At 37.7% G+C, this 55,913-nt stretch overlaps 2 protein-coding genes across 2 annotated transcripts; both read left to right on the forward strand.

Moving 5' to 3' along the window:
* Positions 1–12,024: 12,024 nt before the first annotated feature.
* Positions 12,025–28,228, forward strand: LOC121324814 (sodium-dependent proline transporter-like). The gene is given in 14 exon segments (XM_041267017.1): positions 12,025–12,057; positions 14,004–14,190; positions 14,355–14,486; positions 15,091–15,340; positions 15,786–15,924; positions 16,475–16,609; positions 17,113–17,216; positions 17,625–17,749; positions 20,544–20,656; positions 21,094–21,225; positions 22,001–22,106; positions 22,199–22,299; positions 23,442–23,609; positions 27,858–28,228. Coding segments are annotated over 14 exon segments (1,935 nt in total). The 3' UTR covers positions 28,068–28,228.
* Positions 28,229–36,427: 8,199 nt separating this feature from the next.
* Positions 36,428–46,218, forward strand: LOC121324855 (carcinoembryonic antigen-related cell adhesion molecule 5-like). The gene is made up of 8 exons (XM_041267066.1): positions 36,428–36,431; positions 42,106–42,336; positions 42,814–43,116; positions 44,239–44,541; positions 44,882–45,190; positions 45,347–45,385; positions 45,587–45,691; positions 46,089–46,218. The coding sequence occupies exons 1-8, from the start codon at positions 36,428–36,430 to the stop codon at positions 46,160–46,162; spliced, it is 1,368 nt and encodes a 455-aa protein (XP_041123000.1). The 3' UTR covers positions 46,163–46,218.
* The last annotated feature ends 9,695 nt before the right edge of the window (positions 46,219–55,913 follow it).

Genomic DNA, 55,913 nt, shown 5'->3' on the forward strand with positions numbered 1-55,913 from the left:
TCCCAGGTTGTTTAACTTAAATGGGAAAAAAAGTATGTTAGCACAACTGGATTAATGTAACATGTAAAACAATTAAAAATGACCTTCAAAAGTGTTTTGAAAATGAGAAATACAGATAAGGTATAAGTTACAGACATAATTTTCCAGTACCAGTAGTTATTTGTCATAACATATTGTTTTAAACCTTTCTCTTCTTTTCTAAATCTTTTATGATTTACTTCAGAAAATCAGAGTTCCTCAGTCATGGCAGTATGAACAAAATGAGTGGACACATGCATTTGCATATCAAAACTGGAAAGACAGTCCTGGATCTGTCAGACATTGTATATGCACTTAATAATACTGTGTGCAATAAAGTCCTAGAACAAATACAGTAATACTACAGTATAATACTGTTCCATGCATGAAAACTAGTTATAAAATAAAGTCAAAGATTCTGTACATTCCAGGCGTTTTATTGTTATTGAAAACATGATTCAAGAACAAAACCGGCAAAGGGATTAAATTAGGATTGAGGATATTTTTGTGCTGAAGAAAAACACATTGATGTCAACAAAGGTGTTTCATCTGTCAGCTGTCTGGTTTAAAAAAAAAAAAAAGGTAATTTTGGTAATCCCCCCCCCCCTTATTTGGATATAATTGCTTGTTCTTTATAAACAGAAACAAACAAAATATTTAATCTTCCAGGTCCGAAATTGGTTCCATATTTGATGGTATAAAAATTTGCTGCCATTACAATTAACTTTAAACTTACAGTAGTATGCACATTTATTAGAACATCTCAATATTTGCCATTTATATCCTTTATATATTTACCTGCATTAAAACCTCTGGCGGTGAAAAACCTGAAAGGCCAATTCTTGGCTCATCAATATAACCTGACCTAACCTACTTTCAACTGAAAAGCAGGTTAATTTCCTCATTGTCCTTTTCACCCACCATGATTCAAATTTCAAATTTATTTGAGTTTTGTACTCAAAATAAATACATGAATAAGTGAATATGCTAAAGGATTTGTTTTTTTATGTATCTATGAAAGAGGTCTAACCCTTCCCCCAACTCATTTACAAACCTGATTCCAGCTCAGCAAGAACTTGTACTTTGATACATAATGTAATAAAATGATCTCCTGGCAGTGTTGGAGCAGTGGTTGCTATGTGATCTGAATTGAGTGGAGCAGCAAAAAAAAAAAAATCCCCACAAATGCAATTGCAGTCTTTTCTGTTTGCACAAGGAAGACAGTAAGGGCAAAAGTCGTTCGCTCAGAGGTAGGTGCGCATGAAGGGTAGCAGGTGTAGTGTTGAACTGTGTCTACAGGTAAACCCACGGATGCCAGAACTTCATTAGCAGAACATCCTGTTTATAAACCCAGCCCTCACGCTCTATTTACTGAACTAATATTTGCAGCATAGAAACTTTATTTCTTTATAAAAAATACACTACCAAAGTTTTACAACTGCACATAAAACAACTCAAACATTAACTTAAGAGCTTTTGTACACACTCTTGTTATAATGCTGATATTAACTTGTAGAATTTAATTATTACAAGTTGTACTTTTATCAAACTGACTCCCAAATTAGTTAAGATATGGTTTATCCATAACTATAATTTACTCAACGGTAGAATCTGCCATAAAACTAAACTTCTTTGGCAGTGTCTTTTAGTTTTATTAAATATTTACATCAGATACCTTGCGATGAAGCAATGGCTGACAATCTGTAAAAAATACAATAAAAAATATTGGTACAAAGCACTGTCATTTTGAGGGTAATCTGTACCAGTATGATAGTAACAGAACAATGGAGAGCATACTCAAGGTGATGTACCTGCAATTCCATAGGAACCCTTTAGTTTTATAGCACTAGTATGTTTTGTGGAGCAGTTATTGTTACTAGTACATAGAATATTAATCTTGCATAATGGTGCACTGTAACAAAGTGCCCGCCCCTGTGTATTATCTGTTATGTGTTGCGTGTGGTGTGTTTAAATGTTGGTGTATAGACATTGGTACACGGGATATAAACGGGTCTGTGTAACACGAGTGTTTTAAAAAATGTATATGTGTATTTAGGCACGAGGATTGCACAGCACTTCACGTGCAAGTAAAATGTAGTAATATGTGAGCACGGGGAATTGCACTTTATTAATTCACGTGCTGGGATTCAAGTGAATAATTAATTGGTAATTGAATCCCAGCACAATAGTATATATAGATGCACGTTGTCACATACTGGCCGGGTGGGGTGTTAGGTGAGCGGAGAACGGGATTGGAGACGGAGGAAATAAGTAAAGTAATAATAACGAAGTATCTGCTCACCGTGTTTGTCAGTGTCTGTCCGTGCACCGTTTTGTTAAGTTTAGTCTGTTTTTGTTTGTCTATTTATTTTGGCGTAGAGTGCTGTGTCCTGTGTTTTTCGTGTTTGCGTAAACCTTTTATTTTGTATTAAACCGGCGCCAACAGGCGTCTTCATCACTTCATTTCATCCGTCCTGTGTTTTGTGTATTGCCTTACCTTTCCTGGTTCTGACGCCGCCCACTTCGGCCGTCTCTGTGACATGCACATATTGCAGATGATGTAAACATTTCTAAAGGAAACTTCAACAAAAATGTTCTGTGGACTATTTGATGATTTTAAAATGCACAATTCATCCAATCACTGGAATAAAATCCATATGATTGAAAACTTTAGGAAGCAGTAAACCCCAGGTTAAAACTCAGAAATGTTTTGTGGCTATCATAAAAAGGACAAGGAACTGAATTTAACCTAGAGTGTGCTCTACAGTTTTGTGAAAGGAAGGCCCAATATTTTATAGGGCGAACAGATCAGTATGTCACTGGTAGAACCAGAACATTGTAACAACAAAGTCTCCAAAATAAGATAATACAATTTAAAAGCCCATAAAAATTATGATTTTAGTTACAAAAGTCTTCCTGTCAGCCTGCGATGTCACCATCTAGTAAGCACCACGAAATTCAAAGCTGTAAGATATATAAGATATGTGACTTAAAACAATACAGGCTATATTCTCAAAGCTATTTATTCCCAATTTTCACAAAGAAAAAAACAACAATTTCTTTGACCAATAAAAAGTAATAAGAATCAACTAAAGGCCACTTAAAAGCTCCTAAAATAAATGTTTGATTTGGTAAATTGAAGTACATTTATTTATTTTTCATTTCTGAGAAACATGAACTAATGTTAAATTGAAGTAAATGGCTTTGATGAAATACCCTTACGTCCATTGCAGGTATGATTTAATTTTTAATATCCCAAGTTTTTAATATAGGGTTACAGGATGGCAAAGAAGCAGTAGAAGTGAATGGACCGAGGCTGAAAGCTGAGGTCTGTTTACAGTGGCAATATTACACATACACAGACACTTGCAGTCCTATCTCTTTTATTTTATACACATTTCCATCTATATTTGTTTTTAACCATTGCCATCCTTTATTTAGCCCACTGTTGAATAGAGAAAAAAGGTTGATGAAGAGAATACAGTTAAATGACTGAGGTTGGTGGCCAATTGTGATGTCATTGTTTTGAATGGACTTTTTAGTTGAATATAATTCCACGAGGAATTAATAAGGTTTCTGATAGATCTTGGAAGACAGAAGGCGAAACATGCTCTTTGATCGTCTGAAAGATCCTATAACTTAAAATGAATGAATCAGTAAGTAACAAAGATCTAATATTTAATGTATTGGGAAAGTTCAACCAGTCTACTATGTGCACTAACCCTGTGTGCTACACACTACAAACAAACGTCCACATTGCAAATGTTAGCAAGTAGTAATCAGACAGATGGTTTGCTGTGCTCATTAACGGACCCTCTTGAGATGTGCCTAGTTCAATATAATAAAAAAATGACCACAACAAAAAAGGACTGCATGGTAAAGGCTGTTCCAGTTAGGTATTAAGGATGGAATCTGATATTAAGCAAATAAATGTTTGTCATGGTAAAGTTCAGAGACTTATGTTAACATTTTTGTATATTGTGGTATTACATTGTGCAAGCATAGATAAAGCATAGCAGGTGAGACAGTATACTAAATCTGATAGTCTGGGTTCCCATAAAAATAATAATCCATTAATTAGAACCAATAACAATTAAAGAAAAGTAAAACACACAACTTGATCAAAGAAAGTGCAAGACCATGTAAAATACTTTTCTCATCTCCAATAAAACCAATCACATTGTTGCTCAGCATAAACAGTCAGGACTTTATGGGGCAGTTTTACCATAAACCTCCACAATTACAATATAGTTAACTCTCACTAATAACCGCAATATTGTCAAGATTTATTCTAAAATAAACACAGAAGCAGTAAAGCAATAGTACTCTACATGGTGTCACTGAAGTAATTGTCTATAAATCGAAGATATGGTTGAGTACCTGTACAAGCATTTAATAGGACTATTCTTCTGGGTTTATTAAATTTGAAAGGGACATCATGATGATAAACACGTAGATGATTACATTAAAAGGATTACACTCTATACAGTATTTATTACTGGGTTTGAGTACCAAACCCTTTATATATAGTACCAAGCTAACTGGCCTTGTAAACTGGGAATCTCTTTGCATTAATTTTATGATATGGTGTTAAACCCTAGAGCCCCGAGCAACTCTGGAAATGGGGTTGTTAGTTCTTTGGGTTTTGAAAAAAAAAAAAAAAAGAAAAAGAAGCGGTGTTGACTTTATCAAAAGTGCCTGTATAGTGTTTGTGACTCTACCAGAGGAATGCTGTTATTGTGTGCTTTTTGCAAGTCATTCTGAAGGTCTTGCATTCTTTTTCAGCAGGGGGAGCTCAAAACCATCATATTTCTGCACAAGTTCAACAGTTATCCTCAACAAACAAACCACTGCTCTTTGTAGCAGGCCAAACATTACAGGGCATATTGGACGTGGGGGAAACACATAAAAAAATAATACCACTATTAGAGTTTATTTAATTTGTTTGGGGGTATAACCTATGTTCGAAATGTACTGTGGAGAGCTAGTTTGCAGTGGGGGTGCCTTTTTACACAGTGGATAGTAAGGATTGGCAGAACGTGCTACTGTATTTCATTGGCACCTCTTTGGTATTGCCAGTAATTTGCTCCTATCTGCTTTATTGTCAGGGAATTGAAATCAGATGAAAGGTAAAAGATCAGAAATAAACCAAGGTCCTCTTATTCACGAGATACAGCAGGCATATGGCCTTCACCTCGATTGTCGTACAATAACTAACTTCTTCAAAGAGAGCAGATATGATTGTTTTAATTTAAATGACGTGCCCAGGTCATCAGGAATTATTTCAGCTGTGGCGAGAAGTTGCATTACATTGCACATCAACAAAAAATCTACAAGTAAAATCTTTTGTATGTGCTTATTTATTGAACTATCCAAATCTATGACTGTGGATGCAGTAGAGTTAATTATTTGATCTTTGATCAACCGTACTGTCCAATCAACGAACGTACCTGTAATCACGTGATAAATTATGTGTGGTGTATTACACACACAGCTTCTGCTGCTAAAACCGCTTCGAGATTTAGCTGCCAAAAAAAGGACCAGCAGACTGAGGCAAATGAAAGTTAAAGAATTAATCAGACCGTGAAAACCTTAGATGGAGCATTGTGGGCTTTAAATTGCTGCAGTTAATCAAATTAAAAAAGTCACCTCATTCTTGATTTTTCTTCTATTTCGTCAGTAAGGGCTGGAGATGCTGTTTATGTTATTGAGCAGCTAAGAACTTTTATTGTATTAATCTCAATTGCACATAATTACAATGCCTTAACAGCAAGTATTGAAGCATAGAAACATTTTATTGAATTTTTGAAGTGTAATGATTCCTAAAGTTCTGTAATGTGTCAAAGTTGTGTTGAATTGTATTCTTTGATGATTTTCAAATTTGGTATATAGCTAATAACCTATTCTATCACATTAAGCATGCAAAATTATAAAGCTTTACATTAAATTCAGTAAAACGTCAACAGCTACAGTTAATGTAATGAAATACTGTAATTAAATGTATCATATATCTTCAGTAGGTACTTGTGAACTAAATACTTGTATATGTTAACTTTATTCTATACATTATTAAATGTATAGTAATTGTTTGTATAATTGACTCTCTACTGTATTATATTGACAGGGAAGAAGAAGTGGGGATAATTTTACTCTTCTGGTGAACTGACCTATAGGAAGGACAAGTAGAAACTGCACATTCAAGCCCAACATAGCAAAAAGAAGCCAAAGCACAAACTCTCTGGCATACACAGATATTATCCATGAGCTAGGGGTTATACCAAATAGTCAACTAGTGACAGCCGGTTGATCGCACCTCATATGACCGCATCAACACCATTCAATTTCAGAGCGGCAGCAAAAGCATTTTACTCCAAGAAAAAAAATAAAAATAAAATACACTTAAAAAAACAGACAGTTGTGAAGTAGCATAACCATTATTTTAATTGCTTGTGCTGTTCCAATTGAAACAGAAAAACAGAAATGAATTATGAAGTGTGTAGTTTAAGATGGATGTATATGCAGTTGTTGATGCAAGCGATTAAGGTCTCATTCAGTTTGAAAATAGCCATCAACTAATGAGTATCGCCGTCAGGTAATAGGATTATGCTGAGCTTAATATAAAAGCTGCCTTTAAGCCTCCGTAGCTCTGACATCAGCGCCCCGCCCCTCGGGTGCTGAATGACTATGCAGAGAGTAGGAAGCCCTTTTGTTTTCAGCTGCTGATCAGGATTGAGCGTAATCTATTTGTTATAAATTAATACTAAATTAATTTATAACAAATAGATTAAATACTAAAATTCAGAGTTTATACCCTCCGTTGCCTTAACTGTGCACGGGAAGCTGGCGGCTGCTCCTTCACAGGGTTTATCTCACTGAAAACCTAGTTATGTTGGCTGAGCACGGGCCACAATTTCACCGGGCTCGGTTAAATTTTGTGCCCGCCATTAGCTTTCACATTTCCTGTGTGTTGGTTTAGATCTCCCAATCTAAATTTTAATCTGGTTTTCTGAGGGATTATTCCCCAAGTGTGTCTCACCACACCCTCGCAGCGACACATGCAAACGCGCACCCGTGCACTTCCGTGCCCCGTGCACACCTGTGCCACATGCACACTGATGCCCGTGCACTCGGTGCACACCCGTGCCTGTGCCCCCCGTGCACACCCATGCCACGTGCACATCCATGCCTGTGTCCCCCTGCATACCCGTGCCTGTGCACATCCGTGCAGGTACGTCTATCCACGCACCTGTGGCCTGTGTGCCCACACATCCGAGCACCCCATGCACTCATCGGTGGACAGCTGTTCTGTGTCCGTGCACTTATCGTGCACCCCGGGAGCATACCCACTCCTGTGCCCTGTACACATTATTACCAGCCGTGCAACCTGGGCAAGTGCTGTCCGCTATATCGGGTTTCCATTAATACGGCTCTTGTAGCCAGAAAATGCCCTCAGAGGACCTGCATGAATTCTGTATTTCATGCCTGGGTCCAGAACATGCTGCTTCGGCTCTGTTCGACAGAGCATTCTGCGATATTTGCGGGAAGTTCCAGAGGCGGGTCCTAAAGGCTAGAGCCAACAGGGCAGTGGGGCTGGGATCTCCTTCTAGCAGGGATCATTATGTCTGTTCCCCCTTCAGGTGGTACAGCATCATCTCCTGCCTGCCTGTAGCTATCCAGGTCACTCTTCCCGTCTCTCAGGCGACGCTCTTGCTCACCTACCAGGAGTGTGGGGCAGCTTCGGCGATCCCCCCCTAAGGAGAGTTCACCTCCCGCGCACCCCAGGTCCCCTAGGGACAAACAGCCTAGTGGGATCTCAGCCCTCACAGACCAGATTGGTCATTTCATAAATGGTGATGGGACAACAGTCACTCATGATGAGTATACCGTCGGCCCCTGGCACCACGGCTGTGCCGGTTCCGACTGTTGACCCTGAGCCTGAGCTTGAGCCTGAGGCCATCTCAGACTATGAAGAGGACACCCTCTCTCTGCAGGTGTCTGGTGACAATGAGCTTGTGCAGAAGGGAGCTTCTTGCAACTCGGTGGACGAGCTGCAACAGAAACCGGAGGTATCTCCAGGGCCAGCGTTGAGGCTTTGGTTGAGTGAGCAGCTCAACATCTACGGGTGGAATGGCCCAGAGACAATGAGCCCCAGGGCTCCTGGTTCTCCTCGGTTAAGCCAGTATAGGACAGGACACTGCCCCCTTTCCCTGACTTTGTCAGGGAGGTCCAGTCTTCCTGGTCGAACCCAGCGTCAGCACCTAGCACGGTGGCTGGAGCTCAGGTTTTTTCTTCAATGCAGGGAGCGGAGGATGCCGGCTTGGCACCCTTCCCCCCTGTGGACTCTGCCATTATGGCCCTCATACAGGCACCGGGCATTAGACCGGCTAAGGACCTACAATGTCCTAACAGACAGTGTCGAACAACAGAGATGTACCTCAAGAAAGCGTATGCCGCTTGCTCCCAAGCTGCCCGACTATCCAATGTGTAGAGCATGCTCTCTGTCTATCAGGCCATCCTTATTAAGGAGCTCCCTGATATGGTCACGGCGGCTCATAGACAAGAGCTGAACCAGGTCTCTGAGGCAGTCACCAGACTGGTCCAACTCACTTCGCAAAGTAGATCCCTCCTCTTGCAGGGAGGGGTTCAATTCAAAGTACTTCCTAGTGCCCAAGAAGGACTGCAGGTTTTGCCCTATCTTGGATCTGAGACTTCTGAGCAAACACCTTTGGTTGTTACGTTTCAAGATGCTCATGTCATCCAGGCCATTCGGCCGGACAATTGGTTTACCACCGTGGACCTGAAGGATGCATAATTTCACATACCCATCAGGCCTGGGCATTGGAAATACCTTCGCTTCACATTTCAGGGCAGATTCTACGAGTACTGCATACTCCCCTTCGGCCTAACCCTTGCTCCTCGTACCTTTTCCAAGTGCATGGAAGCCATTCTGGCCCCCCTGCGGGTTCAGAACATTCGGCTAATGAACTATCTAGACAACTGGCTCGTCTGCGCTCAGTCACAGGAGCAAGCCCTGGCACATACGGCATTGGTCACAGACCATCTCCAGCAGCTTGGTCTCAGGATAAACCTGCAGAAGTGCTGCCTCACACCAAGATTTTCAGATTTTCTGGGCCTCCACCTAGACTCGGTGTCTATGAAGGCCACATTACAACTCAGAGTTATCGCAATAAAGTCTTGCCTCTCCCTATTCAGGTTGGGAGAGACAGTAAGCATGGTCAATCCTTTGGGCCTTCTCCACCAAAGGCCTTTCCAGGCCTGGTTCAATTCGTTTGGGGCGGCCTGAGATCTCTGAGCCTTCACCGCATTGTGGTTCGGCTGTTACTGTGGTCGCAGCCCCGGCTGACTTCTCTTCGAGCAGTCCACTTACCGGGCCGACTCAACCATGCCGTGGATCTCCTCTCCAGAGGAGGTCCCCTGGCCTCAGAATGACGTCTCCACCACAGGGCGGTGGAATGCATCTGGGAGTGGCTCGGCAGAGCAGACGTAGATCTCTTCGCCTCGCAGGAGTCTATGCACTGCCCTCTTTGGTTCTCGATGAGAGACCTCGACAGTCCCTTAGGAGTCGACGCCCTGGCCCATGAGTGGCTCGCTTGTATCCTATATGCCTTCCCACCGATACCACTGGTCCCTGCCTTCCTAGAGAAGGTCAGGGTAGAGAAAGCTACAGTGCTTCTGGTAGCTCCTCAGTGGTCCTGAAGGACCTGGTTTTCGACCCTGGTGCAACTCCTGCACGGCCAGCCAAGGCAGATCCCCATGAGGGCAGATCTCCTCTCTAAGGCCCAGGGTGATCTGTGGCACCCGAACCCCCAGCTGATGCAAATATGGGTCTGGCCCCTGAAGGGGAACACTTGTCAGCTGTAGGGCTGCCATCGGCAGTTTTTACAATTATTCAAAGCATGAGAGCTCCCTCTACCAGGTTGCAATACATGTATAAATGGCAGTTATTTCAGGACTGGTGTCTGGCCCAGGGCGAGCACCCAGTTACCTGCCCCATGGCAGTTATCTTATTGTTTCTCCAGAGACTATTAGATGACAATAGGTCCCCTTCCACATTGAAGGTGTACCTGGCAGCCATATCTGCTTGTCACATGCGCATAGATGGGTTATCACCTGGAGACCATTTCTTGGCGTCCCAATTTCTTAAGGGTGCGAGAAGGCTGCGTCCTCTGAGGGCATCTAGCCTCCCCTTGTGGAGCCTTGGTGTGGGGCTGGAAGCACTTACAAAAGCCCCTTTTGATCCACTCCACACTGTGGATCTGAAGCTCATGTCTTTAAATACTGTGTTTTTGATGGCTATTGCTTCAGCAAAACGGGTGAGTGAGCTGCATGCACTTTCAGTGCACCCTTCGCTTCGCTGGAGACAGGTCTAGAGTCTCCATGCAACCAAACTCGGCTATTTTGCCGAAAGTAATATCCCCGTTCCACGTGAACCAATCTGTGGAGTTGATGGCATTCCATCCTTCTCCCTTCTCTTCTCTGGAGGACCAACGGTTGCACATGCTCTGCCCGGTGCAGGCATTGAGGTGCTATATTGACCGTGCAAGGGGTGTCAGACACACTGAACAGTTGTTTGTGTGCTATGGTTCTAGGACATTGAGTCAGACGTTGTCTAAACAGCGCCTGTCCCATTGGATAGTGGACGCCATTGCTCTGGCTTACGAATCTGCTGGCCTTTCCCCTCCAGGGCAATTGAAGGCACATTCTACCAGGAGTAAGGAGAGAGTCTGAAATATGTACTGCGGCTAGCTGGGCTATGCCACACACTTTCATGAGGTTCTACAGACTGAATGTGCTGGATTCCTCTGCTCTACTTTTTGGAGCTTCGGTCTTGGACTCTATTACACCAGTGGAAGAGACCACTTAGTGTTAGTCTGGATTAGACTGCTGTACTCTTTTAGTACACTCTCCAGAGTTACTCATGTGGTAAGAGTATCCTGGTAAGATATTGTACTGTTAAAGACCCTCTGTTCATAGAACATTGTTAGGACATATGTCTTTCGAACCACACACTGAGGCGCTGTTCTGTGTATATTTATTTACATGTAGACCGATCCTGTCCTGCTGCTGCATGGTCTCCCTCGTGACTGCTTTGGTACACAGTACCCATTAGTTGAGGGCTATTTTTGAATTGAAAGAGAACGTAAGGTTGAGGATGCAACCCCGGTTCTCTGAAAGAGAAAATAGTGATCAAGCAGCGAGGTCGTTTCAGCAGCCCTTGCAGTCTGAAGCAAACAACCTTGGGCTTCCTACGCTCTGCATAGTCATTCAGCACCCGAGAGGCAGGTCGCTGACGTCAGAGCTACGGAAGCCTAAAGGCAGCTTTTATATTAAGCACAGCATAATCCTATCACCTGACAGCGATACCCATTAGTTGAAGACTATTTTCTCTTTCAGAGAACTGGGGTTGAATCCACAACCTTACGTTATCAGTGACATTAAAGAACATTAATAAATACATTAAAAAAAAAAAAATAATAAAAATTCAAGCAGTTTTTAAATACAGTGCACAAAAACAGCAGTTTTACAAAATAATATGGTCACAAACAGCAGCAGACATGATTAAATACATGATTTAATATATTTCTGAGAGTTAGTCAACCCATTTTGCTATAGTTGCATTTTAATTTTTCAAATTAGTAATCGTTCTACCACTACTCTATACTGTTCAAACTGTTCCTAAAAGTGTGCAATCGATTCCACACTAATTGAAAAGGTTAATTGAGGCCAATGATACTTGAAAAGGAGTGCATGCTTGTCTTCCAGATCAACAACTCCTATTGATCTGTATAACCTTTACCAAGCTCTCATAGAACCCTTTGTTCAGACACTCAGGAATCAGGACTCAGAATGAGCTGGTACCCTGGTTTCAAGCATCTGTCTCTTTCTTTTTCATCCTCACTCTGTCTTCTCCCTCTGGAGTGAGAGAAGAGGTGTGTAAAACATATGTAGCGTGCTGAAAGAGTAACATAGCAACAGGGTTCAGACATGAAGCTTCTGCAAGCAAGACATCTCCAGGAGGTAAGCAGCTGCAAAATACTGTGTTTTGTATTTCAATTTCTCATGGCAGATAAATATCACTGCTATGGTAATGGAAACTGGAAATGAGCAGAGAAATTAATTCAAATGTATTGATGTACATTATTTCATTTAATGAATTGTTATTTTGCCATTCAGTTAATCTAGAATTGGACATCCATACTGGTTTGAAAATATCTATTTTACATGTATTATAAATCACGAAGAGTCAGAATTAATTCTGTTCCACATACTGTACCTAATGTGTCATTTTCTGTGTGGAAAACAATCAAGTGGCAGCCTTATAACCATATACATGAACCTATAACCTGTGCTATTTGAATTGCTCTCTGGTGTTTGTTGAAAGAATTCATTTAAGTATATTATCTGCAAAATATATATGTTAAGCCCTTTAGGATAGCTATGCCAAGACTGGTAATTTATTTAAAGCTTTCAAGCTGGGACCGTGAGGACACTGGTATTGCTGTTTAGTAGATAAGCCACTGTATCAACCTGTGGTGTTTATTATTATTATTATTATTATTATTATTATTATTATTATTATTATTATTATTATTATTAGTTATTTATTTATTATTATTATTATTATTATTAATAATAATAATAATAATAATAATAATAATAATAATAATATATAATAAATAATAATAATAATAATAATAATAATAATAATAATAATAATAATAACAATAATAATAATAATAATAATAATAATAATAATAATAATAATAATAACAAATGCATATAATTAACAATTGCCAGTTTCAAGACACCGTGTTTCCTCGGTTGCCAAGGAGATGAAGCAGCTGGGACTGTCATGTCTATCACAGTGCCAGGAAGAGGGAGATTGGGGTTAATTGATATTTTGTAGTGTAAAAAACAAAACACAACAGAAAAGTTTGTTTCTGGAAAGCTTGAATATGAATTATGTGAAACCCTACAAGTTTAACACTGCTCTTTGCACACAATAAGCATTCAGAGACTAGACAGATGATGCTGGCTTTTAGATATGGATTGTCCAAGGCTTTGAAGGAGGGCTAGGATAGAACAGAAATATGAATCATTGAATTCACTTGCATTTAGCTTCTGATGTGACAGCATGGTTGAGGTAAATATCCATTGTAGCTAATTTCAAAATATTTTGTATCACTATAAGGTTGTCTTTAAGGTTGTGTTCAAACATTATAAAATTTAAACACGGTATAAAAGTTCTAAAACTCCAAAATGGAATGTGGACCTACACTAACTATACTCCTTCCAGAAAGGAAGGACAGTACATTGGGTTTAATTCAAGTATAATTTATATAGAATAACTCTGCATTCTGTATGATTACCAGAAATATAAGATTACACAAAGGTAATGCTTCAGAAATTAGGAACCTTTGACTTTTCATCCACTCATCAGGCAGTTCTTTAAGATAAGATGCACTGGAATGTTGGCAAATACTTCACTGTGATTGGTTTATTTTTGATTGAATAGAAAGTCTTGCTGTAAATGAAATGGAAAGGAAACAAAGCATTGAAGGTAAAGACAGCTGCAATTTAAAGATGTACATGTTTAAAATAAATATAAAGATATTGGTTACTGGCTACTACTGGCAAAAAAACCCTGATTAGAGAGCATTACTTTGGCAAGTGACCTTTTCTGTATGGTAAGTGTTTACCTATCTGATTCTGTTGCTCAAGTAATTATATTCATTCTTAGTTTTTTTTTTTTTTTTTTTTTTTTTTAATGAATCCTATCTCTTAATCTCTGCAGAGGTTCACTTGCTCCTTGAGGACTTTTAATAGGTTGGTTATAGGCCACATCCCTTTTAATTAAACTGTACTTACCAAATATTTAATGATTTCATCCATGCCCTGTTGAGGAAAGTGTCACCAAAACTTTCCAGCATTTAAACCTGCAACTTCTATGTTTACCAAAACAGCCCTGCACCCCTGACCTGCTGATGAGCCCCAGTGAGGGGGGAGATGGGGATTTCTCAGAGATGGAATACCCGGCTGACCGGGGGAACTGGACTGGGAAGCTGGATTTCCTTCTCTCCTGCATTGGGTACTGCGTGGGGCTGGGGAATGTCTGGAGGTTTCCATACCGGGCTTATATCAATGGAGGAGGTGAGTGGGATAACAGATTGCCTTGCATTCTACATTGATTAGTACTGAGCACTGGTAACACCCAGAGGATGGTAGATCTAGATTTTGTATTAGGATCATTTCAATAACTTAGATGATTGCTGGTATACGCCTCAATCTAATCCCAATGCCCTTTCTGGTTTCAGGTGCCTTTTTGATCCCCTACTTTATCATGCTGGGTATCTGTGGAATCCCCATCTTCTTCATGGAGCTGTCACTGGGGCAGTTCTCCAGCCTGGGCCCCCTGGCAGTGTGGAAAATCAGTCCGTTCTTCAAAGGTGATGCCTTGGATCTGGGGAGAGAAGCTTTTGGATTGCAATACACGGCTGCCTTGTTGTTTTGATAATACACAAATTGAGTTAATTCGGGGTCATGTTGACAGTACATTGTACTTGTAGGACTCTTCAATAATTAATAATTCTCAATATTTCAATTTTTTTATGTGCAAAATAACAAGGGAAGACTGTGTCTCAGTGTACAAAAAAGGGTCAATGCCTGGGAAGGCAGATAATAAAGTCATGAACATCTGGCCTTTTTCCACTTATATATTGCATATTTTAGATTAAGCATAATTTATTCTTTTTGAAATTACTGACATTTTATAAATGAGTGTTTAAAGTTATGCATTGCTTTAGGAAGTATTAAGTGACTTCATATCAAACATTACTGAAACATCAAAGACTGATGTCACTGTTATGACTCTAATGACAGTAGCCACATCAACCAGAGGTATATAATTAAAAGATAACATGGCAGAAAAAGATTATTGTTATGATATATTGTTTGGGCTACACGTGTCGCATACTACTAAGAACTTGTTTTTAATTTCCGTGTTCATTTTACTGTTAATGTCTGTCTGTTTGTCTCTCTGTCTGACTGCAGGCGCTGGTGTAGGGATGATAGTGATTGTTTCCCTCGTAGCAATTTACTACAACATGATCATCGCCTATGTGCTCTTTTACCTGTTTGCCTCCCTGATCAGCGACCTGCCCTGGCAGCACTGTGGAAACTAGTGGAATACTGACCGCTGCCTGGACCATCACGCGGTCCGCGTGGGGAACGACTCAAGGAGACAGAGCAGCCAGCCTCTAAACACCACAGGGACCGTCAGTCCCTGTGAGGAGTACTGGAGGTAATGGCTTGTTGGAATATCACGCCACCTAAGGGTCAGGTGGCTTAAAGCATCATAACAGTATGGGCTCCCCGGTGGTCACTTAGCACTGCCTTTTGGAGTATAGGGCACTGTGGGTTGTCAATTTTGGCTGGTGACCCACAGGAAGTGTAGCGCTGGTCTTGGTGCAACAGCTGGAGTGACATCCATAGCTTAGGTTTGGCTGGTGAAAAGAAACAATTGGCCTGACAGAAAAAAAGTAGAACGGGAACATTGGTAAAATATATAAATAAATAATATTTCCATACAGCATTGTCCAACTGTAAAAGACTGAACACTCTGAAAATAATCATAGAGACTACAGTACCATCATCCAAGGTTGATGTCACCCCTTTGCTGTAACCCTAGTCAGGTTGAGCATATAAGCCATTCTAGCGCCAACACATCACGATTGCTTTTTCCTCAGCCGTTATGTCCTGCACATCCAGGGGAGCTCAGGAATCGGAAATCCAGGTGGAGTCCGCTGGAATCTGTGTCTCTGTCTCCTCCTCTCCTGGAACATTGTTTATCTCTGTATCCTTAAAGGAGTCAAGTCATCAGGGAAGGTAAGGGGTCATTATCCTGTTTCATATGGTAACCACATTTTATGACTCCTACTAGTCAATGTATAGACTCACAGGTGAGACTTAATCAAGCACGATCAGTCAGAGCAGATTTGGCAAGGGGCTGATTGTTCAAACTCCAGGTACCTACTGATTTCAATTACATACCTAAACAAAGGGAGTTCTGAAACCCAGGACAGAGTGCAGGACTACTGGAAGTTTCTAACCCTGGTTTCAGTGCAGAAGACACCTCTGATACTGTTCTGTTCCAGAGTCATACACATGCTCTGAATTACAATTAACAGGGTTTGCTATTTTTTATCATTTTTTAGACAAATGAAAATGATATGAATGTTAACATGACAGGAATTTCAATTACCAATACCCAAGAGAAACAGAATACTATCCGAATTTTAATGTGAACAAAAAGCTGAAAAAGCTGAGCTTATTTCAAGCTGGTGTCAAAGCTTTATCAGAATCTGTAATTAACTCAGTAATCAAAGCTTTTCAAATTAGAACACAGAGCTGACTGGCTATTTAATTTTGCTTTTAGGTTGTCTATTTTACTGCAACTTTCCCTTACGTCATCCTGGTAATGCTTTTCATCCGAGGGGTTACTTTGGATGGGGCCTGGAAGGGAATCAAGTTTTATCTGACACCACAATTCGACCATCTCCTCACTTCAAAGGTGATCTCTGGTTTGCATATCAATGGATATACATGTTTCTGTTATCTTTCAGTATACTTTTTTTTTTATTCCCAAACCAATAATAGACTTACCAATTATAACTCCATACTTTTCTATGTTCTTTACTATAATTGGCTTAAACCATGGATTCAATGTGCTGTACTGTTCCTTACTGATGTTTTACCATAGAATATCACTGTAAGTCTAATTGAATGTCAAGTCTGTTTGTAGAATATTTATTTCATTTTTTAACTTAATTAATACACATTTTAATTGTTGTAAAGCACTGCAAGTTTCTTATTTCCCAGTTGACAAGAAGGCACTGAGCCATATATTCAAAGCATTTCCTCCTAGTTTTCACTAGCTTGCAAATGTCAGTTTCTTAAAGGGAGAAAAAGCACCTGCTAATTAAAAAAAAAAAAAAAACTAAGATGGGAGTACTTTCACTTTAAAGACATGCCCCACTAACAAGCATAACGTTGTGTATTTCTCGTCATATGTAGGTGTGGATAGAAGCCGCTCTGCAAATATTCTACTCTCTTGGGGTGGGTTTTGGTGGCTTACTGACCTTTGCTTCTTACAACACTTTCCACCAGAACATTTACAGGTTAGTTGGACTTCACCCAGAGGCTGTAGAACTGAAAGGGGAGGGGAGCTTGATGATTTAACACACTGATAATACACTGCTCAGTTAGGGGACATCAGGAATACTTTTTTTCAGCTTTGAAATTCATGTTTTCAAAGGAATGAAGCCTAAATTATACCAGGCAGACATGAATATAGCTCAGGTGCCATTGTCACAGTTTGCTTCCTTACTTGACCAAAGTGCCTGGGGCAGCTAGGATGCTGGGAGACCGCAGCCTACAGACTGTTATTGAAACTTGTACTGTGTTTACAGCTCATACGGAAAAAAAAACACACACACACAGCTGAATTGAAATCTATACCAGTTCAATGTTTACACAATGCCATTTTCATTGAAATATTTTCCACGGCTGGCATCTTGTACTTGCAGGGACACCTTCATCGTCACGCTGGGGAATGCATTCACAAGCATCCTAGCAGGCTTTGCTATCTTCTCAGTGTTGGGGTACATGTCCCGGGAGCTTGGTGTACCAGTTGACCAAGTTGCTAAAGCAGGTAATTTTATACCATATTGCAGACAGACTGTGCTCCATCCCCCATGGTTTTATACAGTGGTCTGGAATGACTTAACTGTTCATTCTGAAGGTGTTCTACCGTTTCTTAGTGTCAGTTGGTCTTCTAAATGTGTAATACTGCTTGTGTTGTTAGCCATTAGAATGCACTAGCTGTATTTCCAGCCATTTAAAGTAAGAAGCATCCTGTTCACAGTATCTTTCATAATTTCCAATATAGTAAATAGTATGGAAAATATTATAATAAAAAAATAAAATAATAATATATATATATATATTATATATCTATATATATATATATAATATCTATATATATATATAATATATACTAATCGATATTATCGATGAGTCTAACGAAACCACTTTTGTATTAACATTTGGATATAAATGGATGTTTTATAAAATAAGTCGATAAATAAAAGACTTCTAAATATTGTTAATTACCTATATAATTTTACAGTGTATTATACAGATAAGAATTTGAACATATAAATGTAAAGTGTATGTGTTTAAAGTGTAGGGCAATAGTAATTTAAAGGAAGTGTCTTGTCAAATGACCCCCTGTGTTGTAAATGACCGCTACTGGTTGTTGCAATTAGGCAAATACGTTGTCAGGTCTCCTCCATCAATGAGGAGAGCTGTAGATGTGAGAGAGCAGAGGGAGAATTATCACACCTTCAGGAGAATTCAGTAGTCAGGGGCTTAGTCTCACTCTACAGTGTTCCACACATCAAAGGCTTTTCCCTTCCAATTGACAGACACTCTGCTTTAGCTGTATTACTCCTGTACAGTGAACTCCACCTTAAAGCCCCAGGGCTCAGATCCCTAAAAAAACGAGTTTGCAAAAAGCTTCTTTGGTTGAATGGAAATGCAACTGCAAACCGAGACTCTATGCACAGAGGATACTACAGTAGTAAAGCTTAATACAGAGGTCTATTTAAAAAATATGAAAAGTGACAGATCTTAATATTCCTGGCGTAAAATCTGTAAATCTACATAATCCTGGGTCGTCTTCCTTCAAGGAACATAAATCAGTATTAATGTACAATACATTGGCTGCGGAATAAAAAGCTGTCCCTACTGTCTGATTGAATTTCATATTTTACCGAAACGCCTATAACAAAGCATTAGAATCAGAAGGTTGTTGGTAGAATAAATACTGCTTGAAGGCCCTGTTGTTTACTGGCTCCCTATTCCAAGATGACCCTGCTGACAGGTGGGTGTGGAAGTTAAATGTTTCTTATCTACAGTAGTTGTTCCACCGCTTATGCGCATCTTGAAGCTATGGAGTTAAGTATCTTAAGTAGCAGCGATCACACCCCCAACTACAAGATGTGTGAATACTCCTAGACGGAAAAACTGCTTTGTGTATTCGTAATGCTTTAGCGTCTCATGAGTGCATTGCAGTGCTGTGTATATGTTACTGGTAAGGTTAGAACTAGGATAATCATAGTAGGATTACAGCTAGTTCAATCATTTTGGTGCACGCTTGTTCAGTATGCATTTAGGAGGCAAGTCCACAACAAGACAAAACTGGTTTTCTGTTTGATAGTGGCAAGGCAGTTTATAAGACATTTGGCCTTGACTCCAAAGAGAATAGCTTACAAAGATATCACACCCCTGAATGTATGTGTGCACTGTTTATACAATAGCCACATTACAATGTAAATACAATTTCTGCAGTCTGACCTAAAGCAAAAAAAAAACATACTTCTGACAACACTAATTATTTTATATAGCAATCTCCATGTTGTGAGAGATATGGAAATTCCCTGATGTTAACAACTACTTATAGAAGCACCAGTAATGCTGATTTTGTGTCCCAATACAATCAAACCATAATGCTTCCCATTGTGTTTTCCACAGGTCCAGGCCTGGCGTTTGTTGTGTACCCTCAGGCCATGACAATGCTCCCATTGTGTTTTCCACAGGTCCAGGCCTGGCGTTTGTCGTGTACCCTCAGGCCATGACAATGCTTCCCATTGTGTTTTCCACAGGTCCAGGCCTGGCGTTTGTCGTGTACCCTCAGGCCATGACAATGCTCCCATTGTGTTTTCCACAGGTCCAGGCCTGGCGTTTGTCGTGTACCCTCAGGCCATGACAATGCTTCCCATTGTGTTTTCCACAGGTCCAGGCCTGGCGTTTGTCGTGTACCCTCAGGCCATGACAATGCTCCCATTGTGTTTTCCACAGGTCCAGGCCTGGCGTTTGTCGTGTACCCTCAGGCCATGACAATGCTTCCCATTGTGTTTTCCACAGGTCCAGGCCTGGCGTTTGTCGTGTACCCTCAGGCCATGACAATGCTTCCCATTGTGTTTTCCACAGGTCCAGGCCTGGCGTTTGTCGTGTACCCTCAGGCCATGACAATGCTCCCATTGTGTTTTCCACAGGTCCAGGCCTGGCGTTTGTCGTGTACCCTCAGGCCATGACAATGCTTCCCATTGTGTTTTCCACAGGTCCAGGCCTGGCGTTTGTCGTGTACCCTCAGGCCATGACAATGCTCCCATTGTGTTTTCCACAGGTCCAGGCCTGGCGTTTGTCGTGTACCCTCAGGCCCATTGTGTTTTCCACAGGTCCAGGCCTGGCGTTTGTCGTGTACCCTCAGGCCATGACAATGCTCCCATTGTGTTTTCCACAGGTCCAGGCCTGGCGTTTGTCGTGTACCCTCAGGCCATGACAATGCTCCCATTGTGTTTTCCACAGGTCCAGGCCTGGCAGGCCTGGCGTTTGTCGTGTACCCTCAGGCCATGACAATGCTCCCATTGTGTTTTCCACAGGTCCAGGCCTGGCATTTGTTGTGTACCCTCAGGCCATGACAATGCTCCCATTGGCTCCTTTCTGGTCTTTCCTCTTTTTCTTCATGTTGCTAACACTAGGACTCGACAGCCAGGTAAACAGAGTTTGCTGTCTGTCTGAAAGAAAGAAATTCTTGGTACTGGTATAGTATAGGATTAAAGTGTATTTTATTGTTTTGTTGTGCCTCTTTCTTGTCACAAAACCACTGATAAAGCCATATTCACTTTAGTGACAAAAATAATAATTTTTTTGTTTTTTGAGAGATGAATGCTGGCTAAAGTGTGATCAATGGTTATTAAAACTGTTTATAGTTTAAAGATTTGATACAAATACAGGATGAAACTTCCATACTATATTGTAGGCATAATACAGGTACATCATATAAAAGATCAGTTCTAGTCTTCCCCATACACTGATGTAAATGTCCAGTAGTCTTTTCAAAAAGCCATATTTTCACCAGTCATCTTTATCCATTGAACAGTAAACAAAGCATTGGCTGAATTATCTTTGCATTTTTCTTTGTATTTCCAGTTTGCATTTATGGAAACAATAGTCACTGCTGTCACCGATGAGTTTCTATTCTACCTGAGACCAAAGAAGGCATTTTTCTCTGCATGCGTCTGTGTTGCCATGTTCCTTATGGGTCTGATACTCACAACAGAAGTAAGCCTACATCTTTCCTATTGTGAATAGAAATTACCGAAAGAATAAATACAGTAGTGAGCAGCTTGCCAGAGACCTACAGCTCAGATACTAAACTGAAAAGCTTAATTTGCGATCCTGTAGTGTGTTTTCAAATGGGGAATTAGAAAATTATAGCTTAACACTGAAACCCATTGAGTCCTGCCAAGACAGATCCTCAAATGTAATGATAGGATGGATATTTAGCTTTGTGTGTGCTTTTACATAGTTTACCACCAAGAATAAATGAAGATATTGAAAAACACTTAAAAGCAGATTATCAAGCTTCTCTACAGAACTAGTTACCTGTTGTCTGTTTTGTTTAATACTGTGGAAGCATTTGTACTGCAACAATCTTTTTTTTTTTTTTTTGTGGATAACAACCTCCAAGGGATTGCATTTATTAGCAATCAATTTTGCTTGTGATTTGTAAAATAATTACACTGTAACCCTTTGAAGATCTTTAAATATGATGTTGTTCCAAACGCCAAACTATATTCTTGTTCTTGGTTTGGTTCTGAAGAAAATGTATTCATTTGGTATAGTGCTATCTTATGTCTTATGTCTTATGTTAAGTCTATTGTAGGAACAATAATATAATCCATTACAATCTTATCTTCTATAATGCTTTTTTTCATCCTAAATCAAGTATTTGAAAACTTATTCAGTATTGCAGCAATATTAAAATGTCTGGGTTCTGTATTAATCTGGTATTCTCTTAACTACAGAGCTTGACTGAAATAAAACCTTACACTAGCATAACATTATGTTTTGACTGCTGGTCTTATTTGATGATTACAGTGCAGGGTTTGGACTAATGGTTGTGGTGATAGCTTCATGTTTTGTAATTTCCCGCATGTATGGTAAGCAAACAGTTACAAAGAACATTTTTAAAGAAATTAAAAAGACATTAGCTAATTAAAAAAATTCCAATTTTACTTATTTTTCTTTCTAGGTGTGGAGAGGTTTTCTCGGGACATAAAGATGATGGTTGGCTTTGAACCAGGAATTTATTCCAAGGCTTGTTGGAGCTTCTTTTCCCCAGTTACTATGCTGGTGAGATGATTTCATGTTTTCTTTGGAATAAATAAATATATAGATACTTACATCCACATATATGGAGGTTACACCCACTAGGGAAGAAGGTTCTTTTAAATAAAACCATTAGGTGTTGCATCAAAATAGGGTTCCAAAAACTGTAACGGGGGGAAGTTTTACCTGCATGGGTCATCACTGGATAATAATGAGTCAGCACAGAACAGTGGTTGTTGACATGCTGCACAGGCATGCAAATTTATTAAACACACAGGTACTGCCACTAGGGTACTGGCAATGATAGCCTTAGTGTCAGATTTAATAAAGAAAATACAACAAATCAAAGTGAAAAATAAGTTTAGCACACAAGGCGAGCACTAGTCTCACTAAAAGAGACATCCTGCTCCAGGTACTTACTACACTACGAAACTCTTTCTATACTGTTTGGTACCAACATCCCCTAAACTAACCTACTGCTGTTGCTTCCGAAATCCCAGCCTCCCAGCGACTCCGGGTCTTCCCGCCTGTCCTGGCTGAGCAGAACCTTCACAGGCACTATCCTGCAGTTGAATGGTTCCATAGTGTTTGTCCTGCAGAGCGGACATTCTCCTCCTTTATGTAAACAAAGTGTGCGCAGCCTCCCCGGGTACGTCCCCAGCCAGTCCAGACCCCCCCCAATCAGCTCAGCGCCGGGCAAGCCTACCTACTCAATTGGTTGCTTAGCAACATGTTTCTTGTTACATCCACACAAGAACCAGTCACAGAACTCCTAAATGATTCACAAATCTATCTGTTGTTGTTCTCTGGGATAAAAATAAAAAAAAAAAAAACCTGTACAATACTACCTTATAAAACACATGTTACAGTCAGTGGGAGTATAGGAATATTTCAAAGGCACTTCCACTGGCACTAAGTCACACTGAGCCTGTTGAGTTGTCTTAAGGCTTCTGTTTGTGGTCACTGACAAAATAGACAAATCATATGGATTCTGAAGGTGGTTGAAACTAAATACATACATAGATAAATAAATAACAATATCAGATTCCATTTAGATTTACTGTGAAATTAAAACAATAAAACACTTCATCTTGAATGACCAGAGACCACACGTGGAACATTGTTTCGTGCACAGAGCTCTAAGCACAATGATGTGGGTTTTGCAGACACTGCTTGTGTACAGCATTGTGAAGTACCAGCCCTCGGAATATGGAAACTACAAATTCCCCCATTGGGCAGAGGTCTTGGGCATTCTCATGGGAGTGTTCCCCTGCCTCATGATACCAGCTGGGATGCTGATTGCTGTACTTCAGGAAGAAGGAACACTCTTAGAGGTAGGTTGTTTTCTAAGATGGTATTAAAGAGTATAGCAGAATAAATTATGTTTAACACATTTTGTTGACTAATTAGCCTCCTTTAAAATGACAGGATTATCTTTTTGGGTTAATTTGTCTATAATATTGGTCTGATTCACCTACATTGCTTTCCACTGCAGTAAACAAACTTACAGATGAAGAATATAAAAACACAGAATCAACATGATGTGTACTGTCAATTCAAAGCTCTTTAATCCATTGAACCCAGTGTTAATTTTACTCAGTGAAGCATCCAAATCCCCACAAATAATAATACATAGGCTAGAGACTATGGTAAGAACTAATAATAATAATAATAATAATAATAATAATAATAATAATAATAATAATAATAATAATAATAATAATGCAATATATTGCTGCTTTATGAATGGGCCCGGCACATAGAAGGCTTAAAAACAAAACAAACTTTTTTTTTTTTCTCTGTGAAAATGTAATTAAAAAGTGTCAACATTAAACAATGTTTGCCAGAATCAAAACAGTAAAAATCAAAACTACAAAAAAAAAAAAAAACAACACAAAAATCATGTCGAGGGCATTTCCTTGTGTTTATTGATTTGTTACTGATGTATTGATCTAGGAAGCTTTGTCACATTGGTAAGCAATAGCATAAACAGACTGTGAAAGATAAACTTTACAAGCTAATATAGTCTGAATTTACAGTTGGAAACCTAAGTATATCAAAACCACACTAATGCTATTTGTTAATTATTACTTCAATTAAGGGGTGGTTGTGTTTAGATTGACAAAATTTGTTACTGATGTATTGATCTAGGAAGCTTTGTCACATTGGTAAGCAATAGCATAAACAGGCTGTGAAAGATACACTTTACAAGCTAATAGATTGTTTTTAATTGTGTGTCAATTAAAGTACAATTAGTACAATTCATTCTGGACCTTTATTCAAACCATTCTTTATCTGTATATCCTTTTCAATGGATACCACATGATAAATATGTCATGTTTAGTGTGGCTTGTAGACCTCACATAGGATAAGAAGCAATTAATCCCATCATGACCGGACTACTGTTTTAACAGTGCCCAGACTCTAATAAGCCTCAGTAAATAATTGATATATTACACCTGCTGTGCCGAGTATATTGCAAATAAACAAGAAAAAAAAAATATTTTGCAAGGTGTGCACTCACACAGTTTTCTCATTAAAAAAAAGGTGCCCTAAACCTGATTGCCATTATCAGTAATTGGTAAACTCTTATAAGTAATTATTAAAAAGATGTGAATGTTTGACCTAGTGATGAAAGTAAACCACCTCTAAACCCATAAAGGATTGAACCTTATCTTATCTTAGACAGAATAATTTAGTTATGGATTTATTATTTGGTACGTGCAGCTACTTGCAATGCAATAAAACGTTTGATAAACATTCCAATACACATTTTGTAAGATTATCATTACGCAAGGAGCTTCTCTCATGGAAATATCTGGGCAGAAAAAGAGATTTGCTTGATGTATTTGTTTAAGTACTAAAAACAAAAAACAGTGAAGGGTGTTTTAAAAGGGGCTCTACCTACACCTACAGTTATTTATTACTAGTTTTACTATTCCCCATTGGTGATTAAATAATAGGCCAAACTTCACTTTATTCCATATCTGGAGAACCACTTATCCAATTGTCATGAAACTGCTTTAAAAATTGTGTGATTTAAATATGGCATACAGAGGACGGTTTTAGATTAGAGTTATCAAAAAGTTTAATAGCATTATGTTTAGATTATGTGGCAAAGTGCCCGGTCCCTATGTGCATTTTGTGTTGTATGTTGTGTGTTAATGTTGGTGTATAGTCATTGGTTCCCAGGATATAAACAGGTCTGTGTAACATGAGTGTTTAAAATGTATATTTATATTTAGGCCCAAGGATTGCACAGCACTTCACGTGCAAATAAAATGTAATAATATATGAGCACGGAGAATTGCACTTTATTAATTCACGTGCAGTAGTACCACGACTCCAATTGAATGATTGATAAGCAATCGAGTCTCGGTACAGCTGCATAAAAGCTGCATGTTTTCACTCACCGGGGTTGTGTGTTCAGTGAGTGGAGAACGGGATTGGAGACAGCGGTTATAATAATAGTTAACAGTTAAAATATCAGCTCACTGTGTTTCTGTGTAGTCCGTTTTGTTTGTCTCTTTAATTTGGCGAAAGTGCCGTATCCTGTGTTTTTTGTTTGTTACAACCTTTATATTTACTGTTCTGTTCATTCATTAAATGGGCTCCACCCAACTCCACCTCTCTGTTGTTTATTTACAGTGTAGCAATTCACTTGCTCCATGAAGTGGGTGTAAGTTTCACCCACCTGTCCCTTTAATTAGGGACAGTAGCCTGGCCAGGTTAAACTCAATTTCCCATCGTTCCTTGCTTTCACCCTCTGTTCATCCTCTCCCCCCATTGGCTCATTCAGATATCCACTCCTCCAATCTCAGAGCTCCTTAGAAGCCAGTACCGGTATTAAAGCTGGCTGGCTAGGCCAAGGAGGACTCCATTTTCTCTTTAGGCATCCATTTACAAACATACAGCATATTACTTAATTAACAGAGTAACTTTAACCATTTTAGATAAATACTGGTGCATCCATTTACTCTTTTCAAAATCGTGTACTTTGTCTAAACCTTTCTTTTTTGTTTACACTGTTACTTGTTTAAGTTTAGTTGCTGTTCAAGGTCTGTTTAGGGTTTGTTTTTTGGTAGTGTATTCAGTCTCCATTTTGTTCCTGATTCTCCTGATATTTTCCAAACGGCTGTTCACCACTCAACTCAGAACTACTCAACAGACTCATTATTTTCTACGATCGTTATTTTTTCATCAACCTTCATCCATCCTCTTCAGTACAAGACTCTATTCTGGACTTCTTTATTTGTTGAGATTATTCCTTTTCTGTTTGCTGGGTTTCTCTACTTTGATACTTTGAATCCTGTAGTTTTGGTTTGTTCTTTTGTTACTTTGGATTGCATCTGCATTACTTTACTGGACTTGTTAGGCCTAAATTTCATTTATCATCCATTGCCATCAAGACTGTCTTTGTAATTGTTTTCCCCATATACTTATTCATTCGCCTTTGTCTCTTTTTCCCGTCGGTGTGTTGGTTTTGTATTGGTGTGCTGTTTGTGTGTGTGGGTTTATTGGAGGCCCACCGGACACCGCATTCATTTCGCTTTAGTGTTAGTTTGTTTGGATGTTTGTTTAATTCACTTTACTTTCTTCCTCACCTGTACATTCCATTTAACAAACTGTTACCTGCAATAAGTTGTTGGCATTATATTTCATTTATTACATTATAGTTTACAACAATAAACTGTTTGTTCATGAAATTGACACTCTGACGTCCCTGCTTTTGCTGTCTGTCACTCTTGCTGACCTAGTTAGTTATAGATATTGGGCCAGTAGTATCTCCTTAGGGAGGACAGTACAACTGCTTCTCAGTTGTGCAGAGTGATCGTTACAACAGTACCATGGTAAAAGAAAGATTTAAGAGAAGAACATATTTAGTTTTGTAATTTACCTGTCAGAGTTTCTGCGGGGGCGGGCAAAGGAAATGGGTATATTCTCTGTGTCTTGCATCATGCTAGTCCAAAAATAACCTAGACACAATTACACTGCATTTATATTTTCATGATCCATGCAGTTTGACTACATTTTACTTTTCATCAGCACTTGTACTACAAGTGCTAGCTCATGAAGCATATGCAATGTATGAGCCCTGTGGTTTTTTGTGTTTTTAATCTATACTTACATCTGAAGTTGTGTATAAACCCAAAGCATGAACCCTACTGAATTTGGGGCTTTTTTTTTCTTACTTAGGAACAGATATTGGGTACTGAATATTTTAATCTGCTTCAAGTATAATGACTCTTACAAGTATAATGAAGCAAAGTTATTTTTTTTTTTTTTTTCAGGACATTTAAAATGAATCACTGAAGTATAAATTGGCATGGTTCTAGTCCTAGCAATTACTTTAAAAAAAAAAAAAAAATTGGTAAGGAACTGCTCTTTGGTTCTAGTGGATGCCATTTACATATGTAGGTTAGATCACCCATAGTGTCTTTACAGTAGAAAGTGCCAGCACTGCCTAGTGCACGTACCTCCTCTTTGAGATACTCACCAACAAATGCTTCTTCAGGAGGCCATTGCCACAGCAAATATTTCAAAAGTTTTGAATATTTATTATTATTTTTTTTTTAAAACAGAGAATAAAACAGGCAGCAAGGCCAGCATTGAACTGGGGACCCGTATTGGAAGAAAACCGCACAGGCATCTATGTGAACACCCTCCAAGGAAGCCAGTCTCCAAGGCCACTGATGGTCCATATCAGAAAATATGGTGGAATCACGAGCTATGAGAACACTGCTATAGAGGTGGATAGAGAAATTGAGATGGAGGAGGAATCCATGATGTAAATATCAGTTCATGCATAATAACTGCCAGATGACAAAGAAAAAGAATGAACATGTGCCACCATACTTTCACACTCAAAATACAAACTGTATATAAGTAAGTGAATAAATAAATAAATAAAATGCCCCTTAAACTATCCTAAAGTGCACAGATAATTATATGTACGAGCTGTTACATTAGTGCTAAGCAATTCTATATAGTTCATTTTCTTACCTCTTGTCAGTAACTCTGGTCCCTTTCTGATTGTTTTCCTTTACAATACAGCAATAGATACGTTGCTTTATTCCTGGTTTCCAGTAAGGGGATGGATTTCAAAGCCTTGTTTATCACTCCTATAATATACTAGGTTATTTATTATAAATGGTGAAGACTTCAGTATGTTGTTTCTGTTCCTGACTGGATCTCTGTGTTTTACTGTCTTCTGTCACAGTATGCATTGTGTGGAATTCCACATTTCCGTCTATGTTTATGTACGTAAGATTCAAAACAGTTGTGAAATTCACAGGCCTCATTTTCTAATGTTGAGCTTTAGAAATGCATGTCTGCTTTTCAACACATTTAAGGGAAGCTTTAAAACCATGTGTTAAAAACTCCTGTGAGCCATGCATCTTTTGTAACCATTTTTAAAAGGGTTAATGTTTTAAAATACATTTTTTGAATGTTTTGATATTTATATATTTCTCAGCTCAGCATCAGTTGTTTTTTCCTTAATCATTGTTGATGAAAAATACAAGTCGCAATGCAGCTCCCCAGACATTGTGAGAGGTGCAGAGGTTATGTTGATTTGATTGTGTAAGTAATACTGCATAACCTCGGGCTCTGTACTTACTCTAAATGCAATTGAGGCCCAATAGGAGGGCGTGTTTTGCTGTTTATAGCAATAGTACCATGGATATCCAAACAGCACTTTATGTTTTGAGCTTTAATAATGTGCAAAACTTTCAGACTGCTTGTAAGAACAACTGGCATGTCAAAGGTATTATAAGATCATTAAAGTTAACATGACTGAGACTTCCATCCCACCACTGAAAAAAAAACAAAACATGACAAAGAAACATAAAGTGGGCTAGCTGAAGATCCAATTGTATTCAAAAGATGACATTATCTAACGAGGAGATGAACATGGTGCCTTTACAGAAAACATAATTCTATTAGGAAATGAGATTTGAAGGACTGTCTCTGTCATTTTTATACACACAGCACCTGTTATATAAGGAAACTATTAGATTTACTCCAGACACATCTACTGATCTGGTGGCAGAAAGGAAGTTGCCATGGTTACAAAAAGAACAAGAGGCCTCAGGTGTGAATTACAGTACTAGGCCCCTATTAAAAAAAAAAAAAAAAAAAAAAAAAAAAAAACTGACAATGTACCATAAGTCATTGCTAGTTTATTTTTTTTGATAATAAAAATCATTATAATTAGCCCCAGAAATCGTGTGTCAGCAATTAACAACAAGCTTATATAGATTTCTCACAATGTTAAAGCAGAAGTGTAGAATGTCAATATTTGAGAATCCAGTATACCCCTGAACCTGGGAATCATACCCAGTATTTCCTCTTTATTGTGAACCTTATTTATATCTTCATTCTCTGCAATTTATTGGTTATAATGATGTTGAGTCAATTTAATAGACTTCAGGCCGAGGTGTTGTTACCTAACAGCGGATATTGACTTCCCAAACTGCTTTAATGAGGGTAGAATGCACAGAATGTTTACATGACAGACAGTAAAGAAGTAAATCAAGCAAGCAATGTTACAATCACTGTATGTATTGCCAATATATTATTTTGACATATTGAACATCTACCGTAATTTAATTTAGAGCCATCACCTTTTTACATAGATTGGCATTTTTGTGTGTTATATAAAGATTGGGCATTCTTCTCGAGACGTACAGTATAGTGTGTTTTATTTATTTATACTATGGTGTTTTTGATGGTGTAGTATAGAAGAGGTGCTGATTATAGATTATACAAGGAATGCAGGCGTCTCAGAATGCATGTTGCAAAGGATGCGAGTTATACACAATGCTCACAATATATTTTAAAAATGACTGTACCTCAAACTTCTTATGCTGGTGGTATTTTACCCTTTATGTGTAATGTAAGTGTTTGATGAGTAAAGACTAAAAACATACACACAGATCACACTGTAATACCTTGTTTCCACAATCAAATAAAATATCATGCTGTTCTCAAAGTAGATTCAGTCAGCCGCATGAACCAGCGCACAAGACTATAAACAGTAAAATATATCAAATGGGGCATAATGCATGCTATCACAACCTGACACCAATCATTTTCTAATGTGCCTAAAATAATTTTGACTCTGGCACAACTTCTAAACAGGTGCTTTGGGGTGCTTTTATCAGAGCTCAGCATGAGTTGCTCAACACAAAGTCGTCATGTATCTGAGCATTGGACAGAGTGGACTTTGCCTCCCATACTGACTTCAGGCATTATTTGAAAGCATGCTACACACAGAGGTAGCAAATGTGTTTGTGCCAATTTGTCCACTTGAGTATCAATTCCTAGACAAACACAACTCACTAATCTTTGCAATGGCTTTATCCCGTTAATACAATGGACACGAGTTGTAGGCCTCATAACATTATGACACATGCTGTTCCTATGGGAACGGTAGTAGATTTTTGTATGTTTTTATCTTTTGCACTTTGTGTTTTGATACTTCATGTTGAAACCGTGCTCACTGTCACAAATGTATCTGCCATCACTGTTTCCGGGATGTCCCTGGAAACAAAGCACTGCCTTAGGAGCTGGTCACAAACGTTTAATCTACAGCACGCTTATTTGCATGAACCTGCTGTTGCATGCATGCTTACCAGTGTTTACATGCATCTACAAGCATGCTATGAAATGTGCTGACAAATTAATTAAACTGATTAAAGAGTAAATAGTTGTATGTGTTCCCCTAACTTTGAATGATGTTTCCTATAGCTGGGAGGATTTTATTCTTAATAATATTTAGAATGAAACTCTTTACTATGGCAGCCTTTTAGCTAAATTCCTTCTGCTGTTCCTTGCAAAATTCTCAGAAACTGATTCAATCATAGCCAATTAACATTTGCTCTCTGTTTAGCAGTCCTATGTTCAAAAGTGGCCGAAGAAGCCTTGACTTCATTCATTACGTCACAAAGACACAGCAATGGGATTCCCACATCAAAAATGGAAACATTTGTTAAATTATCTTAGGAACCAACTACACTGATAGTATAAGCAAGAAATAACCTGAGGATTGCGGTTGTGAAGTGAAAGAGTCAACCTCAGGTCTCGTTCCTCAATTGACTCGCCTTCCTCAGTTCACTTGTAGAGCAAACGCACACGTATATTATTGATTCATTTCTCATTCAAAAAAGTCATGTGAGTCTGTTGGCTCCATCTGCTCTAAGCAGTTCTGACACTGGGTTGATTAGTGTTATAAGACAATACAACATGTCGATTTAAGTCAGCTTTTTTCAACAGGTTTGTGATCCTGTTTTCAGATAACACCTTTATATAATCTGTTATAGGACCAGTAACAACAGTTTTATGAATATGTATTATAATCCAACAGAAGCTCATTCAATCTAATGATGACAAAGAACTTTGAGGCAGTTTTAGTTGTAGCCTTAGCAATTGACAGTAATATCATAGGAAGATGACTTGTAAAACCAATCATTGAGACAGAGGATGACCCCTGCAAATTCGTGTTTTCAAGAGAGTAAGTGCGAGTAATGGGATAAGGCAACAACTGGATCAGACATCAGAGGAAATTCAATAAGAAGACCCATGTTCTTAAAGGAACTAACCCTAAGATAACATTTTAATTATCGCCCTGCTATCTGTGTAAGATTATAAAAGGATTAAAAAAAAAAAAAAAACATAACCCCCAAAATGAGAACTGTGTGCAATGATTTCATTGTAGCACTGCATTGAAAATCCCTTCATTTGTCTCCATCACAGTGACCCATTGCTTTGTTATTAGGTACTTTTTAAAAGCTGCTGTAATGACAGAGGGGTAATAACTCAAATGTATGCTTAGGGATTTTATTTCAAGCTGATTTTGAAGTGTTAGCCAGCGGTCTTTAAGAAACATAAAGACATTAAAAGAGCATATTGTTCGCCTGCTGCACAGATCTATTCCCACGAGAAAGACATGCAGTAAATAAAAAGCCTGCCACTCACAACTACCACTGAAATATCTGAGGATCCCTGTCACCTGCCTGTTCAATTATTAACCAAAGCAGGGCCATAAACTTATAGTTTATGGAAAGTTTGATTATGACAGGGTAATAAAGATTACATTTTATTGGTCTTTACCCCTTTGCTTGGTCTTACCTTGACACAATGTGCATGTGATACTGAATACTGCTTTGTACCTCTGACCTTTCCCTGACTCTATTCATCTGTACACACTCCCTCTTTAAAGCTATAGCACCCATCAGTTAGGGTAAACTACAGGGCAAATTCACCCCATTACATACACTCACATTCATTTTATACTTAGATATAGAGGTACAGTGCATATGTATTCAAATGTCAGTTGCTCACAAATATATTTTTTCATATGTATGTTATATTACTATACTGTATATCCTCAATTATGTAATTATAAAGTGTTTACAATCAATTAATTTAAATAAGTGATTTATTTAAAACTCATTTATTGACCTTTCTTGTTTCTTGCAAGGGTATAGAAGTGTGGCAAAGTGCCCTCCCCTGTGTATATTTTGTGTTATGGTTGTGTTTTAATGTTGGTGTATAGTTGTCGGTACACGGGATATAAACGGGTCTGTGTAACACTAGTGTTTAAAATGTATATTTGTATTTAGGCACGAGGATTGCACAACACTTCACGTGCAAGTAAAAAGTAATAATATGTGAGCACAGGGAATTGCACTTTATTAATTCACGTGCAGTTTTACCGCTATTCCAATTGAATGATTGATTAGCAGTCGAGTCTCAGTACAGCCGCATAAAAGCAGCACGTTTTCACATACTCGGGGTTGTGTGTTCGGTGAGTGGAGAACGGGATTGGAGACAGAGGTAAAGAGAATAATTACAATAATCGTTAAAAAGAAGCTCACCGTGTTTTGTCTGTATAGTCCGTTTTGTTTGTCTGTTTATTTTGGCTACCAGTGCCGTGTCCTGTGTTTTTTGTTTAATATAACCGTTTATTTTCTGTCTGTCTGTTCACTCATTAAATGCTGAGCGAAGCCATTCGCTCAGCTCAACCAAACTCCACCTCTTGTTGTTTATTTCCTGGCTCTGGTCTGACGCCACCCACTCCGGCCGTCTTTGTAAGAAGAAGTTACTGTTGTTGAGATACATTTCAATATTTGTTAAAATACATATTTACAAATCAGTCATCGTAATGTTACAGTTATTTTTCCAGCATACTTTACATAACCCTATGAAGTTGGCAGTTATTACACATTTAAAATATTGCACGTTTTTTTTTTTTTTTAAGTCATTTAAGTCATCTTTTTTTACCCCAGTTTTCTCCCCAATTTGGAATGCCCAATTAATATTTTTATCCCGGTTCACTGCTGCAACCCCCTGGCGAGTCGGGAAACAGAGGCTGAAATCCAAAACGTGTTCCTGCCAATTCATCATTTTTTTGCACTCCAGATTCACAGCGAAGCCACCAGACCTATGGTGCCGGAGGACATCACAAATCTCAATGGCTCCACTGCAGACCCGCAGGTGCCCTATCAGCCACAGGGGTCGCTGGTGCGCCGTGAACCATGGATTGCCCCGCCGATCAAAGCCCTCCCTACCCGGGAGGCACTCAGCCAATTGTGTGCTGTCTCCTAAGAACCCCTGGTCACGGTCGGCAATGACATAGCCTGGGTTTCAATCTGCAATCTCCAGGCTATAGGGCGCATCCTGCACTCCATGTTCCTTTACTAGATGCGCCACTCGGGAGCCCAGCTTTGACACTTTTGAACATAACTTTCTGATGCTCTGGTTTTCAAAAACAATTGAATCATATTATTAAGCGTTTCTCTGGATACGTATTTAATATTTTGTGAATTGTTTTTATGCAACAGCCATGGCTTTCAAGGTCGTTAGACTGCAATTATCTCCATTGAACTGTGTGAGTGGGAGTAAGTTTCGCTCAGTGATTTAGACTTGGCAAGTCTAATATTCATAAACACTACTGGTCGGGTATCTGACCAACTCAGGTTTCTCCTTTCATTTCTACATAACACAGTTAGCCTTATACTTCAGCTTCAAATGTGTAGATATGTGATACCTTATAGGGACATTTAATTAAGCACAAATAGCAAATGCATTATTTCCCTGTTCAATGGTTAAGTTGAAGTAGCTTTTTGACATATGCACTGGTGTGTTTGTGGTGCAGTCTTTGGACTGGAGGTTTTATTAACTAGCACTATGGAGACAATTAGCACAGGTCATACTTGGATTGCATCTAACCTTTAGTAGGATTCTACGAGCACAGCAGAATGTGTACAGAAAAAAATCCTGCTGTATTATCCCTCCTATTTGGTTTCGGGTCTATTTGACCCTACTCTATTATACAATTGGCTTAAATGTTATTTTTCTTTTCATTTTCTGTATAATATTTTATAACTTTTCCGAAGTTGGGGTCATGAAGTTATACACAAAAAACCGAGACTTTTTTTGAGATGTTTATTTATTTTAGAACAGGTCATGCATACAAAGAAGATGTTTTGGGTCACCGTGATCCATGGCATTTATCTATGTAGATCTGTCTGCAGGAATAAAACAAACTTCTTTCATTTGTTATTTTATTATTATTATATTTATATTATTATTTCTGAAAATGGCTCCACCTGTCTGGAGACATTTATAAACAAACAAACAAAAAAAACAATATATATCTACAAGACAGAGCCTAATTTTCTCTGTCAGTGTTGCAACAGCATCTCACTGGTAAAGGCATTCCAAAATAAGGAGCTCCCAGGCTGGCTGTCAAAGAAGTTTTATCACAGCTCCTGGACTAAAAGAGCAGAAACTAGTAAAACCTTTGCAAATAAAAAAATCTAATCAATTTAAGGTTGTTTAACTTAGTTTGAAATTGCATCGGGTCAATATGACCCAAAACTTAACAGATGTATCTAAAATCTGAACATAATAGGAGGAGTAACCTGCATCCCCTTTCAAGCAGAGCACAGCATTACCAGCAATGTCATCGCAGGGGGTTCAGATATATACAAACACCAGTACCGCTATAGTGCTGTCGCATTGCAATAGATTAGCAGTGTGTATAGGTGAATACCACTGTGATATCACTAGTCAAAATATCAAAATGTTACCTTCTGGGTGCCATTCCATCCTGGAATAATAATAATAATAATAATAATAATAATAATAATAATAATAATAATAATAATAATAATAATGGCAAGTTAGCAGCAGGATTCACAATACAAGATGACATGATAAACACAAAACACACAAAAAAAAAAAAAATCAGCAAAAATGTGCAGTAGATTAATCGACAGAAGAAGCGGAAGATCTAATTTCCACAATCAATATACTATTGAGCTTGATATAGGACCCATGCCATTCAAGTACAGTAGATGCCATTTTCATAATAAGGATCTGATACAGTATAAATACAAACACTGGTGTTTGCATGGGATGTTAGTTACGCTACCAGTTACTGTGATATCACAGATAGTCCACTTCCTCTCCTATTCTTAAACCACAGGAAACACAGCTTTACAGTTCCACAGAAAACCAACATCCCCACCCACTCACACTCTTGGGTTACATAAACTCTATTGCCTTGGAAACCTCGGGGTAAGATTGTTTGAGGAAGATTGCCATCTCTTCCTTGATCTCCTTCTCCGTCTTGCTAAGATACTGATTAAACTGGCAGCTGTAATAAAACCTGGAAGGGAATAGGATGCAGTAGTGTATAGAGGGAGAAGAGCAATACATTATGCTGATACATTTAAGCATTTCAGTCACGATGCGGTACGCATGTGCTGTGTTTGGTTTTATTGCACTGTGGTTCCTCTTCTGGGAACCACTGTTGGTGTGTCTCTTACCTGTACTTACTAGAGCACAGCCTGAGAAGAATGACTCACCCTGATGAGCTGGACCGTCACCATTTTTACTAATAATGGCAAGAAGAATACATGGACTGAAAATATGTTTTTGCTTGTCATTACAAAATTAAATTATTTTAAACAACAAAAATGGCAATTGCTTAATATTAATATTAATACAGAGGTAAATATCTGCCTTTAACTAAGGTGTATGTCCACTTTTGGCAGCATATACATCACTGGTTCAACACAGAAACAAGTCTGCTCTGTGTGCCTGCTGTGTCTTCAACCTATAGCCTGCAGTCTTGCCCATCATGGGTGAGTGATACCAGACTTCCGAATAGATACAATCTGAGATGGAGTCATGTTTATATATTAGCACAGTGTTGTCTACAAATTCATTCCTTTATAGCTAAGTTCTTTGGACTTACATTTTTCAAGTTCTGGATGCAGTTCAGTTATATGCTGTCTGACGTAAACAAGAACAGGTCATTTAGTGGCAGGCCGTGTTGTGAATGTTGAGATTGTCTTATCCTAAACTGTATTGTTATCAAAGGCTAACAGGATTTGAATAAAACTGAGCTGCAGAAACACCACTTCTCATACAATACAGAATACTTCTTAAGGCTTCCATTTATATAACAATGAATCAGTTGTATGAAGGACAGGCCATTTCAGTGTTTACTTTCACTCCCTTTATGCAATTTTGATACTGTGAAAAAAAATGTGTTAGGGATAAAAAAAAAGAAGAAAAATCATTGCACCTTTTGCTCAGGAGACCTCCACGTAAATAGATAACCTCTATTATTCAAAACTGTTAGCCAAATTCTGAACAATGTCATATAATCAAGGTTATGCTCCACCTATTCTTACATGGCTTTCAAAGCCTTCATCGACTCAGACAGATGGTATTTAAGAATATACTTCTTGCTAGTGATGAAGGAGTCTGAATTCTAGAACATACCTTGTGGCTATACTTGCACCCAGTGGACATTGTTAGACAGTACAACCCAGGAGTGACAGCTAGAAACTGCTCAGGCTGATGAAAACATGTATCCACTCAATAGGGAGTCAGCAATCAATTAACAAGATAGTCAAGTCTTATAAGAAATAAAAACACCTGTAATTATACAGTGGCAAGGACTTTCCTCCTATTCATTTCAATGGGCTGTGTGATGTCATATATTGCTTAAGCAGCTGGGTGCAGCTCTGCATGTCAATCACAAGCTGAAGAAGACCAGTTCTGTGGAGGATAAAGTGGTCTACAAAGCTCATGGAGCTGCAAAGAAAAAGAGGTGCCACTGTGCATTCTTTCAACTCTGTGCAGCTCTGGCCAAAAGTGTTGCATCACCTAGAATTTTAGTTATGAGACATAGTTAAAACACACACACACACACACACACACACACACACACACATATATATATATATATATGAACATCATTTACATCTTTTATGTAATCAAAGAAATCACAGTAAGAAAAGTCGGAAAAGTCTGCCGGAAGATTCAATAGTAGTGTTTCATGTTAGATTTCGAAATGCCAATTTAAAAAAAAAAATTCTAGTTTTTGGAAAAATATATGGAAAACCACAAAACGGTATGTAATTTAATATCTTAATTTAACATTATTCAGCAGGGTTGATTTGACTTTGTTACGCAAAATTAGTGCCTATAAAATAAATTGAAGAATTTAAATCTTCCACAAGCCTTCTTAACCTTTATTTTTCTATTTATTCAAAAAATAAAAAAATATTGAAAAATGCTCACATAAATGAAAGACTTATCAATAAACATCTTACCCCAACACCACCCCTAACCCTGCCAAAGAGATCTGGCAAAAGACAGCAACTAGAAAAACAAAACAATAGTATGCATGGCAGAATTAGTGATATTATTGTTCTTACACTAAGATGCAGAATACTGTACAGGAATCCATACTCATACTGGGTGCTGAGGCATCAGTACTATAGGGCCTGTGCCTAAATCAGTAAAGAAGGGTGGTTATTAATGAAACCTAAATAGCAGTTTATACCATGTTTATAGATAATTATTCATGGCCCTTAAATAAGACTGAAATAAATTGCTCAGATGCTGTCTTCACATTATTTTCATTCAGATTCCAGGAGAATGTTGTCCCAGTCAAACAGAATGAAGCTACAGTAATATAAAACACAGTCTATGTGCTTACAGAACACACCTGAGAGGTGTTCCAAGCAACAATATGTCTTTATTATATAGGTATTGTAACATGCATACTGTAAATATTTCAATTTCCTTTCATGAAACTTGTTTGTAAAGCGTCTTGCTGCCTGCTTTTAGGTAACCTTAGGTACAACTGGGATATTGTATTATAGTAGTATGAATATTGTAATTTAACCTAATTTGATGAAAGATTGTTCAATAAAACTGGGGGATTTTGATTATTTTTCTTTAACACTTGGTCCTTGGGTTTTTGTAAATTGGTAGATTTCTTACAAACATTAAACAAATCAAATGAGCACAGGGGAACATTACCTAACCTGTCACTATTTAGCAGTGTCACATGTAGTGTTCAGCATGGATCTTGTTTTTTTTAAAGGAAATAAAAAATGAAATAAACATATACACTAATAAATGGATACAATAATATGTATTTAGAACTGTTAGTGTTCAGCAGGTCAGATCAGACAATTCCAAGATTACAAAGCAACCTTGTGCAGGGAAAGACAACCCCATCTACTCTTGACAGCAAGAACCTGCAAACACCTAAAACCCCCATGTAGCATCAACAACAACAACAACAACAACAACAACAACAACAACAACAACAACAACAACAACAACAGAAACAGGTTCACAGATTCATATTCATTATTTCAAAGCTTACAGAACCAATCCAAAGAATGTGTGCCTATCAGCAGGTGCACAAGTCTTTAGCCCATCACTTTTTCCAGAAGATGACCATTTCAGATCAATTCATTGTTCCTACTGTGTTCTTAATTGCTTAACTGAATCAATGACATCTCCAGCCAGGTCCTAAGGTGGTTCTTTACTTGATTATATCTGTTAAACCTGGTGTAGGATGGCCCTGCAAAAATGAAGCAGCCTATGCCTGCAACAGACTCATCCAATAAGCACCTGTGACAAAGAGCGAATGAATCTGAATCAACAATCTCCCTCTTGACCTGTGAGAGCACTGCACAGCAGGAATTACGTGTCCCATACTGAATGGTTGGGTCCCTTATTGTAAACTGACCAATAGTCTATTTTTGAGGGAACACAGTAAAACAATTATTCTCAGAGTTCAAGCATAGTCCCACTTTGCAGTTGGAGCACATCCACTGGGTTCTATACGGCTCCTTTACTGTACTGCATACAGCGCAATGCCTTGAGGTGCTAGGTACAAGCATGTGTTGGGCCTGGCTTGTGCACTGTTCAACAGGAATGTAGGGTTTGTATCTGCCCTCGCTATCTTGATGACTTCTTGAACTCACCAGAGCGTCTCTTTACTGAGCTTGTTGCTGAAATCTGAAAGTCACAGACGTAACCATTCATGTCAGCTTGAGATTTTATACCCTCACTTCACTGGCTTCATGGGCAGGTATTGACCTATTGAAGACCTTCCTTTGAATTTGACCATAGTTTCATCTACAGCTTGTTGCTTTGTTGGGGAGTAATGTTTCTGGAAATTGCTTTTTAGTTTTTCAAAGTGTGGTCTAATTTTGTAAAGCTTGTCATGGTTTATTCATTTCTCTCAGGCATGACTGAATTATCATTCAGGTGTGTGTGTGTGTGTGTGTGTGTGTGTGTGTGTGTGTGTGTGTGTGTGTGTGTGTGAGAAGCCAGCTAAATCTGTTTACTGACATAAGTGATGAAGTGTAGTAACATTTCAGCTCAGGATGGGATGACCAACCGTTACAGTAGGAAGGAGTTATTTTCACTCCCATGAGTATGTTGATAGCATTGAACACCTATAGAAGAATATACCTACACAAAAGCAAACATAATGGATATTATTTGTTACTACTGATTCCAAAATATTGCGTTTATAATGCAGTACTAAGATTTTTTTTTGTAAGGGCATTATGGTATGATATTTGATGTAATATTAAAGTTTGCATAAAAAAGGGGTGCTAAAAAATGTTGAAAATACTTAAAAAAAAAAAATACATTTTCCGATATACAGTAAAAAATACCTTACATTCACAGCGGTACTTTAATGAAACCATTTACTATAAGACAATGTAGAACTACTAAATTGTTATAATTTCAGAAATGTGATAAAAACTAACCTGTAACATTGATTTGCATGAAGACTAGACACCTGTTCTGAAAAATTTCAGTAACTGCTTCTCTGACTGGCGTCACTTATTTAGTGCTATTCTAATTTTGTCCAATAGAGGGCACCCCAAACAAATACTAAACGCAGTAGTTGTAATATAAAACCACAGAATAGTCACAGGAAAAAAAATAAGAATCTATGGTTCCATAGTGTACCCACTTAGACACAAAGGGTCATCCATCCTGCTGAAAGCTGGGGTTGTCACTAAATTAATAAAACAAATATTTGTATTGTGTACAAGATTATCTTTTATTATTTTTATATTATGTATTTATTCTGCATTATATTTAATTAGAATAGGTAAACAAGAAAGAAACCACAAACAGTTGCTCATCTATACTCTAATCCCAATGTATCACATTAATACCCTTTTACAATTTGCCAGGAAGTATCCATATTATTACACCAGAATGCATAACTCAGGAAAGCAGAGAAAAACCAAATGATTAGAACTAAGTCTCGGTGGCAGTACTTTATAGTTGTTTCAGAAAATGACATGAACCATGATAACAGAGAAATGATCAGGTCGCTATTAGGATAACAAGTATTCCTAGAGTGAGTATTCCCTTTAACCAAGACGAGTCTCTGCATGGTGAATGTTTCTATTAAATATCCTTTGGAGTCAATGTTTGTTCATTTGTTTTGCCAAAAAAATAAAAAAATAATAAAAAATAAAAAAATGCCTGAGTCAAAGTTAAATGTTTTCAGGCTTTATCTGCATTTTTCATTATTTTAAGAAAGGATGATGGTTAAACATAATCACAACCACCCGCCCTAATTGGATGTTCTTAAGAAATCGAGAGTACACTACTGCTTATACTGTAACTATGTAGTATATTCTGAGATGGGGGGGGGGGGGGGGGGGGAGTAGTCTTTTTCATTCTTTTTAATGCAGTACTTTTTTCACCAGCCCTTGAATAAGAACTATAAAGTGTCTAGCATCAATGTCTTTGTTAAGATCATTAAAAAGTGATCCACTGTTTAGATTAATTTCTTCTACTGTAAATACAGTGCAGAAGAACTTTTCATCCATTTTGCTGTGCGTTGTGCACCTATTAAAAAAAAACGGAACTGTGGTTTATAGAATGTATTCTGCATGTGACATCTTAGGCACTTCTGTTCCCTGTTGGCTGACTAATGTCACACTTTCTGAAACAATGTCCTGCAGAGCATGTCTTTGTTATTGGCTCCTTTGGAGTTCTTTTCTACTTCCTTTTCTGCTTTTCTCTGGTAAGTACACATCTTTTAAAGATTTGATATTACCAACAATCATCTATTCTGGGTAAAACATCAAGTTGATGTAATTCAAGGGTAATTACAAATAAACAAGAGTATGATTTTCAAATAAATTCTAAGTAAACAAGAGTTGATATTTGTCCCTTTATATTAACCAGCAAAGGAAATGCTCCTCCATTTTCTCTGCTTCTCTGTTATACATGTTAATGATGATGATTTAAGTTTGGGCTTGTAAACCCCTTTTTTAAAATGGCAAATTACATGGTAAAGATTTGATAATAATAATTTGGTAAATAGAAACTGATTAACATAAAAAGCAGATAAGTCAGTATCCAATATCTTCTTCTTACAATGCCTTCAGTGTCCCTAAATCACATTAATGTTCTAAACCATCCAATAACACAATACCTGCAACACGTTCTTCATTTCATCAGCGACGAAAGAAGAAGTAACTCCCGTCTATGGAGTCTTGAACAGCTCTGTATCCCTGAGCCTCGAAACGACAAGCCTGCTCCACAGCTCTGACATCGTCTGGAAGAAGGGTGATTCTCTGATGGTTAAGGTTCAGAATTTTATACCAAGTTTTTATGAAGATTATGGAACCAGAGTTAAAATCTTTCCTGATGGGACACTCAGTCTGGCCAAAACTTTGAAAACAGATGAAGGCAAATACACAGTGCTGTTGTTAGACAGATATGGCAATGTTACACATGAAGAACAGTATTATTTATTCATTACTGGTTTTTTTTTTTTTTTTTTTTTTTTTTTTTTTTTTTTTTTTTTGTTTTTTTTTTCCAGCTCTTTCACTGTTGCGGTTAGGAAGGGATATGTTTAATACAATTTAGAATATGACCAAAAATATAGTCATCCAACAACAGAATAACAGGGAGAGTCATGCTGGTATAAATGACTGTTGCTAAGCAGATGCAGAGCATTATCTAAGGAATCTAATTATTCAAATGTGAACTTTCACGAGTATTCTTTCTCTCCCTCTCCCTCTCGCTCTATATCAGTAATTAGCTATGACCTAATTAAAAATGCATAACTGTGTAAATAGTTATTAAACATAACACAATGCTCTGCAGCACTTTGCCTCTTCTTTTTTAGTAATTATCTATAGTCTATTGTTCCCATATTAACAGAAAGCAAGGAAGTCACTCCTGTGTACGTCGTCCTTGGCAGCTCAGTGTTCCTGCATGCAGGAAACGAAAACACACAGAGCACCTCTGATATTAGATGGAAGAAAGGAGACATCCTGGTGGTTAGAGTTAAAAATGATGTAACAAATTTTTATGAAGATTATCGATATAGATCTGAAATCTTTACAAATGGGACTCTCAGACTTGACAGCACTAGTGAAAGAGATTCAGGACTTTACATTGTGGAGCGGTTCAACAAACATGGCAGGCTGCTCTGCACTGAGGCTCATCACTTAATCACAATTAGTAAGTTATTGTTACAATTTTACATATATATACACACACTGCTGTGCATTGAATTGACATCAGGACTGGCAGAAGGCACAGGTGTCATTGTCCATTAAATCAGCAGTACGGAGGTCACTCTTGAAATCAGGACTTAAAGGATGTATTGCAATAAGAATACCTCTATTTAAAAAGAGGAGCAAGACTAAAAGGCTAAAATATGCACAAGAACACAGACATTGGACTATGGAACAATGGTCAAAGGTGCTTTGGACTGTTGATGGATGGATGGACAACGACACCTGTGCCTTCTGCCAGTTCTGTTGTCAATTCAACATTTGTCTTCTTTCTATTCCTTTAGGATATTATCTTAAAGTATTGCTCATCCGTGTCCAGCGTTTTAGATCTTCCAGTGCTGGGTTTGTCAATTACAGATTATGTTTCGCTGTATTTGTTGATTATGCTTCAGATATCACACCTTGAAAATCGAGTGATGCAAGCTATTTCACTCAATGTTTTTCCTTCTTTATGCAAGTCAAGGTTGTTATAACAGTAGAAAGCACTAGTGGAGGTGTTGAGTAAATTGTTGATGCTCATAATGTAGAAAAGTGCAACATATCTAAGACTTTTGCACAGCAGTGTGTATATATATATATATATATATATATATATATATATATATATATATATATATATATATATTATATATATATATATATATATATGATTTTAAGGATACTGTACTTGATTGTATTTTATTAGATTCAGTTAATTGTCATAAACATTTCAACTTTAAAAGTACATTTCTAAATTACAACAAAATACAGTAACATTTTAGAACACTGTTAACAGTCTTGAATGAACACTCTCAACATGAACCGAGTTTGAACACAAAATTGCAGTTCAGTGTATACACACAAGGCACTCCGACTGCATATTTATTAACTGTTTATTATCATGTAACTAAATTGGTACAAAATAAATAGCTTCTGTAAATACTGTGCTGTAAATACTTGTATTTGACATGCTAATTTGTTTACAATAGTTCAACTGTTAAGATATAAAAATACATTTAAAACTTGGCAAACAATTAAGCCCAGGACCATTAACATGCATTGGTTGTATCTCTCTCTCTGTAAACAGAAAACACAGATTTTCAAAAAGTATATGGAGCCTTGGGAAAATCTGTTTTTCTCCACGTGTCTACCAAGAACCTACTGAATGGCATTGACATTCTGTGGAAAAAAAGAACAGTTCCTATAGCTCGCATAAAAGAGAGCACAGCTTTTTACTATGGGGACTATGAAAACAAAGCAAACGTATTTCCAAACGGGACTTTGAGACTGGACAGGATTGATGATGCTGACACAGGACCTTACAGCGGGGTGGTGTCTGATGCTAATGGAAGAAACATACATAGCGAAATTGCTCATCTATTCATGATGAGTAAGTTATCATTGTTTAAAGCCATTTTGTTAGTGAAAGTATACTATATACATTGTCTGGCATTATTCAGACACAGATGCTGTTTTATGGGGAATATGAACTGCATAAGTTATGATGCTTTCAAGTACATGCATGTATTTTCATCTGATTTAAGTGTACATAGAAATGTCAAAACAATTTGGATAATGTTTTGGGTTTTTTTTCACCTTAAAATATCAGATTCCACAAGGTTAGAAATGTATACCAGTACTTAAGTTCTAAGTTTATGTTTTTTTGTTCGGTGCCTCATTTGGGTTGTAGTTAAAGCTTGTAGTTAAAGTTATGAACTGTTTTCTTTCAGGTTATACTGAATGCACACCTGTATATGAAGCTAAGGGCAGCACAACATTTCTCTTTCTGGAAAATCACAACGATATCCAAACAATCAGTTTTGAGAAGACATGGAAAAAAGGGGGCTCCCTTGTAGCTGAGTTTAAGGGTTCTATCCCTTATTACTATGGGCACTATGGAACCAGGACTGGGGTCTTTAAAAATGGGACCCTCAGACTGGACAGGACTCAAGAGTGGGATACAGGAAACTACAGTGTGGACTTTTTTGACAAAGACAAAAATAATATAGGCAGATGGGCCATTCAGTTGTTCATCATTGGTATTATTATTATTATTATTATTATTATTATTATTATTATTATTATTATTATTATTATTAATTGTATGCCTACCATGGAAGTAGTAAATATTAGCAAATTATAACTACAGTGTAATTACTGCACATGTCTTCACTATTTCAATGTTCTTTCTACAGCAGCCCCTGGTATTGAAACTGATAGCATATACTCTGCAGGTAAGAATGAAGACAGGTTATGTTATACAATACGTTGTTTGCAAACAATGTACTTAAACCCTAGTTACCCTCATCCTTTGTATATTACATTTGAAAATGCACATAATATGTCCTATTAAATTGACCGAACCTAAATTTAACTAGCTGACTATATTAAAGAACTGTTCAAACTTTGATGGTACATTCTTCTTAAATTCACAGCTGTGATATATGGAATTTTCCGGCACTTTGTAACAAGCATTCTTGTTTTGATCTTCATTGTTGGAGCATTGCGGTGCATGATTAAAAAGCTACATCTCCACATAGGTACATATGATTTTATTATCTTTATATTATAGTCCTGCTGCTCAACTATCTTTGAAATCAGCAATAGGCTGGTAGGCAATTAATACCACTGACTCCTTATCAGCAATGCTATACTGACAATATTGAAAAGACCTAAGCAATAGCAATCATCTGCCCTTTCATGTGATTTATTATGCAAAGATGTGATAAAGCTGCTGTGCTAATGTTTGTCAGTATGGGAAGTGCATAGCAGAAGTGTGGCTTTTTAAGACATGAATTAAACAAGCCAGTCAAGTGATACATATATGTACAGTTACTTTGTCTTTCATTTCTGCTTATTGTCAAAAAGGTTATTAAAGATTGATCTTAAACATTGGTCTCAATAGTTAATACAGTGTTTATTCTGCTTTTAATCTAGGCAAAGAGAAAGAAGTTCCTATCCAGCCAAAACAAGATACAGAAACTGAAGTGTTGAGTACTACAGAGATCTGATCACTTGTGGCACCACCCTGTAATATAATGTGTAATTACATTTTCAATTTCAAACCTTCTGTGATGTATATAGCATGATATCATTTGCAATTAAAAAATAATCATACTTTGACCTTGATCTTGGGTGACCCCCTAAAAAGTTTTCAGACTTTTCTTTTTTAGTGGAAAATTATGTTAAATTGCACAGCCACTGTCTGTACCTAAGAAGATAGGTTCAGAAGGTGCATTTATGAAACAGGTCTAATGAACCATCTTTTAACTAAATCACTATTAGTTATAATAAAACCTATTTACATGTACATGCATTATATTATACATTAAGGCTTTCTTTTTTCGTCTCTATTTAATTTTTACTGCAAATTTAAGAAACATAGAGAATTTTAAATTAAATAAGTCTCTCTTTAAAAAAAGAAAACAATGAAATAACAGTTTGTATTGTGACTCCACTCACATAAAGTTTAGCTGGAGTAGGGACTAAAAAAACAACTTTTTTGTGTTCCATTATTTATTTATTTGTTTATTTTTATTTAATTTAATTGTTATCACCTATCTTCTGACAGAAATAAACTTCTGAATTAGACAGAGGGGGTGACAGACAGGAGAAGCACAGACTGTGATGTATTTAAAGTAAATACACATGAAAAACAATCTGATGCTATCAGCAATCGCAGCGCATGGATGAAATACAACTCAAGGTACAAAAAGGAAAAAGAAAATACTGTGCAAAACAAAACTGCTAACAACTACTCTGCTATAAAGGGAGGTCCTACTTACACACACTCCAATACATGCAGGATTTAAAAATCCTTCAACGAATTCCTGTTTCCTATAGCAACTAAAACCCTGACCCTGGTTCCACATATGGTCACCTGTGGTTTTAATACAGTTGATTTCAATACTGTGATCTCGGTTAAACATATGGTGGTTGAAGGTATTTGCTTCTGAATCTTTCTTGTCTGGGTTGCGTGGACGGTCTTAGTCCTTTGCTCATGGCCTCTCAGCAGCCCCGATGTGCGTCTTTTATTGTGAGACACTCTTCGCTGGGACACGTCCACCAGCCGGTCAAGTAAGTGCACTTGTCCAATCATGAGCTGCAATTCCCTGTAAACAAGCAGTCTGTCATACGCTTAGCTTCTGGCTATTTACACAAAAGCCCTGAACAAAAGCAAAACACTATTAACATTATTATTACACTAACCCCTTCTCAGTTCTAAAGTTGTTCACTGTTTCAGTTACCTTCTGGGATGGAATGGCCATCCAGGACAATGATTCAGCTACCCTGAGCTCGTTCTTTTGGTAAAAATATAGATACTAATACAAGGTACTCAGCACAGCACAGTGAGGTATTACTGTACAACAGATAGAAGATGCTTTGCTTCTGAACAGATGAAACACCACCTTTGGAGTGTTGATTTAATACTCATTAATTCACAAGCAAGAATAGGAATGCAATATATTTTAATAATATATCTACATAAGTTAGTGGCATTTTTAGATTCAAAATGATATATTACAGGGTTTGCTCAGTCAAATAATTACATAAAAAGAATTAGTGAGGCTAAAATTCAAATGCTTGAAAAAGACAAAGATGCGTTTATTGTGCTAAGTAAAATAAAATGTAAATCTTGAAACAAAACATTGCTGTTACTGAGCATCAATGCACCATATGTTTCTTACTAGCTCTCATCAGCAGTTTGATTTTCATTTTACAAACTTTGCACACTGGTAAATCATTCCAATTCATACTCATTCCTACTGTACCTAGTTATATCCACTGTTTTTCACATGAAGTGGCCAATTGAATCATTCTCATGTTCTCAAGATGTTCTCATAGAGCTCCTCAAAAACAAAGTTCCCTGTGACAACAATCCACTTGTAGGTCATTTCACTGCCACAGTAATTCTTGTTCCATACTATTTTGAACATATAGTTAATATATTTCACGGACTGTGGCAGAGCAAAGCTCTGCCCTTTAAATTGGCAGGGATGGGGTTAACTTCCCCTACCTGCCTGGGTTTATTATGTTCAGGTGGCTGGGGTTGATTAGTTGATTAGGTTGATTAACGATCAATCAGCGCCCAGCCACCTGATATAAAAGGAGGCCTCTGCTTCTCATTTGGGGAGAAGGGAGCTGAGGAAGCAGGTTGGTGTTTGTTTTGTGGTTTTTTGAATTTTCTAAATCCAGTGAAGGCATTGCCCAGCCTGGAAACTTTATTTTTGTGAGTTTTGTTTTTGCTTTATTTGTGTTTGAGTATCTGTTATTTTGCCCTTGTGCACTTTATTTTTGTTTATTTATAATAAAATTGTTATTTTTTTGAACTGTAGACTGTCTCTGGGCCTCTATCCACTCGCCAGCCTGCCACACGGACATTGACTTTTTCATCATGCTGGGAGCTCTAATTATGAATTAGCAGTTTTGGCAGGGCATGTCTGGTAATGACATGGTTTGGTTATATGAGGTCTGCAGTTATCTTTTTAATGTAATAGTAAGATTGGTCCAGTATAAAAGACCTCCCATTAAGCAAAACTCTTGCTACAGGCTGGCTGCAAAGAAGAGTAACAATCTTGTACAATTATTTTTACTTATTCTAGAACCTAAACCACAATACATATAAACCACCTGCCTGTCTTAACACGTTTAATTCACATTCACATGCCTGCAACAGCAGACAAAATCCAAATATATACAAGCCAGCAAAAGGCTTCACACTCCTAACCACAGGTCTGTCTGAGTTTCAAATAAAATTGTTGGTGTTCTGTTATTCACCAATCAAACACATCTCTTCTCTTACCATGAATTACAACAGAAGACTTCTGCTTGTGTTGAGTTTGATGTTTTTATCGGGTAAGTTTTTTTTGGTTTGTTCATTTATTTTTATTAATCTATATAAATCAGACCCATACTTACTTGCAAAATATTTCTACATCTAAAAAATAAATGTGATTAATTAATGGGCCTGCATTGTAGTTCATTTATGCATTTACGATGAAAAATGAAGTACCGGTAAATTAAACCCATAATAGCAGGCATATTTAAATGTGTTTGTTTTTATGTTTTGAAAGGGCAAAAAAAAAAAATAATAATAATTATAACGCAACTAAATGTAACTATCCAAACAATATCATGCATTTGTATGGAGTGATAAATGTGTCCTCAATTAGGGGGACATATAGGTCTCTAATGGTTTCCAAAGCACTGCTTCAGTTTTTTCTCACAATGCAAGTGAATGGTGAAACTGTTTTCTTGCATTTTTATATCAAGATCATGTTACTATCTGGACCAATACTGAACCAACTACTGAAGTTATGGACCCCCAAACCCAGACTAAACCAAACTCCAAAATACAGATTAGCGGCATGTCCCAAGACTTGGAAAAATGTTACACAGAGGAAACACATAGAAAAGAGAATACTGTAATCACAATTGGTATGTTATTATTGAAATAATGTATTTGATGGAGTGGAAATCACTTCCATTTTTTTTCTTTCAGTTTCTCATATTGGTTACAATGGCCTGTAGCATACAACAAAAGCAAGGCAAGGTGTACACAACAGGACTAACAATTTTCATTGAAAGTTTCATTTTTCTCTCTCATTCTCTCTAAGCTTTTATAACATTAAAAAAAAAAAAAAAAAATCTTTGCACAGAAACTTTTCAATGGTTTAACCTTAAACTCTGGTAATTATTGACAATGTATACAGATTAGATAATTACAAGTAAGTGATTGAAAAATTAGTTATTAATTGCAAAGTGTTATAAGAGATATTGAAAAAGTTTTGTATTTTAGGGAAATAATTGAATTTGAACCATCATCACTTTTAATGCCTAGGACTTGGATTATTATTACTTTGTATTATTTTCCTTCACATTTTTTTTAAATCATTGAAAGGTAGTTCTGTAACGTTCCTAATCTATGTGTAACTGTTTGTATGCACAGATAATAACTCCATTCAAACTGTTCCTATACGCTTGGGGAGCTGCGTAATTTTCCAGCTGAACAATATCAATATGTCAGAAAGCTTAGACATTTCCTGGAGGATGGGCCACACTTATATTGCTCGTTTAAAGAACAATAACCACTTTTACTCTGGGACCTATAAGAAAAGAGCTGAGATCTTTGCGAATGGTTCTTTACGATTGTGCATGGCGAACACAACTGATATTGGCAAATACAGTGTCCAGGTGTTTGATAAAGATGGGAAAAGCCGACAGACAGGGGCTGCTGAATTAATCAAGTTTGTTACCGGTAAGGTATTATCTCTTTTTTTTTTTTTTTTTAGTAGTTGCCAGTTGATTTTTCCCCTGTTTTTCTCCCAATTAAAATTAGCCAATTATCTTAGGCTCAGCTCACCATTAACACCTGCTGACTAGGGAGGGGCAAAGACAAACACACACTCTCCTCCGAAGCATGTGCTGTAAGCCGACCGCTTCTTTTCACTCTGCAGGCCCACCATGCAGCCACCTCAGAGCTACAGCATCGGAAGCCCTACCCAACCGGGTGATGCTCGGCCAATTGTGCCCCACTCCTTGGGAGCTCTCGTCCACTGTCAGCAGTGGAATAGCCTGCACTCAAACCGGTGACCTCCAGGCAATAGGGTGCATCCTGCACTCCACGCAGAGCCCCTTTACCGGATGCGCCACTTGCGAGCCCACCATAACTGTGTTTTTTAATTTGGCTTACAATCAGCAAACTCTTCGCTTTTCATTCTTAAGTATACATATGTTTATCTCTGTACTACAGCCATCAAGCAAAGGAAGAGCAACAGCACTGATCAGTATTTCCATGAGAAACATTTACTTCAAAATAAAATACGGCACACTGGTAACGATAGTATTGCAATAAATAGCCGAAAGCTGACCTGACAAGTTGAGTTTCATCATTTCTGCAGCATGTTAAAGATCCCATGAAAAAGCACATCTCTCTCTTTATATCTCCCCCAACACAGATATCAAAGCTAGATGTCAAACTGTACAAGGGGTTTTGGGCATGCCGGTGTTTCTGCATGTGCAAACGGAGATCCTGCAATTCTCTGTTATTCAATGGAACAAGCAGGACACGCCTGTAGCTCGGTTGGATGAGAACAGTGCAACTTCCTTTAGAGATTACAGAAACAGAGCAGAGATCCTCACTAACGGAACCTTGCTACTAAAAAGCACACAAGAAACAGATAAAGGGATGTACAGTTTCATTATAGCTGACAGAAATGAAACAATAGCCACAGAGTTTACTGAGTTATTCCTGTTTGGTGAGTAGAATGTGTCTGTCTTCTATCTCTTTTCTGTTACATTAAGTGTCTCTAATTACTGTGTAGTTACACCATAGTTACTTAGTAAATACATGTGTACTTACACATAATTGCATTGTTATTATGCATAGTTAAAATGTACCAACTACATGACCTTGCATTAACCTCCCTAACCCTAACGCTTTTCTGATTCAATTTTACACATTAATTACATTGTAATGATGCATAATAACATTGTAATTATATATAAGTACATGTGTATTTGCTAAGCAACTTCTATGTAAATGCATAGTAATTAGAGGCACTTAATGTATAGTGTTACCCACTTTTTCATTTTTTTTTTTTAAACTACTGTTTTGTAGAATAAACTTGCTTGGTTCAAAACAGGAACACTATTCTTGGGCACTATTGAAAATATATGGTTATTAAAAGTAAAATAAAGTAGAGGTTAAAAGTACACGTAATGCAACCATATCTGATTTCAGGTTCCCAAATCCCAATGAACAGCACTGCCGTGATTTTTTCTTTTTCAGATGTAGTGTCTCAGCCCCGGGTGAATTACTCCTGCCGGCACAATAAGACTGTTGAGTTCCACTGCTCAGTACAAAACGGTGACTACCTTATGTTCGAATGGAGTTTAAATGGAAACACACTAGATGGTGAAAAAGCTTCCTCTAGAAACAAAACCGCTGTACTAGTCTTGAACAAGATGATCTCTGGAAGTTTAATCTGTATTGTTGGAAACAACATCAGTACAAGTCAGAGTAAACCTCTCTCATTTACCTGCACAGGTAAGGGTCTTTCAATATGTAATATTCAGTCATTTTTTTGTTATTATTATTTATTTTTCTATATAGCATCCTGTGACAGGGTGCTCATGTCACTTGTGTGGGTAACCGCTGTTTAAGCTATACAGAGAGACAATGGAGGTGGAGTTGAAACACCAGCACAGGCACACAGGATTCATTAATACAAAAGTAAATAAAGTAAAGGTAACACAGAGGACACATATAGAAATCTGTACAAAAGGCAAAATAAAACGCAGTATAAAACTACAAATAAAAGGTGCCACACTGGGTGAGTGCTAGCTTTATAAACGAGGCGTCCCTCTCCAGGAACCGGCTACACTACATAACCCTCGCTATACAATATATGGGATCATTATCCCTTAAACTAACCTACTGATGAGCCGGTATTCATATGATGACTCCTGCTGCTTCATGATGCCTTGGCCGGGCACTGCCTTCACATGCACCGCTTGCAGTTTCAGGGTTGCGTAGCTGTCATTCCTGCAGAGTATATGCAGCTCCCCTCTGCAGCATTGTGTTGCAGTCGCCCCAAGCGATCTCCACTGAGACACGCCCACCTGCTGATTGAGGACGGCACAGCCAATCACTTGCTGCCCTTCCCCTCAACAAAGCCTAGCTGACAGCAAGTCTCAATCGACTGTCTGTAAACAATAATTTAATCACACAAATCAACTCCAAAAAGACACACAATAAACCAATTTCCACATACAAATTATACCAACACTAATTCCCACCTGTGCAGGGCAATCACCCTGCCTCACATCCATAAGCCACAGTGGCCCTTCAGCAGCTGCTAAAATTCTATTTCTTTCACTATTAATTTGCATGTTTTGCAGCCAGTCTCTCGGTGTCCAAATTCAACTCAGAACATAATGACCTGGGAGATTAACCCTAGGATGCACAAACTGGTCTGGCTTCATCAAAGGAAGGCATCCCATATTAGTCCTTTAAATCAAAATATCTGTTTCTCATAACACACAATCCAATTAAATACAAATCTAAATCTGAGCAAAAGCCAATATAGGGTTGATTTGAAGTAGTGCAGTTATCATTTATGTTTCTCTACTACAAAGGTGTGTTTGGTGGAATTGTCTGGTTCATGATAGGAGGCATTGGCACCAGTTTGCTGTTGATCGCCATTGCAGTATCAGCTATACATTGCTACCTTCAAAAGTTACAATTCCAACCAGATGTTGGTAAGTTTGAATGATTTTAATAATAGAACTTGGACTGCAAACTTAAAAAAAAAAAAAAAAATGGTCATGTGTCCATGAGTGATATCAAATGACACTGGTATGAATTCTAGCATCAGTTAAACTGTCACACTATAAATAGTGCAAAAAACAAAATAGAAGCATCTCAAACAGCGACTGTATATTGTACTTTACCAACAGCATCTAAACCTGCTATAAAACATGTCAATGCCTTTTAAGAATGTTCTGTGGAACGGTAAAAGCCTAGCTAAATATTGAAAGCATGGTACAGTAAAAGCCATTCAAGAATGCCAAATAACATGAATTAGCCATGGTAAAGCAACTTTGAAATTTTCTGCAGCTGGATTGCTGCTCTTACAGATTGGATGTTCAGTAACATAAGGAGTTTGTTTTTCATTTCACCCCAAAATTGTGTAAAATTAACACAGTGTTAAAAGCTTTGTAATTCTGTCTGTAAATGTTCAAACTGAACATATAACAAATTCAGAAAAATAAATCATTCTCTGCATTCACATTATTTTTAATTATTATTATTATTATTATTATTATTATTATTATTATTATTATTTTTTTTTTTTTTTTTTTTTTAGAAAAGTTCGATTCTGAGGACACGCAGGGTGTCCCAATCCAAACTTCAGTGTTACAGAGAAAGTTCAGTGTGGTGTACACTTCAATCAAGAGCCGAAGAAAATGAACTGAGCTGGTTAAATTCGAGATATGATTTACTTTAATGTATTGTTTGTCTGTTTGCTTGTTTTAACATTATAAATGAAACAACACATGACAGGAAGTGTGTTGGGTGTGTGCAGCATCATGCCTCAGGTGGGTTCAGAGTTCGGACACAAGGTAAAGAGGCCCAGTGGATGCTGCACAGCATCCTTACTCATGGAACTCTGCAGGATAGCAAGGCTCAGAACCTTATCAAACAGCAGGGCTTGTAATGGCCATAATATTCGACATCTGCCAGCCTGGCACACTATTTATTTTTGTAAAGAGAATAATTTGGTACCTGCTACTTTGCAGCCACAATGTTATCAGCTACTGCTACCTTTCCCATGTACGGCAGTCAGTTTTTAACTACCAGCAGTTAAAAATGATCTATGTTTTAATGCCTTTTAATGCTAAATTTTTACATGTGCAGCTGCCTGCTGCAAGGGGTACTTGAAGAAATCCTGCATGTGAAATAGGGATTCAGGACTACACTGAATAAACTTTTTTAAATCTAATGACCCTGAACAAAATTGTTATTTCCTTTTTCTCTTTTATTTATGACAGCACTAACACGCTGAAGGGCCTTATTTACAAAGGATGTACTGCCATTAACAGCAAACATTGAAACATTGATGATAAATAGTTCATATGAATAACTCAGGCATTTCTTATCTATTGGATAGCAAATATTAAACTAAAACAAAAAAAAAAAAGTCCACATTTATTTGTTGGTTTTGTAACATACATTTTTGTTTTTAGTTTACGGTGAATGATGATCCTGTAACTGCTTTGTAAATATGTTCCAGTGTACAGAAACTTTTTTATATGTGCTGTTGTTCAAGATTAAAAAAGATACACACACATTCAAGTAAATTGATGCTTTCTTGCTGCCCTCAATACATGGAATACACTTGGAATCTTGCCAGTAATCACAGATAAGTAACGACTAACAAGGTGTTACATTGGGTTAATATACTTGCTTTTAATTTAGCTATGTTCACAAGTCAAATATGTTTTGTGGCGACCAGACTAGATGTAAAGCAAGCTTTCAGTTTAAGATACAATGTTCTCAGCCTCGCCCCAGCCATTTTCACAGCGAGTGTTATTTTTAGTATTTATAGTAGTAGTGTTTATTTTTATTTTTAGAAAGTGTTTATTTTTATTTTTAGAAAATGTTCATGGTTTTGGCTATAACACGGTTACAAAAAAGGAAACGAGGTATTGCAAAGTAAAGACACTTGAGTGCTTTCATGTAAACAAGTATTTTAGCCCCAGCTTAGCCCTCCCAAAATACATGAAGGTTCTACAAAACTGAGGTTACCACCATACCTAATCAACAATATACAGGAGTTTAGAATGTTTTAAATCTAAACTTGAGGTGCTTGATTTGTTGTACAATTGACTCCCAAACCAGGATAAAGGTCTATAATTTTATTCAGCCTGCTTATGCTCTGTTTAATTGATTTAGGAGGAAAGTATTTTGGGCTAAATTGTACTCCTGGTGTCCTGGGGTGTGTATTGAGTGCTGCTAGCTGTAGGAGAAAAGGAGCTTTTCAATGTACCATTTCAGTAGAGTAGAGGGTTTGGTGGTGATTGGCTGGTCAGGTAGGCAACAAAGCTTAGTCTACTAAACTGAGTCATTTAGCTAAGGGGAACAAGTGGTGCTGTGCTTGGCTGCCTAGTCTGTCCCGGTTATAAGCTGGCCACACACAACTGGGTGGAAGCTTGCTAGCAGCTCAACTACCTAGTAAATGTGCTTTAAAGATATTA

This window comes from Polyodon spathula, chromosome 12 (genome assembly GCF_017654505.1).
Source record: "Polyodon spathula isolate WHYD16114869_AA chromosome 12, ASM1765450v1, whole genome shotgun sequence".
Lineage (NCBI taxonomy): Eukaryota > Metazoa > Chordata > Actinopteri > Acipenseriformes > Polyodontidae > Polyodon > Polyodon spathula.

What these genes read in the sequence shown, in the direction of transcription:
- LOC121324855 (XM_041267066.1), top strand. An exon ending in TCATCACTTAATCACAATTA is followed by an intron (nt 43,117 to 44,238) that starts GTAAGTTATTGT and finishes CTCTGTAAACAG; the next exon opens with AAAACACAGATTTTCAAAAA. An exon ending in CATTCAGTTGTTCATCATTG is followed by an intron (nt 45,191 to 45,346) that starts GTATTATTATTA and finishes TTCTTTCTACAG; the next exon opens with CAGCCCCTGGTATTGAAACT.